The following is a 68,395-nucleotide window of genomic DNA, read 5'->3' as shown; positions in this document are numbered from 1 at the left end:
CCGCGGGAACACGAGCTCTGCCCATGTGAGTGCCCCGGCTGACCACGGCAGCCCCCGGGGCCTGCGCCAGGGCCTGGCCTCGAGGGACGAAGTAGCTCTCAGGCTCTCAGACCGAGTCCGGGAGAAGGGGACCCTGGGGTGGGAACACCAGGGACGGGGTCAGCTGGACGGGGCCGCCTGGGCGGGGGTCAGGGAACTGCAGAGTCAGCCCTCCCCGCCCACCCAGCATCCCTCCCACCTTCTCTCTTCCCTGCACCCCCTTCCCGTTCGCCTCTGCTCTGCGGCTTTGGGGTCTCCCGGGAGTGTTGGGCGGGAGTTACCGGTGCTCCTGCGCGTGGAGAAGCAGTGGTGGCCCGTGAGACGGTGGGGCTCGCGGCTGGGGACAGAGACAGACGCGACCTGCGCACCTTCATCGGCGTGCCCCTGTGCCAGGTGCTCTGCCAGGGGTGCCGCAGGCACTGCGCCCCCACTCCTACTCCACAGGTGCGGGAACACTCGTGGGGCAGCCGGCCCCCGAGGCGGGCAGCCAGTGTGTGGTGTGGCAGGGCTCAGACCCCGCACCTCCACTCCCAGCTGCGTGTTCCTACTGCCCTCGCTCCGGCCGGAGGCCGTGCTGGTGGGGCACATGGCTCACCCGAAAGGTGTCCGTGCCGCCACTTCTCCCACCCTGCCGGGTCGGGGCTGGGGTCTGAGCCGGCTCTGCCCCACGTGCAGACTGAGCTCTCTGGGTGGCGGCCCGTCTCCCACCCAGGGGTCCTGTCCAGCCACCCCTCCGCCCAGCGCAGCGGCCCTGAGGTGCCCGGGCTGGAGTCAGTCTCGATTCAGGGAGGTCCGCTCAGCTGTTAGGACAGCACGGTTGTCACCAACACCCAGGGAACAGAGTGTCCCCATCGGGACTGCAGTGTGGGGACCCGGCTCCACCTGTGAGGGGGTTCTGGGCTCAGCCCCGCAGCCTGCCCTTCTCTGCTCCCCCCCTGACCCCCCCGGGGCACCCGGCACCTTTCTGTGCCCACCCACCCCTTGAACTTGCCTCCTAAGGAGTCTCTTACTCCCGCCGCTCTCGGCCTTGACTGTACGACCGTGCTCCCCAGGGCTGGACCCCAGGCGGGAATGGAGCTGACCTCCCGGGACCGGGGGGCGGGCAGGGGCGTGGAATCCTCAGGTTTGGGGGGGGGGTGTTCTTCTCTTTCTTTGCATTTTCCTCTAGATGTCAGTTTTATGCAAAAAGATATTGTTTATGATCAAGAATAAATCAATGACAAGGGCAAACTGATTTTGAGAAGTCAGCGTTTCAGTCTGCTCCCATTGCAGACACGTTGGGCATGGGGCAGACCTGGCGGAGGGATTTGGGGTGGGCATGGGCGGAGGTGGCGGAACTTGCGGAGGGATTTGGGGTGGGCATGAAGCGCAGGGGGCGGAGGGGTTTGGGGAACGGGAACCCTTCCTGGGGCTGCGGAAGTGACACCATCTCTACCAGCTCTGTCCTAGGGCGCGTGGAGGGCGACAGAGTCAGAGCTGCGGCGCCTTTGTCCTGCTCACCCCCGCCACCTCCCTTCCTCACAGACCTCAGCTGTGGCCTCTGGGTGGCTGGTGACGTGAGCCCCACCCACGTCTTCACCGTCATCAGAGAGGGAGCCCTCATTGTTTCAACTGGCTGCCCGCGTCTCGGGGGCCTTGCTTCCTCCAGGTCGCAGAGCTGCCCAGGCCCCGTGCAAGTGCGCCCATGTGGCAGGCTCCCTCCCCGTCCCGTGCAGCAGCAGGGACTTCCGGGAATGCGCAAGTCAGGCCCCGCACCCCAGCCCTGCCTCCCGTTAGCCCTCCTGGAGCCCTTGGAGCTCTGACCTCTGACCTCATGTTGACCACCTTCCCCCCGGCCCACCCCCAGCCACATGCGCATTCTTGGTCTTTTCCCAGCTTGAAGCCGAGACCCTTCTCCGGGACCCAGGGCGAAAGCTGCTCCCTCTGCCTGGACACCCTCCCCGGACCCCAAGTTGCAGTTCAAATGCCGTCTCCTGGCACACGCCCCTGACCGCCGCCCTCATGTACCCCTCCGCCCCTGCCGCGCTTCTCTTTCTCCCCGGCCTTCCATCCTCCTGCAGTGGGTCCCGTCTCTGGCTTGCCCGGCTGGCGAGCCCACGCGGACTCTCAGCAGGGCGTGAGCTCCAGCCGCAGGGCGCCTGCTGCTGGCGCCTCCATACCCCTCGGGGGCGCTGGTGGCAGGAGTTGGGTTGCCGAACTGGGAGACTCCTGGAAGACCCTCCGGGGACTGAGCTCGAGGGACTCCGGAGTGTGTGGTGGCCCAGTCCTGCCGACAGGGGCGTCGTGCCTCCCAGCGCTGCCCCTTCTCTGGGCCATGGCCGCCTCCTTCGTCAAAGGAGGAAGGACACCAAGTGCCGGAGTTCCTTCAGCCCCGTGGGCAGGCTGCCTGTGCAGCGTGGCATCCCCAGGGTGGGTGTGGCTGAGGCTGCTCCCAGCTCACAGCCTCCATGACAGCCGGGGACCAGCCCGCTCTGCAGCCCGGGCACTGGCAGGCAGAGGCCCCTCTGCCGGGAAGCCCTCTGGGCTGCCCTAGTCCAAGCCCGTCTGGGCGCTGCAGCCCCCATGTGGCCCTCGGGTCGGTCCCCGGCCCCACAGCCGCTGTCTCCTGCCCACTGTGTGCACACACCGGGGCTGCTGGGAGACCCCCGGCCTGGCAGGCCCTGTTGGGGGCAGAGGGCCGCTCGGAGGTAGGAGAGCCTCTCAGGCCGTCCCCCGGCCTCCAGGCCTTGGTTCCAGTCAGTGGATGTCTCTGGAGCCCTACTTGCTGCTGGGGACACGGACAGGTAGACAGGCCCTGTCCTCAGGGAGCACGGGGCCACCGGGAGCACGGGCAACAGTGCTGTTTGCAAAGGGGCCCACGGGGCCGGGCCCAGACCCCGCCTGGGGGCCAAGAAGGCTTCCTGGGGGAGGTGCCTGTGGACCAGGGGCTCAGGGACCCCTGGGGGCCTCGGAAGCGCCCTGCCCCCTTTCCTCTCTCTGGGAGTTGACAGGCCCCTGAGGATACAAAGGACACACCTGCGCGTCCCCAAAATAGCAGCGGTGTGTGCAGGGACGCAGCGTCACGCTGCGAAATCGCTGCCACCTCGGCTGTGTTTGCAAAAATACCTTCTGCCACACAAAGGTGAAAATGGCAGAGGCGAGAACCAGGCTTCTGAAAAGGAAAAATATTTAAACACCTTCCGCAGGGATCTGTAAACTCTGGGCACAGACACCAGGAGCGCTGCATGTGACCGGGCTAAAGTTAGCTCCCGCCCGGAGGGAGCTGGCTGCACCGTCGCGTCCCCACCGCGTGCGGGCCTGTGGCTGCTGGCCCCGCTCCCGGCCTGCCCGTTAGGCAGAGAGAGAGAGGGCAGCCACCGTGCCTTCTGCACGGGGGAAGGGGGCCAATCGGGTGGGCTGGCTCTCTTCCCCTGGCCCAAGCAACCAGGAAAGAGGCACAGAGAGGGTCCCTCACTTGCCCAAGGTCACCCTGGGGAGAAAGTGACTCCCTGGGGTTTGGACCCCGGCTGCCTGTATGTACTGCCCAGGTCAGCCTGACAGCAGCTCAGGCCGACCAGGAGAGCTGAGCTGGGAGGAGGGTGGCCTGCCACCCTAGGGGCACGTGCAAGGGGCAGGCTGCTTCTGCGGAGAGAGCCCCACACCTGCCTCCGATCCCCAGCTGTGCCCCTTCCTCTGCGGACACTGCCTGGGCGTAACCACCCCACCAACTGCTGCCCAGAAGGGACCTCCATCTCACGCTAAGTTCAAGTCGGAGAGACTCGGGTTCCTTTCCCGAGGCGCTGCAGTTACGGTTGTCTCCGACGACAATGGTGTTGATTTTTAAGGGAGATTTCTATTTTTAATTTTTGTGTCATGTATTAATGTATTGTTTGGGACGTTAAGACGGCAGAAGAGCTGGCTGGGTCCCACAGAAGCCCCCTCTCTGTGAGCGCCTCGTTACTTCAGGTGCTGGGCAACGGGGCTTGGGAGCGCCCCCCCGTCTCCTCTGCTGGTGTCGGAGCAGCTTCCCTCGGGTGTGGACCCCGCCGAGGTTCAGGCCTCAGTTAACGAGACCCTCCTGCCGGGCACGGTGGGCACCCCTCCAGCAGCCCCTGGGGAGCTGTCAGCCCCCGCCAGTCGCCAGGTTGATCCTGGCAGTGCCGGGGCTCCGGGACCTGGGGGAGCTACTGATGGACCAGGCGTGGAGATGGTTCGGGCCCCACTGAGAAGCCTGAGACCCAGTAATCACACCTCTAACAAAGCGAGGGGATGTGTGTGTGCTGGGAACGGGGGTGGGGGGCTGGCCTTGGCTTGCAGGAGGGAACAGCCTGAGCAGAGGACGGCACTGGCCAGCTGGGGTGGGGGTCGGGGGGAGGAGGGCGGCAGGAGCAGAGGCCAGAGAAGCGGCCGGAGGCCGGGTCTGCCGTGGGAATGCCGGGAGGTGGGGGGACTGGAGCTCCTGGGGGCTTCGCATGCAGTGCAGGGGCTGCAGGTTACAAGGACCTGACCTGGCCATCAGCTGGGGCAGGGGTCCCCAACCTTTGTGGCACCAGGGACCTGTTTCATGGAAGACAGTTTTCCCACGGACTGGGGGTGGGGGGATGGTTTTGGGGTGATTCACCGGCATTACATTCAAGCGCACCTCCTGCTGTGTGGCCCCGCTCCTAACAGGCCGGACTGGTACCCGTCAGGGGCCAGAGGCTGGGGATCCCTGAGCTGGGGGACCGGGCCTAGAGCCGCGCCTCGCTGCCTTCAGGGGCAGCAGAGTCCGTGCACCGACAGACTGCTCAGGCTGGCAGCTGGGTCCACGCGGACTCCCTGCGGGACAGCGAGGCTGCGGGGCCTCTCTAGGTGAGGTGGGGCAACGATCCTCAGACCTGGGGCTATGGACACACTCAGCGAGGGTAAGAACTGAGCAAACAGGAAGGCAGAACGGAGCTCGGGAGCCACGTGTTCTTTGGTATGTCTTCAGACTCGCCTGTTTTTACTAACGGAGGCCCAGGCCCCCGAGCACGGCCAGGCTGCCAGTCAGCAGGCGGCCACCAGCAGTGCCTCCAGCCTGGGACCGTCCCACGGCGGCCCGAGCAGAAGAGAGAGCGCCTTCGCCTTTGCTCGCCCAGTGGGCTGCGGGGCCTGCACCCCCAGCACCTGCCTCCCTCCTCTTAGGAACGCTTTCCCAGGGCTCTCATTGGGGGAGAGGCGAGCCACGCCCAGCCAATCACTGAGGCCAGGGGAATCCTGGGCTCTGATTGGCCACACCTGAGCTCTGACTCCACCTCCAGGCTGGGCTGGAGTTGGTGCTTCCGGAACGACTGGGGCAAAGAGGGTGCTGCCCCCTCCCATGCAGGAGCACTGCCACTAGCCTGACCTCTTTCTGGACTGTCGCAGCCCCCACGGTGCTGGCTGAGCAACTGCCTTGGGGATGAGCGCTGGGGACGCCAGGAAGATGTCAAGCTCTGTTCCAAGGGGCTCTATTCCACCTGTAGGTGTAGGCCGTGGAAGGAGAGTGCAGGGTACAGACTGAGGGACCAAGGCACCCTGCTCCTCCAGCCTCCCCCAGGTCCCGTCCTGAGACCCGGCTCCCTCCCCCTGTTTCTCTTGAGGGGGGTGAAAGGGAAGAACCAGCGTTTGGGGGGTGGGGGTGGTCTGCAGCTCTTCATGGCGCTAAACTGGAGATCAGAAGGCAGCCGGGGCCTTGACGGAGCGCTGGACAGAGCCCGGAGGGGGCTCAAGTGCTGGCTCTAGGTCGGAAGTGCCTGTGTCCCTGCACACGTGATTCTGTCCAGCTAAGAGTGCTCCCCTTCCTAAAACCGCGGTTGAGACTAGTTATCTCTGAGGTCCCTTCAAGTACGCACACAAAGCGGTTCCGTTTTCCTGAAAGGCTGTTTGTAAACCCAGGAAAAGTGACTCTCCCCAAAGCTTGGGCTCTGCCAGTGGAGAGCGTCCCACCCCCGCGCCTGCACCTGCCAGCGGGGCCGGCGCACACGCCCCCACCGGGTTCGCTCGGAGCGTGTGGGTCGGAGTCCAGTGCCCCCTGGCGGGCCCGCTGCTTCCGGACGGCGGAGGCCGGACGGCTGTGACTCTGGGGTGGCGCCGCCGCCGAGCCCCGGGAGGTCCAGCTGGGGTTCTGCTGTGGGCAGGGCCGGGGCGCAGTTAATTACTGGCCGCTGGGAGTCCTTTTCGCCTGCTCGCGGTGACTCACTGAGCGGCCCGGCTCGTTCTCGGAGCCCGGGGTCTAGAATTCCTAAATGAATTCTAGGGAGAGCGCCTGCTGGGGCGGGGCTTCCGCTCCCACCCTCCTCCCTGGTTGTTCACGGTCGCCCGCAGACCCAGTGGAGACCCAACGGCCCAGACCAAAGCGCGGGCCCCCTGCCCCGGCGCAGCGAGGACGCACGCACTCGCGAGTCCCTGCAAAGGTGTGGAAAGCCGGCGAGCCTCGGTGAGGCCCAGGGTCCTTGGAGTCTCTAGGCCTTGAGTCCCCGCCAACCGGGAACTGAAGCACCGCCGGAGGGGGCGCTCGAAGGGGTCGGAGCTCCTGGAGCCGGCGAGCTCAGCGAGGGTTGGGTTTGGTGCTCTGGCCTACTCCGCACCGCCCCTGGCCACCTCTGCCCCGGCTCTTAGCCCGCCGCCGGGGGGCGCCCTTTCCCTCAAGTCTCCGTCTCTTCCTTGGCTGGGTCCAAGAGAGGCCGCCTGACCCACGGAAGGGGAGTGTGTGTGTGGGGGGGGGGCGGGGGGGGGGCGGTGTCTCCGAGGCTTCAACCAGCCTATTTAGAGCTCCGAGAGGTTAGGGGTCCGGTGGTCGAGCGAAACCCCATCTATGACCTGAAGGGAGGTGGGGCGAGAGGGCAAACGCGGCTGAAATGGGAAGGGGATAAAGGCTGGCGAGGTCCCCTCTCTGGACCCAAGAAATAGGTGCGCCCCGGCACGAACCTCGTGTTCCGTCCCCAGGCAGGTCCGGAGCGGGGCCATCAGGCCGCGCGGGGACGTCCGGGTGCACCCTACGCCCTGCCTCGGGGAGCCAAGGAGTGTTTCTTGTAAAAAGCTACAGGGAGGGAACAGGAAAGGGGGGTGCGGCGTCCTCCCCTGAGGCCCAGACCCCAAGAGTGGCGGTCCGTTCCATCCTCGGCACTTTCCGGGGGAACAACTCGGGTCTGCGGGCGCCGGGCCACCCGGCCTGCGACGCTCGCTGGGGCTGAGGCAACCCTCGGAACCTCGCCACGCGATGGGGAGGTGCCCCAGCCAGGGACACGCGCCAGCGCCAGGTGGCTGGTCCGGGGGAGCCGCGTGTGCTGCCGCGCTCCCGGGGTCCGCAGCCCCTCTGCTTGCGCTCTCCGCTGGATCTCTCCTCTCTCTTAAGCCGCCTGTCTGCCTTCTCGGGGTGAATCCCCTCTCCTCCCCGAGCCCCGGGCCCCTCAAACTCTCCGCCCCGCGTGGCTGTGCGCGCTCTCAGGAAGCCGGGCTTCAAGGACCCAAGCAGCCGCCTTAGTCCGCCCATCCCCCGCCGCTGAAACCTGCTGGTGGCTCCGCCCCCACCCTCACGCCAGAGACACCTAGTCCTCCGCTCGCCTCCGCCCCCTCGCGCGGCACCCACCGCCCCTCCTGGGCTCCCTCCGCGTGCGCCCCGCGCCGCGCTCGCTCTGCTGCCGGAGCTGCCGCGGCTGCCTCGCCAGCTGGCCGCGGACCAGGAGGGAGGTGGCGCGCCCAGGAGGCTGCGGGAGGGAGTGAAGAAGAGAGGGAGGAAGGCCGGGCCTCCGCGTAGCCCGGCCCCCGCCCCCCGCGGCCCTCCCGCCCGAGCGGGGCTGCCACGCGCGCGCACACGCACACACATACACACGCACACACACTCGGGCTCCCTCCGGCGCGCACGCACGCAGCGCCCTGGGCAGACCAGCGCCGCAGCCGCCTCCCCAGACGCCCGGACGCCGGAGGGCCCGGACCCCGGCGCGGCTGATGCGCCCGCGCCCGCCCCGCAGCTCCGCGAGGCCCGCGGGACCCCTCCCGCCGCCGCCACCGCCGCCGCCTCGCCCGCCGCCCTCGGAGGATCGGGCTGGACGACCGCCACCGCGCGGTGCCCCGGCCGCCCCCGAGGCCGCTCCGCCGCGGGCTCTGCCACCCGGAGGCCGCGCCCCGCTCCCGCGCCTCGGGGGCTGAGAGGAGCAAACTTCGTGGACCGGCCGACGCCCGGCGGGGACCCCGCCGCGTCCCTGCGCACTCTGGTGGGCCCTGCACGCTCGGACCTTCGGGCATCTGGCTGCCCCGCCCGCTGCACCTGCTTGGGCCGCTCCCCGCTTGCTGGGGACTCCGGAGACGCCGCCACTTGGAAAACTTTTCCACACCCCCTCGCGGCGGGGGGTGGGGGGTGAAGAGGGGTAAAAGAAGGTGGTCCCGCCGGGCGCGCGAAAACCTGTGGGCTCCTAGCGGGGCGCCACCGCCCGGGATCCGGACCCCGAGGGGCGCGGGCCCGCTCCTGCTCCTGCTTTTCTGGCGGGAGCGGGGGGCGGGGTGCGGAGGGCAGCGCGGTGCCCGGCGGCGCCGCCGTGCATGGCCCTGCGCAGTGGGGCGGGCTGCTTCGGCCGGGTCTGGCGCAGGGTGTCGGGGCTCCCGGACGCCTGGCCTCGGCGCTCGAGCAGCCTCCTGTGCCTGTCCGCCTTCTCGCCCGAGCCCGGGCCCGGGCCTGCGCCGCCCCTGCCCCGCCAGCCGCCTCGCGGTGGCGGCGGCTGTGGCGGCCGCGGCGGAGGGGGGCCCCCCCAGCCTCCCCGCCCCCCGCCTCCCCGCTGCTGCTGCTGCTGCTGCTGCCGCCGCCGCTTACAACTTGGAGGCGGCGGCGGCGGCGGAGGAGGCGGCGGCCGCCGGGCGCTGCAGTGGGACGCGCGCGGCTGCGAGCCTGCGGGACATGCCCCCCGCGCCGGCTCCTTGCTGGCGGCCATGAAGAGGCAGAACGTGCGGACTCTGTCCCTCATCGTCTGCACCTTCACCTACCTGCTGGTGGGCGCCGCCGTCTTCGACGCCCTGGAGTCGGACCACGAGATGCGCGAGGAGGAGAAACTCCGAGCCGAGGAGACCCGGATCAAGGGGAAGTACAACATCAGCGGCGAGGACTACCGGCAGCTGGAGCTGGTGATCCTGCAGTCCGAGCCGCACCGCGCCGGCGTCCAGTGGAGGTTCGCCGGCTCCTTCTACTTTGCCATCACGGTCATCACCACCATAGGTAAGGGCTGGGAGCGCCACCGGCTGCCTGCGCCCGGGAGGCGTCCGGGAAGGCAAGGCGGCCGAGCGCGCGGCGCGGGGCTGGGTGCGGGGCGCCGGGGGGGGGGGGCGTCCACGCAGCCAGTCGCTGGGGTTCCTCTCGCAGCGCCTCCTCCTCGGGAGCCCCCTCCTCTCCGGCGCCTCTGCGCCTCACCCCGCGGGGACCCCACCCGGGGCTGCTCCGCGCCGGTGTCTGTGTCTGGGCCGGGCGTGCGAGCCCCGAGCGAGCGTGCCGGATCCCGGAGGGCGGAGGCGCCACTTTTGCGAAGAGAGTGGAGCGCTAAGAATAATCCCATAGCAGACACCCACCCACCCACCGCCCCGGCGCGGCTGGGCTGCGCGGGGCTCCGAGCCTGCAGTCACTGTCTCTCTGGGACTTGCAGGGGGCTGGCCTGCCGCCCGCGGCGTGGACAGGGGTCAGGTGGCCAGGGATTGCTTCTGGGGCTTGGGGGCGCTGACCCTCCCCAGCCCCCAGCGTCTCTGGGACCGAACTCCGCCCTCCTGCCCGCTGGCTCCTCTTCCTGCTGTTCCGGGCCATCGTGCCAGGCCTGGAGGGGAAGAGAGTTCGCCGTCTGGTGATGGAGGGGGGTGGCCGCCACGGGAACGGGGCTTGGAGCCAAGCCGAGGGCCTCAGGACCCGCCCACCCCCAGGCTGAGGCGGTGGGCAAGATCAGTCTGCGCGTTGCCTGGAAACGGGAGAAGTTGGCCCCAGTCTGGGGAGAGTCCTGTTGGGACGCCCTGGGGACTCCCGGGGGCTACCCCGAAGGGTGCTGCTGCGCAGTGAGCATTCATTCTCTAGTGGGTGCCCAGGGCAGCACCCCCACTGCGGCCTGGGGTCGGGGGAGCCGCAGACATCATACTCTGAGAGGCGCCTTGGGGAACTCCAGCAGGGTGCTTCTCCCAGTGGAGGGGGGGCCCTGAGCGCAAGGGGGGGGTGTCTCTCTGCCACTTGTCTGCCCCCCAGGGCCCTCCCTGGAGTCCAGCCAGCCCCCCCCCCCCGCGCTGGCTTGGGGTGGTCTCTTTCCTGCCCCCCTGCATCCCCATCTGTGCCCCGGGGGCGAAGAGGCCTCCTCCCCCGGCTTCCCCCAGGCAGTCGCCTCTGCGTGCGGGCAGAACGCTGCCATATGCAACAGGAAGTCCCGGGCAGGACGGCCTGTGTTTCCTTCTGGGGTGGAAGGACTTTCGGAGAGTCATCTTGTTTGCAGCGTTCAATTCACGGCCGCAGGTTTCTGTGGTGGGGAAGGGAGCGGGCCTCCTGTCGTCTGCACAACCAGCTTCGCTCCCGCTCGTCCTGGGCCGCGGCCCCGGGGCCAGAGCCCAGAAAATCCTTCCTTTGCCGCCGTGCACTTCCAGGGCCTGGAAGGGCCCGTTGGTCCTCACCGTCCTCCTGTCTTTAAGCGTCCAGGGCGAGCTGTGGTCACCGCACACAGAAGCACAGGGACGGTCAGGGGTGGGGGGGCCTGTGTGCCGGCCGGGGAGCCGGAGAGCTGGAGCGTGCCCCCCCGAGCTGCCCGACCCGGGGATGGGAGCAGCCACCCTCCCCCGGCCTTCGGTGATCCCGACCCCAGACACAGGGGAGTCCAAACCATCCCGGGACTCACTCGTTGGGCCGGGCCCTGGGGTCGGACGCCCATAGGAAAGGACTGGAGCTCAAGCCCAACCCAGGGGCGTTCCGGTCTGCCTGCAAAAACACACTGTGAGACTGTCCGTGAAGTTCACGTGGAGAGGTGTGTGCGTGGGTTCTGACCCGTGGTTCTGGGCGCAGGCCTCTGCCGGTTCCGGCTCGAAAGAGGAACCAGTGGGAATGAGCGGCCCCCTGAGGGGTCTCAGTGGGGGTGGGGGTGGGGGTGGGTGCCGCTCGAGCCCCCTCGGACGCGGGGCGTCTGAGGTCTGCGCCGCTCACTGCCTTTGCTGCGTGGTCAGCTGGTGGGGGGGAAGACGGCCGGAGTGGCGCACGAGGGCGGGAGGGAAGGTTGTCCTCACTCGGCTGCCGGGCAGGGGAAGACCCTGGAAGAGCGTGAGGGGGTCAGTTCCCAGCTCCCAGCCTCGGTTTCCCCACCGGGGGAAGGGACACCGCACAGCGACCACCTGCCAGGCTGGCCCCGAAGGGCCGGTGGGAGCCCCGGCGCCTGTGGCCACCAGGCAGCCAGAGCGCTTAGTAGGTGCGCCTCCCGCTCTCTGCCCCCAGAAGCAGCTAAGCAGAAGCCCTCAAATGTACAGGAAACAAAGCACCTTTCTAGTTAATTATGTTTGTTTTCTTCTTTTTTTAATATAAATGCAAATGAAGGGGCTCTCAGGCCTATAACAAAACCCAGCCCCGGGCCGGGCCCTCCCTGGACGCGTCTCTCGTTGGACTGACCGCGGTACTGATGGGGCAGGTGCGTCTTCCTGGCGTCCGTCTGTCTGCCCCGACCCCGAGCACTGTCTCCCCCTCCCTCCGTGTCTCCGGTGCGCTTCAGCTCCCGGCTCCCGGCTGCAGCGAGGTGGTGGGGCAGGAGCCCCGGGTGCTGCGGTCCGCGGGGGCAGGCGGCTCTCAGAGGCAGCTGCTGGCTCCCTCTGTGACATGGGTCTCAGACACACGGTGGCAATGGTGTAATCACCCCTTCGCGTCCGCTCTGCGGCCGCACCTTCGTGAAAGGCTTCGGAGGGACGTCACGCTGAGGCCCGCCTAGCTCCCCCGGGAGCGCTGGGCCCAGCCGCCCCCTGCTCAGGAGGAGGGAGGCCCCGGGGTGAGGGGTCGGGGGTCGGGGCGCTGTGAAAGGGTGGGCCCAGCCCCGTCGGGAAGCCGGCGCAGGGTGCCTCCCTCCCCTCCTGTGGTGCTTCTTGGGGGTCTGCACCACTTGTAGCCACTTTCTGGAGGTGGCATTGTTGAGTTCTGAACCTGGGGAGCCTTAGACCTTCGGGGCTGTGCACCGGGTTAGAGGCGTGGAGCTCTCGCCTCCGCGCCTTCTGTGCTCGTCAGGTCCCCAGATGCCAGAGAGCCGCCCCCCCCGCCCCGCCACCGTCCGGGGCTGTGGGTCGTCGGTGTGGTGGAAGCAGGGGTGTCCACTGGGCTCTCCGGGGCCCGGGGGCTGTGTGGGGCTTGCCTGGAGTTTCTCTGCCTGGGGCGAAGGCCCAGGCGTACAGGGACCCCCCAGCACACGGGTCCCTTCCCTGCGGGAAGCGCTTGAGGCCAGAATTGGGTCCCGCTCTCAGCTGCCCCTCATGACAGCAGAGCGCAAGAGTCTCCGCGATGCTTCTTTTTTGAATCCAACGTCTGCAACCGAAGTTTTTTCGAAGAAGAAACCATGCTTAGAATCCAGAGCTCGCCTGCAGGGGCCAGGAGGGCGAGCCGAAGTTTTGGGGCGCGGGGGGCGGGGGTTGGGCGGAGACTTCCGCCGGGCCCTGCTCCCCAGGCCCTGCTGGGCCCATCTGAAGCCTGGGGTGTGTGTGTGTGTGGTGGCAGGGGGTGGGGGGGGTGGTTGGCTGCTGCAGGAATTGCTCTAACTGGCTCAGGCTCTGCTGGCTGGGGCAGGCACACCCCGAGAAAGGGATTTGGGGCTCCCGTGGTTTCCTGGATCAGATTCTGCACCTGCTTGAGCCCGTCATTTAGACGACGCCTCCCTTATCTTGTCTTGTCCTGGCGCAGCGCGGGAGCGCGTCCCACCGCCCTGCGTGCAGGGGTGTAGGTTTCCCCCCGTGCTTTACACGCCGGTGGCTGCGCCGCACCGGCCCCCGCCGCGTCCCCGCTGCCGCCGCGGAGGCTCTGGGGAGAGTCTAGATGACAAGATAAGGCCCAGAGGCGGGAGGGGAGCTGGAAACCGAGCGCTGGGCTGCAGTCCAGTCCAGCGTGAACAGCAGGGACAGCTAAGCCCAGTTAACCCCTCCCCTGCCACCCACGTGGCCGTCCTCGCCCTCCGGGAAGCCTCCTTGGCTTTCCTCTCTGCTGCCTCCCCGGGCCGGGCCGTGCCCCCCTCCCCTGTCCCCCGTCTCCCTCAGCTCCAGCGCCGCCGACACCAAACTGGGTCTCTTCTCCCTGCGCCTGCTGGCTCAGCACAGCACAGCACCCGGCACAGAGCCCTTCCGAGTTCCGCCGCTGGGCCGGGCCAGGGAGGGTGCAGCCTACTGGGCGGACGGATGGGGACACCGAGACTCTGGCGGCAGTGGGCCTTGAACTCAGGATCTGCCGTCCTGCGCAGCCCCTTGCTCCTGGGAGCAGCCAGGGGCCTCCACTCACGGCTCCGTCCCACCCTCCTTCCAGGGGTTTCCGCCCACTGCCCCCCTGAGTTCGGGTGGGGCTCCCAGGGCAGGGTCTCCGTCTGCGTCTCCGGGCCCCGCTGGGAGGCCCTGCGAGGCGTCGTGGCCTCGTGCCCTCCCTGCCAAATGGTCAGCAGCTCCCAATCCCTTCCACTTAGGAAATTATTAACGAGCCGTCACGTCCATGCGGAAAAGCGCTCCCGTCACGAGGGCGGCGGTCAGTGGTTCTTGAAAACAAACCATTCCCACGTGACTGCGTTCAGGTCACAAGCAGAACAGTGCCTGCAGCCCAGGACCTCCCTCCTCACTCAGTGTCGTCTTGGATGTCTCTGGAGACAGGGAGCTCATCACCTCACCTGTGACGGAGGTGGGGTGTGCTTGGGTGAATGTTGAGATTATCTCGTGAGGTTCTGGCCTGGTGCAAAGGAGGGGTGTGGGGGGTCTTCTCCCACAGCAGCACCATGCGGTCCCCTGAGGAGGGGACAGGGGGCTCCATCTAGAAACTGGGAACGGGGGGCCCAGGCCTGGGAGAGGAGAGGGAGCTCAGCACGCCGATGTGTGCGTGGGTCTGCAGAGGGAGGGTCTGGGGAGGTGGTCCGGGGGACGGCTGGTGTGGGCACCCAGGACAGACCCGCTGCCAGCCCAGGGGACCTGTCCCTCTGGTCAGAGCCCAGAGCAGCCCCGTGCCCTGTTGGCGCCGGCCGCGCTGGAGCACCAGGGAGAACGCGGGCGGCGGACATGTCATACCTGGTCCTGGCGGCACCTGGGGGGTAGGAGGCGTGGGCTCCAGCTGGCCGGCCTCAGAGGGGGCCGGAGGCTCTCCCGAGAGAGTCCTCGGGCAGAGGGATTCTGGGACGTGAGGAAGCACATGAGGGTCTTCCCTCTGCCTGGGGGACCACCCTCCTCCACGCTGGCCTCGGGGTGGCTCGTCTGGTGTTCATTTCCTTAAGGGGCTTTGTTTGAGGGTCCCTGTATCTGCCTCTCCCAACTCTGGGACTCCTGCCTGCGGAACGTCCTTCTTTTTAGCCAAGCGGACCCGCCCCGTGCTGTGGCATCGTCACAGGAAGGGCCGGCGGGCCGTGGCTCACCTCCTGTGCCATGGCAGCCCGGGCCCCCGGGGTCTGTGCAGCAACGCCCTTCGTAAGCCTGTCCCCTCTCCTCTGGGCGGTTCTGGCCTGTGGGTGCTCGCCCAGTCTGGGCTGGCGTGCGTCGTCACCGCGTCCTGAGCGGGGTCACGCAGCCCGCTGCGGGGTGCTGCAGAGCTGGGGGGGCCTCTGTCTCGGGTCGGTGGGAACTTCAGCGCAGGTGCACTGGAGGTGGTCTCCGGGCCCAGAGCAGAACTACGTGCTGTGGACGCAGGGCAGGAGGGGTGGTGGCGGAGGGAGCATTCGCAGCAGGGGAAGGCGAGAGAACTGGGGAGCGTCTGTGTGCACGCTGGCCCGGCTGGGGGAACAGATCTCAGCCCTTGGGCCTGGAGGAACGGGGGTTCCCCAGCTGACCACAGCGCGCTGTCCTCAGCACTCTCCCAGCCGGGCCCCTTCCTGGGTGCTGGCCCCCCCCGCCCCCCCAGTGCACGGCGGCCTGTGAGGTGGTGCTGGCCTAGAGCGGGGCGGGGAGTGTGCCCTGAGCTGTCCTCGCCCTCGCCATGCCCCAGCCCCGGGAGGAGCGGGCAAGTGGCTGTGGGTGAGGGGCGGGGCCAGACTGGAGGAGGGTGAGCCGTGGCCAGCGTGGGGGGCCGGAGGGGGCGATAAAGTCAGCGTGACTCGGTGTGAGAGGGTCGCTGGGCCCCGAGGGCGTCTGGAGAGTGGAGGGAGCAGGGCCGGGCCTGGCCTGTGGCCCCTGGCTTGTGACCCCAGGGGCTCAAGGCGGCGGGCGGGTGGCAGGGCCCCCAGCCCCGGGCAGGGCTGCTGGCGCTTGAGTCTCGTCTGTCCCGCAGACCCAATTCCAGGTGCGGCCCTTCCGCCTCGGCTTCCTGGTCTGCGGAGCGGGGCGTGGGGTGGCCGCGGCACCGGAGGACGTGTGTGGGAAAGGCGCCTCACCCCTCACCCCACATCCGCCCCTTGTTGTCTCCAGGACCGTGGGCAGGTGGGGGCCCGTTGGCTCTTGGGAAAGTGGGAAAGTTGTCTTCCGTGGCTTCCCAGCTCTGCTCTCCTGCCCCCACTGTGGGGGCATCCGTGCCCTGCGTCTCCCCAGCGCGCCCCCTCCTGCACCCCTGCAGGGTCTCCCTGCACTTGGGAAGCGTCCTCGGGGGTGGGACAGTTCTGTCGTCCAGCAGAAGGACGCTGTCACCGTGGGATGCCGGGCCGGGGCTTTGGGGGCCGCCAGTCCAAGCCTGGCTGGCGGGTTGGTTTCCTCAACCTGGTCCTGCCGGGCCAATGTGGCTTCCCGGGCCACCACCCTCCACTCCGCCACCACGGTGCCATTTCTGAGGCCCATGCCGCCATCTCCCCCTGCCATACTGCACCCTGGGGGTCTCTGTGCCCTCCCGGGTTCCAGCCAGGTCCTCAGGCTGCAGCCGCGGTGGGTCCTCCAGTTGTCACTGTGTCTCCTCTGTCGGTCTGCCCACGTCCGAGTCCACGCCTGTCTGCCCGGCGCCCCGTAGCCGCTCCTGCCTCTCCCCCCGTGTCCATCACCCCCGTGGGTGAGGACTGGGCCCAGCCTGCCAGTTTTGCGTTCAGGCGGCAGCCTCCCCAGGAGACCCCTGAGTCCCCGGGGCTGGACCCTCCCCGGCCTCAGGCCCCAGGGCCCAGCCACGCTCCCTGTCAGAGGCGGCCGGGAAATGAGAGCTCAGGTGGGGCTGCCTGAACTGCTCGGGTGGGATGGGGGTGAGTTTGCTCCGGGGGGCGGGATGAGCTCAGGGGGCTTGGGGGGAACGGCAGGGACACTTCCTGTCGCCCGGGAAGCAGAGGTTCTTGGTGGCGTTGCACTCGGGGGCACGTGGTCCTGCTGGAGGCAGCTCCATGCTGGCGGCCGGCGGCCTGCGCCCGCCGAGCTGAGGTCTAGATGTCTCCTGGCCCCTGTGTGGAGTGACTTCGGGGGACGCAGTCCTGCCAGGGCCCCAGGGACGCTGTGGGCTTGGGGACACGTTCTGGCCGAGTCTGGTCACGAGGAGGAGTCTGCCGACATGAGGGCTGTTTCTGGGGCGGCAGCAACCCCTCCGGTGGCACCCCGAATGCTGAGGGACGCTGGCGGCCGCCGAGGAGGCCTGGCACCCACTGGGGACCGTGTTCGGGGCACAGGGACTCCCACACGGATGGCGCGGACGCCGCCGTGCGTCCATCCGCAGAGTGGAACGCCCTTCAGGGAAATGTCTTTTAACCTCCGTGTCTCCACCAGATGAGCGTGCAGTCATCGCCTTAACCAGCTCTCCTGCTTATCGTGATTCAAAGGGTCCTCCTCCCTCCTTTTTTCCGCCAGTTACAGGGAGTGGAGCCTCTCTGTGTGTAGGTTCTGCCGGGCTTTGACTTCAGCAGCTCTCAGCGACGCTGGAGATGTCTCTGACGCCCTTACGTTTCAGAACGTTTCCTGAGCACTCAGGGCTGGGAGGCCGGGGCCCACCGACGTGAGAACCCCCCTCGGCCCCGACACGGCTGGTCCCAGGCGTCTGTGGGTGCGGTCCTGGACACCCGGAAGCCACAGCCTCCTGGACACCGTGGACCCAGGGGGGGTCGGGAGCCCCCGGGTCTTGGTCTGGCTCCAGGGACGGAGAGGTTTCCCCTGGTCCGTCTGGTCCGGACAAGTGGCTGTGGCCACTGGAACGCTGAACTGAGAAGCAGCCCCAGTGGGGAGGAGTGCTGTGCGTGATTGATTAGTCATGTCTGCCGCAGTTATACCCTAGGAGGCGTGCTGCCTGTGATCGATCGGTCATGTCTGCCACAGGTGCAGGTTGGGCAGGGACAGCACGTTTGCCCCACGCCTGCCCACCCTGGGCGAGTGAAAGAGAGAACCTCAGAGGGGAGACCCTTCCGTCAACGTCCCCAAGGGATGGCGTTGTGGACCGCGCATGGATGGTGCTTGTGTATCGTCCGGTCTGGCTTGTAGGCCGGTGCCCACCCACTTCCATCTTCCGCCCAGGCGCCAGCCCTGTGACCCAGCAGGGCCTGGGACGAACCCAGTTACGCCGACCAGGCTCAGCGCTCCAGTGACTGGCCCAGGGTCCGCAGGGCAGCTGGGGCTTGAACCCAAGCCTTCTGCTTTCCAGCCGGGCGTTCTAGCCATCATACCTGCAGCCTCTTTCTCTGTGCTGCCCCAGATGCTGTCTGCCTGCCTGGGGTCTTGGGTAGGAGACGGGGAGCGTCAGCCTCCGGAGGACTGAGAGGCCATCTGGTCCTGCTCTCTTAGGATGGCATCGTTGCTTGCTCCTCCAGGGATGGGGTGCTCACTACCTCCTCCAGGGACGGGTGCTCACTCACTCACAACATTAGCAGGGAAAAACCAATGTGGCATCAATGTTAGAACAAAAGAAGATGACGGCCTCATCTGCCCCTCTTGGCCCTGCCGACTGGAGCTCCCGGGACGAGTCAGCCTCTCCTCTCCACCCCACGGCAGAGCTCTTGTTCGTGGGCTGTGCCTGGGCTTCAGTTTCCACGGACAGGCTCTCGATTCCTCTCCTCGTCAGGCGGCGGTGCGCACCTGTTCCCGTTTACAGAGGACAGGGCAGATCAGAGAGGGGAAGCAGCTTGCCCAAGGCTGCACAGCGACACCATGGCAGAGCCAGGAGTCGGGCCAGGCAGTCTGCTGTCAGAGCCGGTGCTCGTAACTGAATTGTTGCATGCTGCTTCTCTGACCTTCTGTAGCAGCTAGCTAGTGACGGGTAACAAATCACCCGCCGGCATCGAGGCTGAAGACACCCATTTATTACGGCTCAGCGTCTCTGGCTCAGCTGGACGCGGCTGCTCCAGACGGCTCGGCGGGGCGGCTTTCCTCACTGCTGGTCTGCGGGCCGCCCGGGGCAGCTCCGTTTGAACCACTGTGTGACTTTCTCTTGGCAGGGGCCGAGGCGCAAGAGGGCAGGGAAAGCGAGCGAGGGCTCCTGGCATGCCTCCCGTTAGGCTGTATTTCACCCGCATGCCGTTGGCCGGAGCCGGCAACATGACCGAAGCCAGAGTCCGGGCCTGGGAGCCGTCCCTGCCCGCGACCAGGCCAAGGCCGTGGTACAGTCCAGTCATCCTGCTGCTGACCCAGCGCCTGCCTGCTCCCCGGCTCCGCTCCCTCTGCTGTGCGCGGCGCGCTGCCTGCCGCAGTGGCCGGGGCGCAGGTCGGGGCTCTCCCCCGGGCTCCGGTGTGGTGCGTTTCGCGGCTGTTCCCTCATCCGTAAATCAGACAGGGCACCGCCGTCCGCCTCCACACGGTCAGCCCAGGCTGCGTAACAAAGCCCCACACCCGCACGGCAGTGTACACAGTGGGAGTTCGCTGCTCTGGAGCCTGGGCGTCCCCGACCCGGGGGTCTGCAGGGCGGCCCCTCCCTCCTGCGGGCTCTCCCCTTGGCGTCCCTCCGTGTGTCGGTGTCCTCGTTGTCCCCTCTTCAAAGGACCCCAGTCCTGTGGAATCAGGGCCCTGCCCAGGGACCGCTTTCTAACTTCGTCACCTCTTTAAAGACCCCACCTCCAAGTGCGCTCACCGGCTGGGGGTAGGGGGCTAGGACGCCAACGTAGGAAATGGGGGGGAGCCCAGCTCAGCCCGAAGCAGCCGCCCGGGGCTGCGGGGGACACCTCGGGAGAAGTGGAAGTGGGAGACACCCGGTCCCGGGCTTGTCATACAGAAGTCACTCCGCAAACGGCGCTTCTCTGCGGGACCGCGCGTGGGAGGGTGAGGCTGTCGGACTATGGCCAAGGGGGTTCTGTGGTCCCCACCCGCTCATTGTTCCGTTGTTATTCTCAAACTCTGGTTGTGCGTTAGGCCGGCAGGCTGCCGCGGGGGTGGAGGGATGCGGACACCGCCCAGGCCATGGTGTGCGTTTGGAGAGACTCGCGCTCAAACCCCGGCAGCTGACTGTTCGGGGGCGGTGGCCGGGCCCCTTCCCTGGGCTCGGACTGTGGGTGCCCCTGCCTCCGGCAGCGCGTTCGGGGGGAATGTGAACTGACTGGGCTTCTTCCGGCCTCCCTTGATGGGGTTTGCCGGCAGAGAGCGTGCCGTCCTCCTGAGTTTCAACACACACGCATTTCTGTGGAGTCTTCAGTGTGACTGTTTTACCGTGGTTGCTTGTAATGACTGAGTGCTTGCATTTTAGGGGGACGTGCTAAATCTCGGAGATGAGATGGAATCATCCACATTGCGGGGGGTGTGTGTGGGGGTTCGGACGACATGAGATTGGCCTCGGGCTGTTAGTTATTGAAGCTTAATTATTCGTCTCTGGGGCCTTTCATGCTTTTTCTTTCTATGTTGGCATGCATTTGAACATTTGCATGGTGATATGTGAAGAAAACCAAACAAACAAGGGGAAGCGGCATTCTCCTGGCGTTGTCCAGCTCCTCAGCCCCACTTCTGGGGGTGACAGTGGCCAGCGGGTCGCTGTGCAGAGGCAGAGGAGACACGGGGCCCCAGGCAGGCTCCGGCCTGTGCCTCAGTTTCTCTTTGGCTCTCCCATGGCTTGAAGATATTTGGAGTTTGTTTCCAACAGACATTCATTTTTTAAAAGAACTAGGCTCCTGGTTGTATTACATTAGGTTCGCTAGCTTACTGATTTTGCTTTTGTATTTGTTAAATACTTATTTCACTCCCTTTATGTTTATTTATTTTTCTTTCTGTACATTGATGCACTGGCCGTTACTGGGCTTTCTATTCCTCGTACACGTGTGAAAGGCTACACATGTTCCTCTGAGTGCCACTTTGGCTGCGACCCACAGGGCCCTCGTTATCACTTATTTGCAAATACTTTGCAAGTGAGTTAACTTTTTTCTGTAATGCAAGAGTTAATTGAAGTGTGCATTTTAAAAGTATAGTGATACACACACACACACACACACACTTTTGTTAGCGTAGTGATTAGGAGCACATGCTTCGGATCTGGACTGCCTGCGGGTTGCCCTGCCTTGCTGTTGACTGACTGTGTGACCATGGGCATGTAATGCAGCCTCTCCCTGCCTTGCCTTTTGACACCTGTAAAACAGGGACAGTCACAGTGATAACAATAACATCATGGGGATAACAATGAAAATAGCCCTCTTTCCCTGGCCGGTGTGGCTCAGTGGGCTGGGCGCCATTCCGCGAGGGGAAGGGCCGATGGTTCGATTCCCGGTCAGGGCACGTGCCTGGGGTTGCCGGTTCAGTCCTCGGCTGGGGCGCGGGAAAGAGGCAGCCAGTAGCTGTTTCTCGCTCACGTCCAGGCTTCTCTCCCTCCCTGTCTCCCTCCCTCCCCCCCCCCCCGCTCTAAAAATAAATAAATAATTAACTAACAAAAGAACAGCTCTCCAAGTTGTCCCACTGGGAACATTTGAAATAGCGAATAGTCCCCGAGTGTCTGCCGTCTGTGAGCATGTCTCGAACGCACAGTTGCCATGTTTCGGAAGTGAGCGGACTCTTTCTCTGCAGCTCCGTGACCCCTTTCTGCAGAGTCCCACGGACGTTCGGGAAGGACGTTTACCTCTTTGTTGTGCACGCGTGTGCGCACACACACACACAGAGAAGGTTTTACAGTCATCTATGAGATCTTTTCAAGGGTGGAGCACAGTGACCACTGGCTAGACCGCCCTGCACACGTGTTGGAGTAAGCGTGCGTGCGTGTGTGTGTGTGTGTAGTTTTAAGTGATCATTGTTGGTTAACGTTTATGCCTTTATTTTTATTTATATATTTTTTTAAAGAAGTCATGTGTTTTTTTTTGTTTTGCTTTTTTTAATGATTTTATTTATTTATTTTTAGAGAGGGAAGGGAGGGAGGTAGAGAGAGAGGAACATCAATGTGCAGTTGCTAGGGGTTATAGCCTGCAACCCAGGCATGTACCCTGGCTGGGAATCGAACCTGGGACACTTTGGTTCCCAGCCCGCGCTCAATCCACTGAGCTATGCCAGCCAGGGCTTACGTTTATGCCTTTAAAAGAGTCTGTTTTCAGGTCGCTGCGGCTGCCACCGGGGCACTGCCGCACTGAGCTCTCGCAGCCTGCTGCCTGCGTCCAGGTCTCTCACCGATGCCGGCGCTCTGTGATGATCTGATCCTTGTTGCTATTTCTACTTAGTTTCCGAGGGGGATCTCTCAGAGTCCCCTCCTGGGCTCCGTCACTGTGGTTGGCCGTTTCCCCTTGCATTTCCGACCGTGTCAGTTGCGTATGTGTCGAAGCTCTGTGGACAGAGGCAGAAGGGTCCGGCGTGCTGTTTTTCCCCTCGGCAGGGACGCATTTTGTCCTTACAGAACAAGCTTCTGAATTGTTGCCTTAAGTCCTTTTTCTCCTGATGTTGTTTCCACACCTCCTTTCTTTTATCAGCATTTGTTAAACGTGTATCTCTATGTTTTTTTTTAGCTTATTTGTACCCTTTCTCTTCTTGGGAGATTTTGAGACAGCGTATCACAGAAGTCATAAAAACAAGGTGCAAAGCCCGGTTCCCCAGATCCGGGCTGTCTGTGTGTGTGGTTCTGTGTATTAACCTCTGCGGGGGCTGTGCCGGGGCCCACCGTGACTGGGAGCCTCCTAGGAGAGGGGACGAATGAGAACGTGTCCAGTGTTGCAGCTCGTTGATGGAAGCGCCTGCCCTCATGCCTTCGGTGGCACCGCGGTGGCGTTGGGGACATCGCCGAGACCCACGCTGACGTGTGGCTGACCTGGAGGCACCCAGAGGTCGTGAGCTCCCAGGGGACGTCTGGGTGGACTGTCCGCGGGAGACAGGAGTGGTTTCGGGGCGTGGTGTCCAGGGCCATCAGGGGCCCAGGCTCCTTCGGTGTCCAGCTTCGTCTCCCTTCGGGTGTTGGCATTCGCACTTGTGCGGGTCACATCTCTGGTCCAGGCAGGGAGCGAGACGGGGCAAAGGTCAGAGGGCCCTGCCAGCTGGGATTGTCCTTCAACACGTTCCTGGAAGCCCCGCCCAGCAACCTCTGCGTCTCCCTCATTGGCCAGGAGTGGGTCACATGGCCACACTCAGACCTGTCATTGGGGGATGATGATGGAGACGGGGATGTGGCCGCACGCCGGGGGGGCCCTGCCCGCACACACTCTGTGACCTGGACAGCCCTCGGCCACGGCCAGGTCCCAGGGGTCAGGGCGTGGGACCGGGTGCCCTGCGGTCCGCTCCGGCCCCTCGGGCAGCTCTCCCTTCCTGTCCCGCCTTCGTCGCCCACGTGGGGAATGGCCCCACGGATGAAGCCGGCTCCGAGGTCTCCGGTGGCTGGCTGCCAGGGGACGGCCACCTCAGACCTGCTGCTGAGCGGCACACGGCCACCGGCTGCTGCGTTTGGCATCTCGGGGTGTCCCGAGAGTCCCTGGGAGAGCACCCAGAGGAGAAGACGGGGCTGGAACGGGACCGCTTCTGGCCAGGAGGGAGCCGCCAGCAGGGCTGCTCTTTTCCCGCCGGCGCGGGACACCAGCTCCCCACCTGCGGTCGCCACAGGGCCTCACCTCCTCACCTGTGTCCGCCAGCGCCCAGCAGAGCCTCGCACGAGGCCACCCAGGGCTCGGGGCCTCCCCCTCCGTCCTCAGGTGCACGCTGGCCGCCCGCCAGGACCTTGCCCTCACCCGCGGGTGCCCGGGCCCCAGGCGCCGCCCCTGGCCGCAGCCCGCCCCGCCCCCACCCCCGCCGTGGGAGTCCCACCCCGGGAGACGCTCCGGGTCCCTCCTTCAGGTGGGGTTTCCGAGCCCGGCCGAGGCCCTTCCTGGGCACGCGGAGCAGCCCTCCCCAGCGTGGCTTCCTCTGGCAGCGAGGTGATCTCGGCGTTTGTTTCTGGACGGCTGGCGGGGGCCACGTGCCTGATGCCTGCGTGCCTTTTGGAGGGGCCCCGGGCCAAGCTGCTGCACCGTCCCTGCTGCCCAGAGGCCCCCCTGTTAGACCGAGTCACTGCCCCACTCCAAAGCCTCTGATGGCCCCCGGGGGCCGGTGGCAGAGGAGCCCCGAAGTCTGTGCCCGGGGCTGCCACCCAGCCGGTCCCTGCACTGCATCCGCTCCCTGGGGACCCAGCCACCCAACCACCAGAGAGCCCCCTCTGTGAATCCCCACCGGTCGGTCCAGTGCCCTGCTGTGTGCCTGTGGCTCCAGGGCCCCTGCAGCTCAGTGTCTGTCCCCCCGCATCGTGCCCAGCTGCCCCTGAGCCCGGCTGCGCCCCTGCCCCGGCCCCCAGGGCGGGGGCCGCCTTCCTCTCCTCGCCGCGGCCTAGAGGTTGGTCCGCCCGCATCTGGCACCGAGCGGGGCCTCGGAGAGTGTTTGTTGAATGAACACAGGCATGTAAGTGGAACAGCTTCACGGGAGCTATATTTAATTGTTCTGGAATATTCTCCAGCTCTGAAAAGCAACAGCCCACCGGCAGGAACAGCAGGTGCTCGGGAGAAGTGGTGGGCAGCCCCGTCGGGAGGGCAGCCCTGCCGCGTGGGAGTCGGGGTTCTCCCGCGCCCCCCCGCCCGCTCCCTCCCTGGGGCCCGCCCAGTTTTCCTCCCGGACCCCAGGGAGCCCGCAGGGCCTGACCCGGTCTCCCCGGGGCTGCTGGGAGCTGTCTCTCGAGCGGGCCCCGGTGGGGGGAGCCCTTCCTCCCACCTGCGGCTGGTCCCCGTCCAGGGACCCCCCTTCCCAAGCTCCGTGCCAGCCCTGGGCAGGTGTGCAGAGCGCTTCACGCTGACCTCCCTCACAGGGGGGTCCAGGCGTCCATTCCAGGGTGCCAGCCCCCCACCCCTCGAGGGAGGATTCACCCACCACTGCCACCCCAGGGAAGGTTCCGGACTGTCCTTCATTCTGGTCCAGCCTGCCCTCTAGCTGTGCCGTCTAAGGCCTTGTGGAGTTGGGGACCTTCCTGAAGCCAGCGGCCCTCGTCCCACCAGCCCCCAAACCCTCAGGGGCCCCGGGAGGCCTGCAGGGCCAAGGCCAAGTGTCCAACGAGCGTGGCCTGCCCCACGCGCCCCTCCGCCTGCACCTGCTCTCCCTCAACCTGAGCTCTGGTTCCTCCAGCCCGGCCCCTGCCTCCCGCCTCCCGCCTCCCTGTGGCTCGGGCCTGTCCCTCTGCCCGTGTGTCCTCCAGGCCGCTCCGCCTTCTCTGCTCCTGCGAGGAGCCGCCGGTCAGACGGGGAGCACGGCCCAATGGCCGGAGCCACTGTGTGCGCAGGTGCGGTCCTCGTGTTAGTCCTGCGGCGTGGACAGACCGCGTGGCCCCGAGTTTTCACAGGTGATGCGGCCAAGCAGGGGCCGCCCCGCCCCCCCCCCCCCCAGGAGTGGGAGGAGTGGACAGGATGCGAGGGGTGGGGAGCGCCTGGCCCGGGCCCGCACCAGGTGCGTGTGGGGGGTGCGGTGGTGGGTGACGCGGGGCGGGGGGTGGGGGGCGCTGTGCTGGGCACGTGTGGAAGCTGCGGCCCAGAGCTGGTGGGGCCGACAGGAGGCCCCGCGGATGTGTTTACTGGGGACACGGTTGTGGAACAGTAAGGACACAATCTAAGCTGCGAGCGGCGTGGGCTGCGCTGTGGAGGGCAGGGAGCGAGTGGTCAGGATGGTGGCCTGTGGAGGAGCCGTGTGGGCTGAGGGCCGGCGAGTGAGGGAGAAGCTGCTTGCCAGGACGGGGGACCAGCGTGGGCTGCGCCGAGGCCCTGGGGCAGGAGGAGACTGGGGAGGAGGCTGGAGAGAGCCCTGGCCTGGGGGCGGGGCCCCTGCGAGGGGGAGGGGGAGGTGGTGCAGCTCTGGGCTCTGAGAATGCGACTAACTGGGTTCAAATCCCGGCTCGGCCATTCACGACTGTGCGGCCCCGGATGAGTCACTCGGTCTCCCTGTGCCCTCGTTTCCGCGGCCCCAGGGCGGGACGGCCGGAGGGCCGACCTAGAGGCCTGGGTGTGGGTTCAGAGAGAGAGAGAGAGAGGACACAGGTGTGGAGCCGGCCTCCACCTGAGACTCACGAGCACTCGGCTGATTGGCGCCCGCTGTGCTGGTGTAGCGGGAAGCACACCTGGGCTGCGGGGCGGAGCGGCGGGACGGAAGCCCTCGCCCCTCCGTCCGGTGAGTTCGGCCAGAGGCTCTGCGTGGGGTGGTGGCTGTGGGGGAGGACAGAGGCAGCCCTGAGACACTGGACACAAGAGGGTAGGGCAGCTCCCCCCAGGAAAGGGGTCTTTCCCTCCTGTCCTCCCCTCCCCCGTCCCAGGACCGTCCCAGAGGTGGCCCTCGTGTTGTCCAACGACGCCCCTCTGGCCGTGTGCAGGCCCCAGCCCGCCTCTGCCGCCGCCGCCTCTGCCTGGGACGGGCCCTCACTGTCACTCCCTGGGGACGGAGTGGGGGGTTAGAGTCGGGAGGCCACGTGGAGGCTCCTCCCTAAGGCCGGTTCCTGCCTGCGCCCCGTGCCACCCCCAGAGGACCAGGCCCTGGGACGTGGGCCCCTCCCTGTCCGCACTGCCGGCCAAGCCGGGAGCCACACTCGGCTCGCCCTGGGCAGGGGCTGTGCCGGCGGCCGGGAGGGGGGCTGCCAGCTCGCGCTGGCCTTGGGCGTGACGCGCCGAGTCCCTGCAGCCGTGAGGGGCCTGGGCGGTGCGGGGGATGAGACCCAGGAGCCGCAGGCCCCTGACCATACTCCCCATGGAGGCCCCGAGCCTAGCAGGTCGGGGGGTGCCCACCTCACCCAGGACACCCGTCACCCACCAGGTGGCACAACTGAGAAAGAGCCCTGGCTGCAGGTGAGGTGCGGGCCTCTGGGCTGGAGGCCAGGTGGCAGGCCGCCGGGGGCTGCGGCCTCTGTCTCTGCTTCTTCCCGCCCCCGGGTCCTCTTCGGGGGCTTCATGGGTGCTTGCTGTGACCGAGGGACTCCGCTGGGAGTCGGCTGTGCCCTGGGTGGGAGCCGCCGCCCGTCTGGCTTCTGTCCCCGCTCCTGTGAAGGGGGCTGGGTTTGAATCCTGCCCTTTGCCCGCACAGGCTGTGTGACCCTCGGCAGGCTCGTGAACCTCTCTGAGCTGCTTTCTCACCTGGAAGGTGGGACTCTCCGAGTGAGGCTCGCGGTGACGCCGGTGGCTTCCCGCCAGGCGGTTGCTCGGTCGGGTCCCGGGCCTGGTGACCGCTCCCTGTCAGGAAGGGCCGTGCTGCCTCAGAAGTTTCTCCTGAGAAAAGTCTGGCTGCAGTGGCCTAAGCAGTTGGGATTTTTCTAGAACAGGAAGTTTGGGTGTCAGCAGGCGGGGGGCCGTCACAGCTCCTTGGGGAAGCCGTCCAGGATCCAGGCCCCCCAGGCCTCCTGCACCCCCACTCTCAGCGAGTGGCTCTCATTGGTGGTTCATGGCCCTGCCGTCTAGGTGGGAAGAGTGGGGGACTGACCTGTGTCCGTGGCACGGACTTCCACTGTCACTGGCCAGGTCGGGGCCACGTGGCCACCCCTGGGGTGTCTGGCCGGGCCCACGGCTGCTCCATGTGGAGCCGGGGCTCTCTCAGTGGGGAGCGGGGGTAAGGTGGCGGGTGGACAACCTACGTGCAACCCCCAAATCCAACGCTCGCACCTCCGAGGTGGGCTCCTTGCAGAACCACCCCAAGAGTGCATCCTGGTGCTGCCCCAGGCCGCCGTGGCCCCGCCCCGTGGCTGCTGTGTGGGTCCGACGCAGAGGCAGCTGTGCTCCGGGGAGAGGCTGTTTGTAGCCGAGTGGAGGACGGGAGCCGACACCCCAGTGTGGGCCCCGGGGTGGACTCAGCCTGGCTCCGTGGGCCAGAGGGCAGCTCAGCGTCTCCAAGCCCGCAGGCGCGGCCCCCACGGAGCGGGGGTCTGGGGCACCGGCCCTGCGTCTGGGAGTTCGGACCCGAGAGGCACGCCCGCCAGGAGAGACTTCTCCAAGATGTTGTGGGGTCCTTCCACCCCAAGGGAGGGGAGCCTTCCACACCTAGGGTGGGATCCTGATTCCAGAGGGTTCCAAGGGGTTGTTGTGGTCCTGAAACACAGGGAGCAGGCGGAGTGGGAACAGGTGGGCGGTCGGCTGGGGCCCCGGGACAGCCGCCCTGCAGGGCCTGTGGGCCAGGGTGCCAGGAACTGCTCGGTGGCCGTGGGGACTCTGGAGCATTTGCTTTGCTTTTCTCCCTGTGAGTGGTCCGACCACTTGCCCCGCTGGCGTCCGGAGGAACCGTGGTCTCGGCTGGCTTCGAGCTGCCTCTTAGGGCCTGAACAAACCGGCGGCCCGGGGGGCCTGGTGGTGAGCGCTTCTCGGCATTTGTGGGCAGACGAGCCCACAGGACAAGCGCTACAGGAAGAGCCACGGCCTCTGGGCTTCGGCAGATCTGCCCATGAGTGCTGCCCCTTCTCCCCGGTGAGACTCGGTGTCTGGTCCTCAGTGTCCCCGTCGGCTGCAAGGGGGCTCACGTGCCCACGGTGACCGTGAGAGCAGCCAAGGCCCGGCTCAGGGGCTGCACGACCTGCCGTGCCTGGTGACAGCCTGCAGCTGGCAGCTGTGTGGGGTGGGGTGGGGGCTGGGGCAGGTGAGGGGTGGCAGCCCACTGGCAGTGCGGGGACTCTCGGCGTCTCCACTGTGGGGCTCCTGTTGTGACAGTCTCGAGTGACGTGGTGCCCACCTTGTTGGGACAGCGGTGACTGCGAGGTGTCTTGTGTGCAGAGGGCCGGGTCCTGGCAGGTCCCCTTCGGTCTCCAAGCCCTTGGCCCTTGGGCAGGGTCCTTGTTCTCCAGCCCCCTTGGGCCCTGGGCAGGGGGGCCCCCAGGGTCGGGGGCTCACCCACCCTGTCTCGGATGCCTCCTGTTTGGTTGGCCGGGGCGGCTCCTGTTCCCACTCCCCAGAATTGCACTCCACGGAGCTGTGGGCGAGCAGCTCACCGGGGCAGCTCTGGGGACCATCGGCCCTCGGGCTGGATCACCCAGGACCTCCTGGGCGTGTCCACAGGAGGAGGCAGGACGGAGGGGCCAAGCGTGAGGCTGGCGTACCTCTTGGGTGGCATGGGCACCCGGGGGCCCCGGCCTGGGCCTGCACCCTGGCTCTGCCGCCTGCCAGCCGTGCACCACAGCCGTGTGTGTCTCGGTTCTCTGAAGGGCGAAGCGAGCGTGGCCGTGGGAGCAGCGGAGGGTGGTGCCGGGCACGGGGCTCACACTGGTCGCTGCTCACTCTGGGAGAACCAGGGGCAGACTCAGGCTGGGGGGCCCTCCGGGGACAAGCGTCTCCTTTTCCAGGTGGCCCTCTTCTGAGCAATTTCGGTGTGTGCACGCATCAGGCAGAATTCACGAGGGCCTGCCCTGTGCCAGCCCCAGCAGGCAGGGCAGGAGCGAGTAAGTCCCAGGTCGGAGGCCGGTCCTCAAGGGCTCACAGCCAGGGTGGGAGAGGCCCAAGACCCGGCTAATACGGTCGGTCGGCGGGCCAAGGTCTAGGAGGGGCTCCAGGAGGGAGCCGCACCCGGACATTTCTGTTGTTGGGAGGGGTCAGGGATGTGCACTCGTGGGCTTGGGCTGACGCCCGTGACAGCCGCCCCTGCGTGTCAGCGGCTCAGCACAGCATCCCCTGGTGTGGCCGTCACACTGATGCAGGGAGCGAGAGGCTCGGCTGTGCTCCGCCAGGGTGTGCAGAGCCCAGGCTCCTTCCATCTCCTGGCTCTGCCCAACTCTAGGTCCCTGGTGTCCTCTCCGGTCAGCCAGCCAATAGGAGGAGCCCCATGTGGGGTGGGTTTTTTAATGGGGAAGGCCTGGGATTGGTGTGTTCCAGTTCTTCCCACATCCCATTGGCCGGCACACAGTCACATGCTCCTGCCTTACTGCAAAGACGTCTGGGAAATGTAGTCTGGTGGTGTGCCCAGAGGAAGCCCCTGAGGTTTGGGCAACACCAGCAGGGTCGGTCACAGGAGGCTTCTGGGAGTCACCGAGGTTGACTCTGGCTACAAAAGAGGGTAGGAAGTGTGGAAGGGACACACGCTTTCTGGAAAGGGCGTCAGCCCCTTTGGGGAGACGAGGAGCCCAGGGCAGGGGTGGGTGGGGGGTCGTGCAGGTGGTCAGGGCTGTCTCCCCTCCTCATCCTGAGTCGTTCCTCCCAGCTGCTTCCAGATGCCCCCGCCTTGGGGCTGGTGGGCAGACCCTGACCGTCAAGGCGGAGGTGCTCGCCCGGCGCCTGCCAGGTGCCACCCGGGGGTCCCCTCCGGACTCCTGGCACAGGCCTGGCGGGGTTTTCTCTCTGCCGCCTCCGCAGTCCGTTCGGGAGCCCGCTCAAAAAGCAGCTGTGTGCTTTTCACTGTCCCCCCGCCCCGCCTCCTGACCCCCTGGGTCAGAGCGGTCGGTACACCCCTGGCTGCCGCTGTCCGGCACGGATGGGTCCTGCTTCTGCCCGTTGTCCATGGGGCCACTTGGCGGGGAGTCGAGTCCCCGGGCTGGGGACCGGGGCTTTCTCTGTGCCCGAGCCCCACTCTGTGCTGGGTGGGCCGGGGCCCTGCCCATGGCGGGGAGCGCTGGAGTCCATGTCTGTTTCTTCATTCCTCCTGCCTCGTCTGTGTCCCCCCGCTCTGTCCCCGCCACTGGACTGGCCGCTGGCTGGCCCTCCTCTTTGGCTGGGCACCGAGCCTTGTCGCAGCCACGCCGGCAGGGTCGGTCGGGGCACATCCGTGGAGGCCCCTGGGCGGGGAAAGCTGCTCCCTGGGGTCCTTCCCACCCTGCATTCCAAGGTGAGGGTGCAGGCCCAGCGCCGGCCTCCAGGCTCCGCCCTCTGCCCGCTGGGTCCTGGGGCTGGACAGGGGGCTGGGCCCTCTCTGCCCCCAGGGGGCCGGGTCCCAGGAGCCTGGGTCCCCCCTGCCCCGTGTCCCCTCTGTTCCCTGCTCCTTGGGAGGCAGCCCTCAGGCTTGGGCCGTTGCCATGGGAATTGCATATTGGAATCTATTTTGAGACCATTTTGTAGCGTGATTTTTAATATTGCCTGGTGTTGGCTGTTGAGTTTTCTACTTTGCCCGTGTGAACAAAATTTGCGTAGCCAGACAGGTTTGGTTGGGTCACAGGTGACAGGGGCCTTGTGAGGACCAGCAGGCTCAGCCTGGGTGACACAGTACCTCTCTCCCAGCGCCTGCCTCTGGCCTGTGGGGCGACATCAGTGGGCGAGGCCGGGACCCTCTGGGACAGGTGAGGAGCCCCCACCCCCGGGGGCCAGGGAGTGGGTCCCCTGGGAGGGGGGAGCCAGGAGAGGGAGAGAGGGGGGAGGGGCAGTGACCCTGTGGAGACAGACAGTCGGGGGTGGGAGCCGGGGTGCCCTGTGTGAAGGGGCTGGATTAGCTGCTTCCGGCTGTGGGAGCCGATGGCAGGGGACCCACCGGAGCCCATGCCGCGGGCAGACTTTCTTCTCGTTATTGATGTCATGAGGGCAAATGTGGCGGGCCCGGGAGGGGCATCCGCGGGTGAGCAGGGGTGCAGCTGGGCCGGGCGCTGACGCTCCCTCCTCTGGCAGCTCCTCGGAGGCGGCGTCAGGGACGCAGGCCCTGTGGCTGCAGGCGGTGCCCCTGGCCAGCTCCGGCCTGTCCCCGCTTGGCAGCGGGCACATCCCCGGGGCGGCCACCAAACCCTGGAGCTGGGGGAGATGGAGGTGGGAGGCCAGGCTGCCTGCACGGGCCCCACCGAGGTGGTCCCAAGTTTTCACAATGAAACATTTTAACCAATGGCCCATCGTCATCGTAAGAAAAGTTGGCAAATGCCAGCAGGGGAGGAAGCTGTGCTGACCGCCCCCGCCCGGCACTGATGCTCTCAGACCCCGATGACACTGGTCCATGTTGTTCGCAGACACACGCGGCCGGTGTCTCTGGCGGTGGTGGCTGCAGCTGCTTCTTTCTTTATTTGACTGAAACCAGGTTCCTGTGACAGTCACTTTCCCGTGACTTTGCTGTTTGCCTCTTACTGTGACTGCAGCCACTTTCCAGACCCAAGTCTGTGCCGAGACCTGCGGCGCGGCCCTGGTGGTCTGCCACGGGAGGAGTGCGGGACGGCCACCTGGGGCACTTTCCTTCGCACAGTGTCCCATTTCCGCCTTAGGACACATTCCTACGAGTGCACCTGCGGCGCCATACACAGCCCCTATGAGCCCGTCCCCTCCAGTGTCGCAGAGAGGTGCTCCGGGAGCCGCCCGGACCGGGAGGGTGCAGCCCTGTCCGCTGGACCCTTGCACGGAGGGTATGGGGGCCCGCGGCACGGTGCAGGGGCCCCTCCCTGGCAGCTGCTAAGCCTCCGGGCCCATAGGCAGCCGTACGCGTGGCTGAGAGCCAGGCGCTCCGCAGCGGTGATGGTGGCTCACCTCGCATGTCCCCTGTGGGGGGACCTCCCAGTGCCTGGGGCTGCGCAGTGTCAGGGGCTGGCCTTTGTGAGGAAAGTGTCCGGCCAGCTCGGGGTGGGAGCTGGACCCTCACGTCCTCCAGCCCCAGACGGAGCCCCGCCCACAGGGGACCTGCCCAGGTCGGCAGGGCTGACTCAGGAGTGGCTCACCCCACTTGGTGCCCTCAGGGGTCTGAGGCTGATTTTACAGCAGAAAGGGTTTTGACAGGATGACCCATGGGGGCGGGTACGAGGGGAAGATCCCAAGTACGAGGGGCCGCCCGAGGCTCCCGCAGGTGGTCCAGAGCGGAGAGAGAGCAGGGCCTGCTGGGCAGCTGGGGCCACGGCTGCAGAAATGGGGTAGTCACCGGGGTGGGTCGGAGGCCCCTGGAGTCTGGGCTCACTGGTGTGCCCTCACTGAGGAGGGGAAGGGGGGGCGCTGGTGGGGGGCCCAGCAGTTCCCAAAGAGGGGAGAGAGGTTGACGCAGGTGTGGGGACCCCGGGGACAGGTCAGGGCTCTGACGGCCCGGGCACCCCCACCCCCTCGCGGCGGGGAGTCAGGGGCTCGCACACCTGTGCGCCCCGAGGTGGTGAGCCGTCCTTGGCTGCGGCCCTGCCCGGGGTCCAGGTTGGGCCTCTGGGCGCCGGTGCCGTCGATGGGCCTGATGGGAGGTCGGGGTGTTCCCAGCGGCCGCCGGCCGCGGCAGTACCTTGGCAGGGGCGTGAGGCATGCCTGGACGCCGTGCTAGGGAGGGGGCAGTGACCGGGCCCACGGATCCTGTTCCATGCTGGTCTAGGCACTGTGGGTCCCTCTGGGCCCCTGGAGGGGTCCTCAGCACATTCAGGTTGAGGTGCTGGGGGAGCTGCAGGACGGGAGCAGCCACGGGTCAGGGTTGGGGCCATGCTGAGCCCAGGCCCTGGGTAGGGAGGGCAGACCCAGCCTCGCCTGCTGTCCCCCAGGGCCACCCTCCTGCCCCTCCCTACAAGGGGCTGGGGAGCTGTCTGAGGGCGGGGACTGGAGGAGGTGGTGACACAGGTCTGCGGAGCGAGGGGCCGTTGCTGGGTGCTGAGCCTGGGCCCCCAGGGAAGGGCCCCTGACTCCTGCGTGCGGGCTGCCCACCTGGGGCTGCAGTACCGGCCCGGAGCCTCAGGTAGCCTCAGCTTGGGCCCTGAGTGGGTGACTGTCTGCCTTGCCACCTCCCATTGGGCAGCCGGGTGCTGGAAGGTGGTTTCCAGGGCAACCAGGAAGCAGGTGGGGCAGGCTCCTGTGGGGCTGGAGGGTGGGATGATGGGCTCAGCCTCCCCAGGCTCAGCTCTTGGGCGCCCCCTGGGGGCAGTGGGGCCCAGGCCTCATCCCCAAGGCCAGCCTGGGGAGCTGAGCTTGGGTCTGGCTCAGGGCTCCAGGCTCCAGCCTGGAGCCGCCCCTGGCGGGAGGTTGGGGACCTTGCACGAATCCCCTGTGACAGTCAGGGCCCCCACCCACGTGGGGCACCTTGGGTCATAAGCAGTCCCTCGTCCGTGAACTTGTTTGGCCGTCCCGAGGCCACCGCCGAGCTGCAGTGGCTGTCACACGCTGCCCCTGTCCCCGGAATGCCCTCCTGGGTAGCGGGCCCTCCCTGGACATGGCGGTGTTTGCCTTCGGTCGCTTCTGGTCTCACTCCCTCGAGGGGCCTTCCGGGACTGCCCCTCCCCCACCCCCTCGGAGAGTGCTGGGCCTTCCCAGCCTGTGTTAACCTCCAAACGTGGGGGTCCCAGCGCCTCAGACAGCCCCTGAGCCAGGCGGGAGCAGAGGGAAGGTGCCCCCCCTCCGCTGGTGGGGACACACAGGGGTGAGCGGTCACGGACGCACGGCTTGGACGGTGTGCCCTGGGAGGCTGTGCCCGGCCTCCGCCCCTGGGCCCTGGGGTCTGCTGGCCCCTGAGGTCCCCCTGGGCTGCGGCGGTCGTGGCCAGAGCCAAGGCCTGGCTCCTGGGAGGGGCGGCCGACCCCAAGGAAGCGGGAGCCTGGCTGTGCTCCGCCGTGGGCCTTTTCAAGGGGGGGCGGAGGGGGGAGGGCCTGCCGCAGCGCCGGGCGGCCGAGGGAGTCGGGTGGGCCCGTGTGGCTGGGGGCCTGGGTCGGTGCCCTGTGTCGGTGCTCATCTGTCTTCCGGTGCGTTCTCTGAAACGCTGTGGAGGCTCTGGAAGGAAGAGCTGGGGACGGCTCCCAGGAAGGTCCCTCCCACCCGGAGACGGGACGCTGCTCCTGCCGCACCGTCCCCCCGAGTGCCCATGTCCCATCCGTCCCCCCCCCAAACCGGGCTGCAGCAGCTCTCACTGGGCTGCCCGCGGCTGTCGGGCCGCAGGTGGTCACGGCAGCTCCTCCCTTGGGCCTCACCGCCCACTTGGTGCCCTTACCCTCCCCTTGCCTCGGCCGGCTTGCGTCACTCGAGAGCCGTCTGAGCGGACTCCTGTTTCGGGCCGTGACCTTGACTGGAGACAGCCAAGGCCTTTGACGTTATTCTAAACCCACCAGGGAGCCGCAGCCCGCGCCCACCCAGCGCCCCCAGCAACCCCGCCACAGGGCCGGCTCGCGTCCTCAGCCCGGCAGCGTCCAAGGGCGGGGCCGTGAGAGGGTGCACACCCACCCTCCCTCCCCGGGGTGCCCTGGCTCCCGCTCTGGGCTCTGGCCGGGGCTGGACCCAGCCGAGGCCTCCTCGCCCTGCCCGTGCCTCAGCTTCCCCGGCCCTCTGCGACCAGGGCTCTGCGTGGCGCCCACCCCCGTGGGTCCTCGTTTCCTGCTCAGGCCCGGGAGAGGCTAGACTCAGAGAGGTTGAGCAGCCCGCCCCAGGTCACACCGCTCACCCGGAGCACCGGGGTGCCCGAGTTCGGTCCCCGCTCACACCACCACCACCCGACTTCCCCTGGCTCTGGGCAGCCTGTGTCCCAGGCTTCCCTGGGGACACCAGGCAGGCTTCCTGGAGGCAGTGGCCTTGGAGCTGAGTTCCAGGTCGAGAGCGGGACTTGTCTAGGGGGACGAGGCCAGAGAGGACGGGCAGTTTCCATTGGAGGACACAGCACACGCATGTGTGACGGGGGAGTGGGGGTTTGGATGGCCCCAGGGGGAGAGCTGTGGGAAGGCGTGGCTGGAACCGTGGGGGGGGATAGTGCGCTGGGGTGGCGGTGGGAGTGGGGGCCGGGCCCCGGAAGGGGAAGGGGGGTCCTGGTGTCAGCTCGGGGCAGTGGGGGGTGGGGGCAGCGGATGAGCAGGGCCGGGGCATGACCTGGTTTGTGTTGTAGAGGTCAGTCTGGTTTCGGGGCCCAGCATGGGGGGGCGCGCCGTGAGGAGGTTGTGGCGCGTGCCCAGGGAGCGGGGGTGCTGGCCCGCACCAGGCCGGCCTGGGGAAACCGAGGGCAGAGCCGAGTCTGGGAGAGGATGCTGACCACGTAGGAAGTATGTGTGGCGGTGGGCAGAGCGCTGGATGGGTTTGGGCCCCTCCAAAATCGGGCCCGTAGGAGAAAGTTATCCGTTGTTCCCAGGGTGGGTGGGGGAGTGGAAGTCCTCCCGGAGGAGGGCCCCTCCGACGGGGCTCCGTGCACCCGGCTGCCTGCTCGCCTGTTTGCCCCTCCGGCTGGGAGCCTCGCGGGGGCCCATCTGCGGCCGGCCCTGCTGGGGGTGCTGGGGGAGAGGCAGGTGCGCCCGTCGGGAGTACGGGAAGGGTGTCCTGGGCAGGGGACCGTGTGGGCGGAGGCCCAGAGAGGAGAGATGCTTGATGCTTGCTGTACCTAGACAGCGGGGTGCGGGGGCGGGGTGCAGGCCGAGCCCACGTCTCAGGTGCCCCACTTTCGCTCTCCTCCCCGTCCCCCAGAGGCCAGGCTGGCTGCCACTCAGCTCGGGCCCGGTGGCCTGCAGGGTTCGCTCCCCTGCGGCGGCGCATTTAACCCCCCGGCTGTGCCCACGGGAGCGGCCGTCGGAGCGCCGCCCGCCTCCCCTGCCATCCTTGTCTGGGTCAGACCGTCTGGTCTCCCCGGCGCCTGCCCCGGCTTCTCGCTCCCATCACGCGGATGGGCAAGCTGAGGCTCAGAGGGCTCCGGGGACCGCCCCGAGGCCCTGCAGAGGTGCTGGTGCACCGCCTCTCATGTGCCGAAGGTGGAGTCCTCTTATGGACCCTGCCTCCTCCCCCAGGCAGCCTCCCCTGACTACTCTGGGCTGGTGCCCTCCGTCTGCCTCCTCTGCCCCCACTCTGGGTGGCCGAGCCCTGGTGGGAGGCGGCCCGGGCTGCGGGGAGGCCAGGCCTGAGGGGCCTGCAGCAGCGACTCCGGGCCTCGGCGTGCTCGCACGGCAGTGGGGACAGCGTCACCTCCTCGCAGGGCGGGTTTGGGGTTTGCCGGTCTTGACGCCTCCAGCACGGGCCTCGGGTGCTGCCCAGCTCCCCGCTTCCCCTCGGAGGGGACTCCCACCCTTGCCGTCTTCTCCCTGGGACCCGGGGGGCGTCACAGCCTCTCCCGCTGCTGCCCTCAACCCCCCTCCCCCCCAGTGAGGCCCAGGGCTGCAGAAAATCTGCCTCGTCAGGTTTGAATGAGGGGAGCCAGCCAGCCGGAGTGTCTGGGTGGCGAGAGAGGCTATTTCGGGAACCAGCCGGGAAGGAGTGTTTTGTTTTGCTTGTTCCTCATGATTACAAGAGGTGGCGAGCCCTGCCTCCCCGGACGCGCGGGAGGGCCGGGGGGCAGGGGCAGGGGCGGAGGGCTGCCAGGCTTCCTGACAGCCGGAGGCCACACGGGTCTGCGGCCCGGCCCCGTCACTTGTCACTGTCAGCCTGCTGCCCGGCTGCGCCCGGGAGAAGGGGCGTGGGGGAGGGGCGGGTGGGAGCGTGGGGAGCTCGGGGCCTGGAGCACCGGCACGGTGCTTCCAGCTGTGTCCCCTGCCCGTGTGTCCGGCCGGCCGCCCACCCGTCCGCCCACCCACCCTCCCGCTGCTGATCTGAACCATCCATGTGCCCAGACAGCTGTCTGGTTGTCCACTTGTCCACCTGTCACCCACTTGTCCACCCGCCCTCCCTCTGTCTCCCCACCCGCCCCCTCGCCCACCACTCACTCGCCCAGCCGCCCCTCCCCTCCCGCTGGTCATCCAGCTGCCGGTCAGACGGCCTGCTCTCCATCCGTCCCCCCATCTGCCCGCCCGTCTCTTCCTCACCCACCGAGTCATCCTCTCCTCTCTTCACGGTCCCCCGCCCACCCACCCACCCGTCTCTCTGCCTGCCCACCCGGCTGTCCACCCCTTCACGGGAGACGCCGTAGGTGCTCCGGCATCCCACACGTGGTGGCATGCGGTGCCCCGGGATAGAAGGGTGACAGGACTCGCACTGCCGCCCGCCGAACCCACCGGCAGCCGAGACTGAAGGGCTGACAGCGTTTAGTGCTCGCCCTGCGGGACCTTGGCGCATCCCTAGGTGCTCGGGGGGATTTGAACCAGCAGCAGTGGGAGGGAACGGCAGGGGGCAGAGATGCAAGACTCTCGGACGGTCCAGGGGTCTGCTGGCACGGACCTCCAGCCGCTGCTGCTGCCGCAGCCGAGGGGTCGCCTGGGAGGCCTGGAGGGGACGGGGCTATTGTTGGAAAGCCCCGGGCCTGGCGCTCGGGGCGGGGCGGGTCTGCCCGCCCCGGGATGCAGCATTCGGAGGGGTCTGCACGCGTGGGCACACGTGCTGGGCCCGCTTCCTGCTCTGAACAGACTTCTTGGCCAGGCAGAGCGGGCCCCGCACGAAGGGGACTGGGGCCGGGGACCCCGGGGCACCCGAGCGATCGGGTGGCTTGTGTGTGTGTTACAAGCACAGGCTCCGAGCACCCCCTGAGCTGGGGCAGAAGATGCAGGTGCGCCTCAGCCACTCCGTGGCTACGCCAGGTCGTATGCATTTCCCCTTAAATAAAAGCATCGCCCTTCCCCCCGACAGGGGGGATACGTCGTCCAGTGCGTTACACTGGAAAGCCGTGCCCAGCGTGGAGCGGCGGGGCTGTGGGTGGGGGCTCGGCCGGCCCGGGCTCTGACCTGCTGTGACGCCTGGGGGCGCTCACTTGCCCACTCGAGGCCTCCTCCACCCCTCCCTAGGGAGCCGGGCATGGGGTCAGAGCTGGCCCTTCTGCTCCAAGGTGCTGCTGGTCTGGGGCCTGGGGCTCGGGGAGGCACCCCGCAGTCCCTAGCCAGCATTCTTGGGGTGGGGAGGGGGAGCAGCCTGAGCAGAACAGGGCGGAGCCGAGCCGGCGTGGGGAGGAGGGCGCCCCGGCCTCGGGCGTGCACGCTGGGTTCCCCGCGAGCCCGTAATGCCGCCTTGTGTTTACGCAGGGGTTTATGGGTTTTGAAGGAATCCCCCTCGTGTTGTCTGGGTGGAGTTCTGAGCATCTGTGGGACAGACATTTGCATCCGGTGGACCGTGGTCTGGGAGGGGGTGCGTTCCCGTGGGGGCCTCAGCTGCACCCCAGAAACGTCTGCAGAGAGCAAGTTTAAGGGTGGGTCCCTCGTGGGTGGTTCTGAGTACGGGCCCTGGAGTGGGGGGGTGGGTCACCTGCAGGGGTGGGCTGGGGAGGGGAGGGCGGATCAGGCCGGGGCCCTGGGCACAGGGCACCCTGTGTGATTCAAGACGAGTGTGGCACAAAGAAGTAACACATTCGGGGCGTTTTCCCCATGAGGTTGAGGTAAAGCCACACGTGTGTGAATGATAACATCTTCTGTTGCCGGGCGTGTATCAGTAATCTCATTTTAGAATAAGACGTTTTTAAGAGTCTCGGCCGCTGGCCCTTGGAAATCAGCTTGGAGTCCGAGGCCGACGGGGCTGGTGGCTTTTGTCATTGCTCGTCGCCGCTTCGCACAGTGAACACAGAGCAGCGGGGTGTGTGGGCACCCCCCCGCCCCCCACCAGCGTCGAGGAAGCATCTGAGGACAGACTGTGTGTGTGGGGGGGCGGGCAGAGGAGGGCCCCAGGGGCCCCCGGTGCCAGCAGCGACTGTCCTCAGGGCCCACGGCGCCTCTGGGCTGTGGCTTCGTCACCCCCAGCTCCCAGGTACCGAGCTCCCCACCCCAGGAGCAGAGGTGGGGACCCTCCGCCCGTGTCCACCGGGACCCGGGCGCCAGGAGGGGCCGGAGCCTGCCTGTCACCTGTGGGCTGACGCCCCGGCAGCCAGCGGCTGACGGCATCGGCTGCACGGCGTTCAGTGTATTTATGGGCTCTCGAAACATTAAGTAACCATCAGGCAGCCGGCACTCTCCCGCCTGACGGCTCCTCAGGGCCCGCATTTCCCCCCTCCGGAAAGCAGAAGGAATAACCGTGTAACCCACTTCCGGCTCCCAGCACAAGACTCGGGCCCTAGGAGGATACCAGGGTGCCCTCTTCCCTGCCAGCCCGTGTCCGAGGAAGTCCCCTGTGTCTCACGGGGAGGGTGCTGGTGGCAGGTGGCAGGCAGCAGGCCAGCAGCAGAGCTGGGAACGGCACCGAGCCCCTGGAAGGGCACCGAGCCCCTGGGACAGCCGAGGGGCCGGGCCGGGAGGGTGGCTCCCCAACGCTGGACGGCCCCCGGGTGCAGCGGTCAGCTCGCCGCGCCCAGCTTGCTCGGGGGTCCGCCCTAGGACACGTGTTCTTGTGCTCGAGGATCCAGGGTGGGGGGCCGGGGGGGCGTGGAGTCAGGAGACCGGCGAGCGAACCCACACAGCTGTACCCTTGAAAGTCGGGGCTCAGCGTCCCCATGCCCGGTTCTGGGCCGTGCTGGCGCCGGTCTGCTTGTGGGGGCATCTGGGGTGGGCGTTTTATTGTTTCAGATTTTATTTATTTTAGAGAGGGAAGGGAGGGAGAAAGATAGAGAGAGAAACATCAATGTGCGGTTGCTGGGGGCCATGGCCTGCAACCCAGGCATGTGCCCCGGCTGGGAATTGAACCTGCGACACTTTGGTTCACAGCCTGCACTCAATCCACTGAACTACGCCAGCCAGGGCCCTACTGCTTTCTCAGAGCTGGGTCCGCCTGCTGGGGGCAGAGCCTCTTCAGCTCTGTGGGTCGGTTCTCACGCTGTGTCTTTTCCCCCGAGTCCGTTCAGCTCTCAGCCAGTTTGGGTCTTTGAATCTGAAGTGTGTCTCCTATAGAAACTAATGGTTAGATTGTTTTTTTTGGTGGTCCATTCTGCCCATTTCTGCCTGTGGGTTGTGCTATGTATCCATTCATATTTAATATAATTATTATTTTTTAAAGAATTAATTTATTAATTTTAGAGAGAGGAAGGGCGGTGGGGGAGAAAGGGAGAGAAACTCAAATCGGTGGCCTCTTGCGTGAGTCCAACCAGGGACTGAACCGGCAACCCAGGCACGTGCCCTGACCGGGAATCGAACCGGTGACCTTGCACTGTGTGGGGCGATGGCCACCCCCTGAGCCACGCCGGCCAGGGCTAAGGACAAGGTGGGATCAGAGCCTGCCACTTGACTCTTGGTCTTCTTTATGTGTCTCGTCTTCCGTGTGACTCGACGCCTCCGTTACTGCGTGTTGTGCTGAGATATTTTCCAGCATCCGATGCTGACTCCTCGGTTATTGCTTTACTACATTTATCTATTTGGATTATTTTCTTAGTGGTCGCCCTGGGGATCATCATCAACAGCTTAATGTTTGCAAGTCCACTTCGGGTTGATACCGACTTAATTCCAGCGGTGAACACAGGCTCCGCTGTGACGGAACTCCATCCCCTCCCTCTTGCTTTGTAGGCTGGGGCCATGTTAGTACCATGGAAGTACCATGTAGATTTACATGCATGGCGTTAGCAGTCCATGCAGCCCTTTCTCTAATGATCTGTTACATCAGCCAGGCGAAGAGAAAGGTTACAAATGAAACACACCCCTACTCCTTAGAGATGCCGCCCCCCGGCGCCCCGCGGCCGGGACTGACACTGTTTCCTTCTCGGCGGCGAGGGTGTGAGTTCCCGTCTTGTGTTTCAGCCGGAAGCAGCTCTGCCAGCAACGAACGCTTCCCGTTCTCGCTTATCTGGGACATCTCATTTATTTTCTGTGTTTGAAGGACAGTTTCGATGGCTACTGAGTTCCGCGCTGACAGTCTTCTTCTCTCATCACTTTGAACATGTCATCTCACGGCCCCCGGCCTCCGCGGGGCCATTTGAGGCGTCAGCCGCTGAACTTGCCGAGAGTCCTCGTACGTGACGGGTGACTGCCTCTGGCCCCTCTCGAGAGCCTCTGTTTCTGACTTTCGGCAGCTTAACCAAGATGTGTCTAGGTGTCGAGCTCTTCGGGTTCATCCTGCTTGGCATGTGTTAACCTCCTTGGACGTGCAGATACATGTTTTTATCAAATTTTGGAAGTTTTTGGCCACTATTTCTTCTTCTTTTTTTTTTTTATAAAGATTTTATGTATTCACTTTTGGACGGGGGGAAGAGAAGGAGAAAGAGAGGGAGAGAAATATCAATGTGTGGTTGCCTCTCAAGCGCCCCCTACTGGGGACCTGGCCCGCAACCCAGGCCTGTGCCCTGACTGGGAATCGAACTGGTGACTCTTTGGTTCACAGCCTGTGCTCAGTCCACTGAGCTACACCAGCCAGGGCCGGGCACTATTTCTTTGGAAATATTTCCTGCCTTTTTGCATCTTTTCCTTCAAGAATGCTAATGGAGTAAATGGTTGATCTTATATTACAGTCTCCCAGGTCTTGGAGCCTCTGTTTATTTTTTAATACTGTTTCCTTTCTGCTCCTCAGACTGGGGAATCTCAGTCAACCTGCCTTCAAGTTCCCGGATTCTCTCTTCCGCGAGTTCCGGTTTGCTGTGAGCGAGCCCTCTGCTGGGGTTTCCACAGCGGCTTTCACGCTCGTCACCCCCCGAGTTCCTGGTGTTGTAGATCCACGACTTCTGTCCCTTTACTGATACGACCCCGTGGGACACTGTCCTCACGCCCCCCTTCATCCCTCCGACACGGATTCTTTGCTCTTCGCACACGTTTGTGGCGGCCGCCCCAGCGTCTCCGCTGCTCTCGGGCGGCCCTGGCGACAGCTTCTCCCGAGCGCTTCTCATGCCCATCGACGGGCCACGCTTTTCTCCGAGCTTCTCGTCTCAGAGTTTTCTGCGAAAACTAGATGTTTGAAATGACACGACATGGCAGCTCTGGAAGTCAAGTTCCCTTGTCCCCAGGGTTCAAGGTGCTCGCTCTCGCCGATTCTCTAGCCGCCGCCGCCGCCGTCTGTGTTTGGAGACTTTCCCGGGCGAACGCGGCGGGGCCTGTGTTCTCGGGCACGTGCGGCCAGGGAGTCTCTGCCCGGGGAGCTCGGGGGTCGGCTGATTGTGGGGCAGAGACTTGTGCGAGTGCCCCGAGTCAGTAGCTCACCCGGTGTGTGTTGGCGGCGCCCCTGTGTATGTGTTGGGGTGCACGGCGCTCCGGCAGGCCGTGCACAGCTCCAGCTCAGCCCTCACTGCCTGCCTGTGCAGAATGTCAGGGTCATCGGGACAGGTCAGGTGTTTCCCGGTGATGTGCACAGCGCCGTACGTAGCCTTCTGGAGTCCCCGGGGTCCCAGGAGTCCCCAGACACTTCCGAGTGTCCCGTTCCCCAGGGTCTCCTTTTCCCTGTGTCTGTGAGCAGCCTCTCCCGAGCGCCGCCTGGCCCTGGGCTGTTCCGACTGTTCTGGCGGTAATTGGGAGCATGAAGCCTCTTCCGGTGCTGGACAGTGATGGAAACGGGAGGCGACAGATTCAGGAGACGGTCCCCCCCAGCGAAGGGCCCACGTGACTTTTTCGGGAGGGGTATCGAGGGCAATGCTCAGGGCAGGAAGGGCTCCTCCCTGTGGGGCTGGGACGAAGGAGCACAGGTCGGCGGGTCCTCGCTCTTGGGGGCCCTGCGGGCTTCCGTCCACCCAGCATGCCCCCCTCACCGCCGGGCCCAGACGTGGGTGTGAGAGCAGAGTCCGGCCCGAGTCACGGCCACGGCTCTCCACCCTCTGTTTGTGCGGTTCTGCAATGCAGATTCCAAGGCCCGCCGGGGGTTCTGATCCCACGGGTCAGGGACAGGGCCGGGAATCTGCATCTGGCTGGCGCCCCAGGGAGCCCGGTGGACGGTCTGTGGCTGTGCTTTGAGAAGCAGCACTGGGCAGAGGGAGCATGTAAGCGGTTGGCGAAAGGAAGGAACGTGGTTTTGCAGGAAGATGTGGGCCAGGGGCCCTGGGGCTGGCTTGGAAGAGCAGGTGGCCACCGTGGGGACATGTGCTCGGCCCTGGGCTGCGTGTGTCACAGCGTCCCCCTCTCCAGGCTGTGGAGTGGGGTTGGGGCGTCCTTTGCAGGGACAGAGGAGGAGACTGAGGCTCAGTCTAGCGGTGTGACTCAGCCAGGTGACGTGTGAGTCCCCGAGTCCCACCCAGGCCGGCCAGGGCAGGCCTCGCCCTGTGGCCCCTCCCTTCCCTCGGCAACGGTGGGTCAGGCTTCCCTCCTGCAGCGCCGACCAGCAGGTCGCGGCAGGTCCTCTGGGGCAGAACGGTGTCCTGGGGACGGGTTTTGATTGGAGGGGAGTGTGGGGGGGATCAGGCTTCCACCCCGTTTGCTGAGGGCCTACTACGTGCTCTTGACCTGCGCCGTCACTTCACGCGGACTGCAGCGCCCCGAGGAAGGGGTTACGGAGCAGACGGCGGTGTCGTGTTGGTCCGGTGTTGACGCGGCGGTCTCTGCACAGCTGGCACCGCCGTATCAGAGTTCACGTGCATTGCCAGGCCACCCCACTGAACTCCCCTGCCATCCCGCCCCCCCGGCAGCAGGACCAGTCTTGTTCTCAGGTGACAGGGGAAACTGAGTCCCCGAGAGGTCAGTGACCCTCCTCTGAGCTGAGCCCGGTGCTCTTTCCCCTGAAGGCTGCCTCTGCCGGCTGGGTCTCCCCGTGGCCCGTGCTCCGGAGTCGCCAGCGGAGCGCAGGGCAGGCAGGAGGGGCCCCGTGCCGCAGCCACGAGGGTGAGCCCAGCCGCATTTCCCTGGGGGGCTGAGTGTGCAGGGTCCCCCCCCACCAACCCCTGTGGCAGAGAGCAGGGCTGTGGGGGGGCCGGCCGGCTGGCTCACCCTGGGGGCCCGCGGCTCTCCGTGGCCTGGCGGCCTTGGCAGAGGCCGCCTTCTGGCCGGCGCGGCAGCTCGGGACTCTGAGTCGCTAACAAGACAGATGCAGGGCCGCTCCGCGGTCCAAGGGCCATTCCTCATCCGCAGACAGCTGGGCAGCCGCTTTAATTAAAAGGGCTCCACAGCTCTGGGGAGAGGACTGGAGGCCAGCTCCGTCTGCAACCGCTCCCTGCAGCCGGGTGGTGGTGCGCGCTGGCTCGCTCCATGGGACCGGGGGAGGGGGCGGAGGGGCACCTCCCCTCCTCCTGAGGCCCAGCCCAGGGCTGGGTCGCCTCTGCCACTCAGTGCTGGGCGCACCGCAGCCCCGGGTCGGGGCAGCCTCCCTGCCCCTCAGGGCCTCGCCCATGAAGCCGGGCGATGGCAGGGCGCCCCGACAGGCTCCTCTGGTGGCCAGGACGCCACCTGCCTGGTCACTGTGCCTCCCGCTGAGAGTGCCGCCGATCCACAGCCCCTGTGGGTGGTTTCCCTCGTCATCATCGTCATGCTCTTGTCATCACTCTCCTGGTCTCCTAGGTGCCTAGCAGGGCGCCCGACCACGGCAGGGCCGAGCAGGCCTGTCGAGCGAGTGAAGGGATGGACAGGGTGTCCAGGCACTGGGAGCGCCGAGGTGAGAGGCAACCATTTAATCCCGCCCCCCCAGACGCGGAGGGAGACGCCTCTCCGGACTGTCTGTGCGTCCCTATAAAGGCGGGGAGGGAGATAGCAGGGACACCGTTGAACTTCACGGAGGAACACTGGGGTCCGTGAGAGACGGCACGCTGGACGGGGCTCCAGCACGCGGCCCGGGTGTGCGGGGGGCGGTACCGCAGGGGGCTGTACGGTGTAGGGGGCGGTGCGGCGCAGGGGGGCGGTGCGGCGCAGGGGGCGGTGCGCGCAGACCCGCGCCGCTCGCTGTGTGACGTGTGCCCAGCGGAGGAGTCGCCTAAGGACCCGTTCCTCCGCACGTGTCCTGGTTCAGCAGCGCGGCTGCACCAGCGGACACTCCCTTTTCCCCACATCCGCTCCGACCCTCACTTTGTCTTAGCGCGGACAGCCCTTCGAACAGGCGTGGGTGGCGCCGCACCGGGGTTTGGGTTCGCATGTCCCTAACAGGGACGCTGAGCTGCCTCTCACGTGCCTCCTGCATGTCTTCCCGGGAGGAGCGTCCGTTCGGGTCCTCTGCTGCCCATTTTGAAATCAGATTGTTTGCTGTTAAGGTGTGTGAGTTTTGTGTATTCTGGCTATTAGCCTCCGCCAGATATTGGCTGCGAATGCCTTCTCCCACTCAGCGGGCTGCCTTTTTGCTTTGTTGCTGCTTGCTTTTGCTGAGCAGAGGCGTTTGGCTTATGTCGTCCCACTCACTTATTTTTGCTTTTTCTCCCCTCGCTTTTGGGGTCAAGGCCACAAAACCCGAATTCCCTAAGTTGAGAGCCTATGTTTTCTTCCCTGCATTGCATTCTTTGGGGGTCTTAAGGTCCAGCCTCAAGTCCCTTTTGCGCTAGTTTGGTGTGTGGTGTCAGAGGGCTGGCCCGCTTTCCCAGCCCCGCTTATTGCGGAGACGTTGCTGAACGGAGAAAGCTGGAGCCTGCTTCTGTCCCCTCCGCTCCGGCGAGGCGGAGGGTGCCCCGTGGGCACCGGATCTACCTGCAGGACCGCGCAGCGCATTCCCAGCTGAGCTGCGCAGAGCCATTTGCCGCCCAGCCGCGGGAGGAAGCAGGAACAGAAGGGTGCCCCAGGGGCACCTGGCTTCTCTCCTGGACTCGCTCCAGCCCAGCAGGCCAGCGCTCCAGGTGCAGGAAGTCCCTGCCTGGCTCCACGCAGCTTCCTTGAGCCACGCGGGACCCGAAGCCCACGCGGAGGGTGGGCACTTTCCCAGCAGGCCACTTTCTGTGCAGCCAGGACAGAGCCACATCAGTAAGGCTGGGAGCCATGGGAGCTGTTGGGCTGCAGGACCGCTCTGGGGGTGGGGGGCCTGGTGAGCGCCCCTGCTTACTGCCTGAGGGTGGGCCCCATCCAGGTGCTCTGGCCTACCTGCAAGGTCAATGCAGTGGTCTGGGAGAGGTTGCCTCAGCCCGTTCCGCCCAGCAGAGGGGGCCGGCCGTAGGAACAGGGCGTCTCTGTGCGCACCTGGCCTCCCCACCTAAAACAGTTGCAGCTCCTCAGGCCAGGGTCCCGCCCGTGGTTGGCTACCACTGGTCCCCTACGTGCCCAAACCACCGGCACACGGACCTACAAAAGACATGCAAAGAACAAAGGGAAAGGAACCCCAAACCAAGTGCTGAAGAAAACCAGCAAACCACAAGGGAAGGGGCCAGAAGAGGAAAGGAATCGGGAACAGTTAGAAATTCACTGAAAAACAACAAAATGGCAATGTGTACGTACTTGTCCCTAATTACCTCAGACACAGATGGGGGTCGGTGCTCCAGTGAGAAGACACAGCGGGGTCAGCTGGGTCATAACCATGGCCCGTGGGCAGGCTGCTCGCGGGAGGCGCCCTGTAGGTAGAAAGACCCACACGGACTGCAAGTGGGGGGCGAAGGTGGTCCCGGTGCAAACAGACGCAGAAAGAAAGCGGGGGTAGCAGTGCCTGCATCGGGGGAAATAGCCTGTAAAACAAACAGAAAAATGTGAAAAGGATGAGGGCATCACACAGCGCGAAGGGGCGGGTCCCAGAAGAGGCGGCGGCTATGGGAAGCACCCCCAGATGCGGCAGAGGGGCGGCTGCGGGTGGGGGCCGTCACCGGTGGGCTGCACTCCCCAGGCACGTGACTGTCGGGGGTTAATACCCCACTCACACCCGTGGGTGGATCACTCAGACAGAACATTAAGGTGGCGTTTAAGGCCATTATTTCTTTATTAAGTGCAATGAAAAAATCTCCCAGCAGATAAGCGTGCAGGGCCAGGAGTCGTCACGGGTGAATTCTATCAGACAGAGAAGAACGAATATTTATCCTTCCTAAACAATTATGTCACAAAGCTGAAGGTGAAGGAAGGCTTCAGGACCCATTCCACGAAGCCAGCCTTACCCTGCTGATACCAACATTGGATAAAGGCCTCACACACACACACACACAAAATTACAGGTGACATCCTCAATGAACATAGATGCAAAAATTCCCAGCAAAATGTTAGCCAACTGGGTTCGACGATAAATGAGGTGGACGCACAGCGGGACCACGTGGGGTTCAGCCCAGGGGTGCAGGGCGAGTGAACATCTGGGTGAGTCGGTGTGATACGTCAGAGAAACAAACGAAAGGGTGAAACACCACACGGTCCGCTACATACATGTAGACAGAGCGTTTCACAAGACTCAACGTCTTGTTATGACAAAAAACACAGCCAGTGTAGTAGAAACTTACCTCCACAGAATAAAGGCCTTGTGTGGCCAGCTCACAGCTGATATCAACGCCGGACAGCTGTTCCTGGGAGACCAGGGGCCGGGCCGGGGTTTACACCATAACTGCTTCTATTCACCATAGTAGTGGAAGTCCTCGCCACGGCGGCGAGACGAGGAAAGATGGAGAGGAAGAAGGGTCTCATTATTTGCAGATGACACGAAAACCCTAAAGCCTCCACCAAAAAACAAACAAAAACTATTAGAACTAATAAATGCATCCAGTCAAGTTATAAGGTACAGAATCATTACACAGAATTCTATACACCGATAATGCTTTTCTCTACAGCAATAATGAGCGATTAGAATGAGAATTAAAGAGCATGAAACATCCAGGAGTAAGTTTAACTGAAGAGGTGCACTCTGAAAACTCTAAGTCATCGATGTAAGAAACATCCATGGCCTGGCTGGTGTGGCTCAGTGGGCTGGGCACCAGCCCGTGAACCAAAGGGTCATCAGTTTCATTCCCAGTCAGGGCACAGGCCTGGGTTGCGGGCCAGGTTTCCCGGTAAGGGGTGCATGAGAGGCAACCACACAGTGATGTTTCCCTCTTTCTTCCCCTCTTCCCTTCTCTAAAAATAAATAAAAATAAAATCTTAAAAAAGAAGCAGGCCCTGGCTGGCATAGCTCAGTGGATTGAGCGCGGGCTGTGAACCAAAGTGTCGCAGGTTTGATTCCCAGTCAGGGTACATGCCTGGGTTGCAGACCATGACCCCCAGCAACCGCAAATTGATGTTTCTCTCTCTCTCTCTTTCTCTCTCCCTTCCTTCTCTAAAAATAAATAAAATATTTTTAAAAAAAGAAACATTGATGGACTGGAAGGATTAATAATATGTCCTTACTACCTAAAGTAATGCACAGATTTAATGCAATTCCTATTAAAACACCAATGGCGTGCTTCTCAAAATTAGAACTACTAATCCTAAAATTTATACGGAACCACAAAGACCCTGAACAGTCAAAGAAATTTAAAGAACAAAGTGGGAGGTATAGGTATCCCACTTCCTGCTAACAAACTGCACGGTGAAGCTACAATAATCAAAACGGTATGGCACGACCACAGAAACAGACATAAACCAAAGGAATAGGATAGGGAGCATAGAAATAAATCCTCACTTATATGGGCAATTGATTGATGATAAGGTGGGCAAGGATGTACAATGGGGTAAGGACAGTCTCTTTAATCGGTGGTGTTGGGAAAACTGATTACATGCAAAAATGAACCTAGACCACCTTTTTACATCTCATGCAAAAATAAACTCAAAATGGAGTAAAGATGTAAATGGAAGGCTTGAAACCAAACCACAAAACTCCTAGAAGAAAAAAAAAATAGACAGTAAGCTCTTTGACATCATTTGTAGCCATATCTTTTTGAAAGTATCTCCTTGGGGAAGGAAAATAAACGGAAAATAAACAAATGGGATGCCCTGGCTGGCGTAGCTCAGTGGATTGAGCTCGGGCTGAGAACCAAAGTGTCGCAGGTTCGATTCCCAGTCAGGGTACATGCCTGGGTTGCAGGCCATGACCCCCAGCAACCACACATTGATGTTTCTTCCTCCTTTCCCTCTCTAAAAATAAATAAAATCTTAAAACAAACACACAAAACCAAATGGGACTGTATCAAACTAAAAGGTATTAGTACAGTGAAGGAAACCATCAACAAAACAAAAAGAAGACCCACACAAATAACACGTCCAGTAATGGGTTAATATCCAAAATGTAGAAGGATCTTACACAACTTAATACCAAAAAAAATTCAATTCAATTAAAAATGGGCAGAGGACCTGAATAGACACTTCTTCAAAGAGGACATACTGATGGCCAATAGACATAAAAAGATGCTCAGCATATCACTAACCATCAGAGAAATGCAAAATAAAACCACAAGGAGATACCGCCTCACCTGTCAGAAGGGCTGTATCCTCAATAAATCAACAAACTCTGAGTGTCGGTGAGGAGGTGGAGAAAAGGGAACTCTCACGCATTGTTGGTGGGATTGTAAACTGGTGCAGCCACTGTGGAAAGCAGTGTGGGGGTCCCTCAAAAAATTAAAAATAGAACTACCTTCTGACCCAGCGATCCCACTGCTGGGCACGTATCCCAAGGACATGGACACACTAACTTGGAAAGGTAGCCGCACCCCTATGTTCACTGCGGTGTTTTTAGCAGTCACCAGGACAGGGCAGCAGCCTGGGTGCCCATCCATAGGTGAGTGGATAAGGAAGCTGGGGTACATGTACGCAGTGGAGTATTACTCGGCCATGAAAAAGAGCAGCCATTTACCATTTACAACAACATGGATGGACCCGAAAGGGTATTATGCTCGGTAAAATAAGTCAGACAGAGAGACAAATACCATGCGATTTCACTCCTATGTGGAGTCTAAAATAAAGAAGTGCACAGACCAATCGAACAGACACAGACCGCTAGATACAGAGAACAAGCCGAAGGGTGCTGGAGGGGAGGGCGTGGGGAAGGGAAAAGAAAAAAAGAGAAAAGAAAAAAAATGGCGTAAAGGTCCTGGTGCTAGGAAGGCCCGTGCCTGCTGGTTGGTGTCTGTCCCCGGCGGTGCTCACAGGTGGCCAGTGCACAGGCAGACCTGGGGTGAGGGGCCGAGGCGTCTCCCTGGGGACACGCAGAGGGACCGGAGCCGGCCGCAGCCCTTGCAGAAGGAGGTCAGCCCAGGGTGCCACTTACTGGTCCAGTGCCCTTGGGCAAGCGGCTGGGCCGAAGTCAGTCACTGGCCACAGTCCGGGGGCTGTGCTCTCGTTCCGCTCCGGCAGGGAACACGGGGCAGGAGGCTGGGTACCGAGCACCGCTCCCCAGTTTTCGTGAGCACGTTTCCTGTGTGTGTACTGTGACCATTCAGGCACAGGGCGAGGGCGCTTCTAACGTTACTCAGTCTCACCTTCTTTTTTACGACTTTCCAGTAGAGTCTCGGGCCACAGGGGGGCGCGTGTGTGTGTCTGTTTGTGTGCACTTGTGTCTCTGTGTGTGTTCGTGTGTGTCTGCAGGTGTGTCTGTGTGTGCATGCGTGGTGTGCACACATGCACGGGGTCACCACACCGTGCAGCGGGCTGCCCTGTGCAGTCACAGCCGCGCCCCAGGCCTCATCCCACCGCTGACCGGACACCCGCCAGACCACACGGCCAGCGTGTTCCCGAGACCCAGTGTTCCCCCCTGTGGCGTGGGTGTGATCGTCCCTGTGCGGACCCACCTGGTGGCCGGGAGGACAGCCTAGAGCAGGGCCCGGCGGGCGGTCTGCGTCTGTCCTGAAGCTCACGGTCTCCTTGGCATCTGCTGGACGCGATGACCAGGGTCGAGATGTCCGTCTGCACAGACCGGCCGTATGTCTGGCCTCTCTGCCATCAGAGTCTTCTCCCTGAGTGCTTGCCGGGAGCTGTGCCGGCAGTCCCTGTGCCGGCAGTCCCTGCTGTAGCCGCTGGGGCGCCTGCTCCCTGCACCCCGAGTCCTGTCTGCCCCTCAGGCAGAGAGAGGGGGGTTGCGGGAGTCTGTGGGGGAGGGGCAGGAGGAGGGGGTAGAGGCCATGAAGCCCTTCTGTGGGCCAGGCCTGGAGCCCTGCTGGCTGGCACAGAGTCCTGCTGTGGCCCGACGGGGGAGGGGCAGGAGGAGGTCCAACATGTGGGTGGCCGCCGGCAGTCTCGGCCAGAACTACCTGCTCCTTCACCGAACGAGTGTCTCTCAACACGCGAGGCCCCGGAAGCGACCCTGCCGCCCTGAGACCCCAGCACGCTCTGACCCCGGCGCACAGGATGTGAGCTCAGTTCTAACTGCCTGAACGTGCTTCGCCCGGGCCAGTGGCTCTCCTAGGGCCAAGCACCACCCCCGGTCAGCTCCTCGTGCCTCCAGTCAGCTCCTCGTGCCCCTGATCAGCTCCACCTGCCCCCGATCAGCTCCACCTGCCCCTGATCAGCTCCTCGTGCCCCCAGTCAGTCAGCTCCATGCACCCCCTGATCAGCTACACCTGCCCCTGCTTCTCGTTCGATCCCTTCATATGTGGCAGGAGATCTGGGAAGCTCATTACAATGCAGAGTCCCAGGCCGGGGGCCGCTGACTCAGGACCTGCCCTGTCACTCGACCCCAGCCGGTCCCACCCACCTGTGGGAGCCGCCTTGGGGAAGCAGTGCTTCTGGACCTGCAGACGCAGCGCCCCTCACCTCTGTTCCGGGAGTCCGGGCTCTCGGGGGCGTGGGCGTTTGCAGTTCATCATTTCCAACGCTCACGGCGCCGTGGCCTTCGGTCTCCCGGCCCCGTTGACCCCACGGGCTTGAGCCACGCTCATTCCACAGACGAGGAGGCTGGGCCCCGTGCCAGGCCTCTAATGCCATGTCACTTGGGTCCCTGCGCCCAGAGGCCCTTTGGGAGTTCAGAGCAGGGAGAACAACCTTCTGGGGAGGGTGGCAGGGAGAACAACCTTCTGGGGAGGGTGGCGTGGGGCTGGGTGCTGAGGGAGGGGGGCGGGGTCGGGATGGCAGACCCGCCGGGTCTCTCTGGGGTGAAGTTCGCCGCCTCCCTCCCTCCCTCCCTCCCTCCCTCCCTCCCTCTCACGCGCGCCAGGGTGAGCGAGCCCTCGCAGACTTGGCGTCACTTCCTCCACAGAGAGGATCAATAATCAATGAGCCGGTATTGCTGGCTATTAAGCTTGACTTAAAATTTTCTCATTCTGCCATAGACCTCAGAAGTCAGGCAAATTTTATGTAAATTTCCCCATGAACTTTAAAGATTTTATTTATTTTTAGAGAGGGGAAGGGAGGGAGAAAGAGAGGGAGAGAAGCATCGATGTGCGGTTGCCTCTCGCACGCCTCCTACTGGGGACCTGGGCTACAACCCAGGCAGGTGCCCTGCCTGGGAATGGAACCACCGACCCTTTGGTTTGCAGCCTGGCACTCAACCCACTGAGCCACACCAGCCAGGGTCCATGAACTTTACATTTAGATGTGTTTCCCCCTACTTTCTGGTAGTTTTTTGGGAGGAGGGGGTTATGCCCGTGGGTGGGAGGGACCGAGAGTAGCATCGGAGAAGGAGGAGGGTTTGTGGGAGGGGTGGCGCAGCCCAGGCCCCCTGCGAACGGTCCGTGCTGGGACCTGGCTAGTGGGCAGCAGGGACTGGGGGCTGGGGGGCCCGGTGGGCCTCACCTCGGGGCTGGGAGAGGTAACCGCGCAGCCCGTGTTTCACCCGAGTGCCCCCCAACGCCACTCACCTGCAGAGGGAGGTCCGTCTGTCCTGAGAGTAGGTGGCTTAAAGATCGTAAACATTTTGGCTCAGTCCCTGGTACAGTGCCTGCCCTCAGGAAATGGTTGTGGCCATTATCATCATCATCATCATCATCATCATCTTATCATCATCATTATCATCATCATCATCATGATGTTTTGCCAGCGCTGCCATCGACGGATGGTAACTTCCGGAGAAGGACTCGCCGCGTAGCGCACCATCTAAGGAGAGGATGGATGGCTCCCCCCACCCCATGGCTCCGGACGCCGTCCCAGGGGACCGGTGGTCTGTGCGGCAGGCAGGCAGGGGGTTCCGCAGTCGTCCGCGCGCCCGCCAGAGGGCGCTGTTGCATCTTTGGTCGCTGACGCCCGCGGTCGCGGCTCCGGAGCCAGCGGGCGGGAGAAGAGCTGGGGACTGGGGGCTCTCAGCGTCCTCTCAGCCCATTCAATTCCTCACGGGCCACACGTGTGCATCTCTCTGGCAGTGGTCCCTGAGGGGGGAGTGCCCCCCGGGAGGGCTGGAGCCAGTGCTTCGAGGGAGGGGGAGGGGCAGGGAGTCCGGACCCTGCAGGGCAGCCGCAGCGCCCCCCACGTGTGGAGGAGCCCAGGCAGCTGGCCCCTTCCTTCCAGGACCCCCCAAAAGCCCCAGGACGGTGCCCACTCCCCAGCGCCCTCACCCTTCAAGGCCCCATTTCCCCGCACGGGAAAGAGCTTGGCTGTAGACACAACAGCTTTCCCCGGTTTCCACGGAAGTGAAACTCCCATCACACGGAACTCACGTTTCACCGCAAATAGCCCAGTGGCCCCGAGCGCCTCCCCGGCCAGGGGCGGCCGCTGCCGGCCACCTTCTCGTTACAGACGCTCTCCTCCCCCCAGAGGGACGCCCGGACCCTCAAGTGACGGCTCTCCCCCCCACCCCCACGTGGGACAGCCACCACCCCTGGGCGGCCTCGTGGATCTGTCTGTCCTGGGCGTTCCCTGTGAACGGAGCACACGACACGTGGTCTTCTGTGTCTGGCTTCCTGCGCCTTGCGTACTGCTTCCGGGCTCGCCCGCAGTGCGGCCTGTCCGCGTCCTCTTCGTTTCTGCGGCCGGGTGGTGCCCCACGCGGGGGTGAGAGCCACACCCGTGGTCCAGGCGCCCATCGGCGGCAGGCGCTGCCTCGCCCCGCGGTGGCGGATGGGGCTGCGGGGACCGCGGGGGCAAGCACTCGAACACCTCTGTCCGTCCTTTCGTGCACCCAGGGGTGGGATCGCTGAAACTCCTGAAAGAGCGTTTTCTTCGCTGTGTGGGTCTGAGCTGGGCGCACTGCGAGGGTCTGCCTCTGGCTTTCCCGTGGGTGGACGTCTGCGGTGGCTGCGCCGTCCCACCCTCGGGCGTCCTCCCCACCCTCGGGGCCCCTGGGTGTGGGCTTTGCACCCCCAGCTCAGGGCTCTCCCAGCGCCTGCCCGGCAGGGACACTGTGGGGGCTTGAGGGGAGGCCCACGGGCTGCCCAGACTCAGTGTTCTCATCCACACAGTGGGGACAGTGACACTGGATCTGACCCTCAGAGTGGGCAGGACAGGGGGTCCAGGGGATGGGGCCCAGGGGGTGCAGCCCCCGGGAGAGGTCCCGGGGAGCCTGGCCCCGGGCTTACGGCGCCCTCCCCTGGCGCCCCTCTTCCCAGCGTCCCCCGCCCTCGGGGAAGGGGTCTTCACGCACAGCCTCCCGGGGGACAGCGGAGAAAAAGACCTGCCGCGAGCTGCTGTCAGGAACACGTGCCTTGTGAGCTCCGGCGTATTTTTTCTTAAATATATTTTTAGGTCCCCTTTGCCCCTTAAGACATAAAATGAAGGGAAACCAGAAGGAACGCTCGGAGGGATTAGCAATGGAAACGCCCGCGAGGGAGCTGCTCCTTTGCTCAGTGGAGCCCCGGGGCTGCTGGATTTCCTCCAGCGGACGCGGCGGGGCCCAGCCGCCAGCCAGCAGGCCGCCAGGGCCCCCGGGCGCCGCGGGGAAGGCCGAGGGCCCCGGACACGGCCTCGGCTTTCCGAATGGGGAGATGGGCTCGTACACCCTGTGGGGTGCAGCTCCCCACGGGGACCATGGGGAGGGGTCTCGGTCGACCCAGAATGACCCAGCCTGCCGGGGCGTGGCTCCGCTCGGTGCTCCGTGGGGCAGGGCTGACCTCCGCCCACTTGGGGGAGGTGGTCGGCGGGTGAGCCGCCTCTCGTCGCCTCTGTGTGTGTGTCCGTGAAGTAGAGCTGGTTGCGGGCTCGCAGGGTAGAGGGGAGGCGAATGAGGGGGCGGGGCGGGGCCTCGGTGGTGGGAGGCCCGGCCTTGGCGGGCGGCCCGCTCACCCGCCCCCCCCCCCCCCCGCAGGCCCTACCCCCAGCCCCTGCCGCCCTCCCTTCCCTGCTGTCTCCCGGGCGCTCTCCCGTTTCTTTACTTCGGGAGACCTCTGCTTCAGGCAGACAGATGGTCTGTTTTGTCTTATTTTGTTTGGCCTGTGCCACATTTAAAAATGTTTAATTAGACACCAATTAGATCCCACATTCTAAAAAACCCGCATTTCCAGCTTGTCTTTTAAAACCAGGACACTGGTTCACCCTGGCTGGCAGCCCCAGTTGCTGGGCTGGGAACAGCTGCCCCTTGAGGGGGCCTGCCCCCCACCCCTGGTCCCCCACCCCGGGTTGGTCCGTCTGCCCCGCACACCCGGTTCCCCTCACCTGCCCCTCTCTCCTCGGACAGATCTGGGGCGGCCTGTGTGAGAGTCCTTGTAAGATGCAGGGGCGTTTGGATTGCAGACGGCTTTGTTACCAACAGGAAACTGTTATTATTTGTAGTCACGCCGAGGCGTGGGACATGTTGAGTGTCAATCAATTGCCACCAAAACACTGGCTGAAGCCAAAAGACCTACTGGGAGGCGGACTGGAATGCCTGTGAGTGGGGCTGACTCTCGGCTGTGCTCAGACGCGGGGTGGAACAACGCCCCCAACCCTGTCTCAGGACACCCTCCTCTGTGTGTGTGCAGGGGAGGGGGGGTGGCACATCCTCACGGTGCTGAAATGACTCCAGTGGCTCCGGACATCACACTCTGAGTCCCTTTAGTTCTGGCAGAAAAGAAAAGCACAGAGCCTCATTGGTTCAGGGCTTGGCTGGTGACCGAATCAGAGCCCACAGGAAGCATCAGCCCCTCTTTGGGAGTGAACGGAGACCTGCCTAGAAGCCCATGGGGTGGCACCCACAGAATTCAGGGGCCTGTTACAGTGCAAGAAGGGTGACTTGACCCAAGGCAGCCACAACACCGGATGTTCCATTCAGACAAAAGAACGAATGCAGAAAAGCTTTGTAAACTGAGTCAGTGATCACGTGTCATTCCTTCGGGGGTGTGAGCAGGGCCCTGCTGGGGGGGGTACACCGGTGGGTGCCGCAGGCTGAAGTGGGGAGCTGGCCAGGAAGCGTGGGGGCTGAGGGCAGCTTTCTGCCCCTGCACCTCCTTTTCCAGAGCTGCCCTGAGTCATTCTGTAATGGAATTTGTGCCCACTGAATTCCTACTAGCACAGAATCCTTGCGTGGCCTTTATAAATATTTCACTCTCTTCCGGCAGCAAGTGTCCCGATGCCCAGAGGCCTGTGCGGCCCTCTCCTCTCCCGGACCAGCAGGCTGCGCCCCGCCCCCGGTGGCCGTGGGCGGGAGGAGATAGTCATGCCCACCCACACCTGGCACCTGGCCTTGATGGCTGCTTCTGCTCGGGGAGCAGCCGAGCCTCCCTGGGAGACCGGGACTGCGGTGCATTTGGCAGAAATTGGGGAGCCCTGGAGGCGGGGAGGTGACCGCCCACGGTCCCTCAGGGCCGAGCCAGGGCTCACAGCCATCTGGCCCGTTGTCAGGGACGGCCTTGTCCACGGGTGCGCAGCATGCCGAGTGGGGGTGCAGAGCTGGGTGGGTGGCTGCTGGAGCGGGGGTCAGGTGGGTTTCGGGGTGGGGGGGCACCCACAGCCAGGGGAGCTTCACAGACTGTGACGTGCTGTGTGAGCCCGGAGAACTCACTCACAGCTGGTGACGGGCCTGGGTTCCCAGAGGGCAGGGAGGGGCCCCAGACTGCTCTTGAGCAGCGGGGTGTCAGGGTCAGGCTGGCCCCACGACCCTGCTCACTCTCCACAGTGGGGAGGGTCCGTTGGGCCCTTGTGGCCTCTTTGCTGAGGTGCTGAGCCAGGCCTGGGACGCATCTCAAAGTGTGGCTTTGTCACGCTTCTGCAAAACTGCGCAGGAGCCAGCAAGGAGCCACCGCTGGCTCTTTGGGGAGCCCCAGACCCAGTAGGAAAGATTGGTTGTGACGCCCTCCTTCTCTGCCTCTCTCCCCTCTGGGGAGGTGGGGCCTACGCATCTCGTCTTGTTTGCCAGCTGCAGCCGAGAGACACGGGCTCCTTCTCTGCACAGCTTCTCCCACAACAGACCAAAGGGACTGGCCAGGTGTATTAAAGGGGCCGTGCACAGCAGGCTGGACACTGCAGGGCCTGGGGGAAGCTGCCCCGGCCACGCCGGGGCTGGGCGGTGGGCTGGGGCTTCCAGGCAGGCGCTGGGAGACGGACCTCATTCGCACATGATGCGTGCCTCTAAGTGCTTCCTCTCTGCCCGGCTCTGGGGTCTGCAGAGGTGAGTCCGGAGGGGGCTCTGCCCTCCTTGGAGCTTCAGACCCGGCCGGGGGCAGTGGACGGAAGCTGTGCGTGTGTGTTGTGCCTGCACATCACGTGCACACGTCCAGGTGTTCCACCCGGCACACTCGCCGTGTTCACGAAGTTCCGGTGGATGCGTGGGTGTTCCTGTGAGGGACCCATAGATGCCACGCCTGCACAGATGCTTTATAAACGTTGGGTGTGTGTGGACCCCTCTGCACACAGGGCCCACGGTGTTACATCAGTATCGCAGCAGACACCGTGAGCAGAGGACCCATGCGGTTTATCATTCAGGGTCTTTGCAGTGTGCAGCCCCTCAGTGTGAGCGGTTCCTTAGCGAGCTGTTTACACATCTTCCGGAATGTGTGGGAAGGGTGGACGGAAGAGGGACAGGAGGGCGCGGCACCCTGGGGCCAGCAAAACTCGGAGCCGGCAGGTTGTCCGGGAACAAGTTCCTGGAACTTGGGATGGTAGCCCGCGCCGTGAGCCCACTGGCCGATACAGCTCGTTACCAGTGCCCTCCGCTTCCTCCCTTCCTCAGACCTGCTCCTGGGGCTGGCTGTCCACTGGTGAACTTGACGAGAAACCAGAGGACCAAGGACCACTTGGTGTGGCTCGTATAGGCTGGCCTCCTGGGCAGAGAGCAGGGGAAGAAGGTGCGTCCGGGTGGGAAACTGAAGACATCCTGCCCAGCCTGCTTTCCCTGGCAGGCACTGCAGCTCACCTCTCGCTGCGGCGGGAATAGTCCTGCGCCCCAGACCACTGGGAGGTCTGCTTTGGAGGGAAGGCCCTCAACTTGGGTGCCGTCCCCTCTCACACTGTCTCCTGAACACGTCTTGCTGAGGGATGTCCTCACTGTCACGGGCCAGGGAGAGACACCGTGAGGCATCACCATGGCCAAGATCTGTCTTTCTGTAGTGAGACAGAAAACAGGGGCATTGACGCATCCCTGGGACAGGCTGTCCAGACGTACTGCTGTCCCGGTCGTGGCAAGGAGGCTGCTTCTGATCGTCTTCACTGACCACCGTGGGGGGTGGGGTAGGCCTGGGCACCTGGGGTGCAGTGTTTGACCCAGAAAATGCTATTTTGGCTCCCTCCAGTAAATATATCACATTTGAAACTGTTAGCTAATATTAAACCACCTTGTTAAGTTTCTAGCAGCTTGCTGTTCTCCAGCACCCACCTGGCTTTTGCACCAGCTACACAGGTGAGCTATATGGAGATGTTGTGGGATTTCCACCCCTGCAATGTGTATAAATATAAACCCACTTGTTTACCAAGATGCGTTTCCTTCTTTCCTGAAGACCTAAGTCTCCATCTGGTATCGTTTCCCTCTGGGTGGAAGAACTTCCTTTGGCAGTGATGCTGTGCAGATCAGCTGGTAGCAAATTTTCTTTAATCTGAAAACGCATTTTGCCTTCCTTCTGAAAGGATGTTTTCTCTGGATAGACCAGTCAGTGTTGATGGCCTTTTTAAAAAGCTCTTTGAAGATGTCGTTCCATGGTTTCCTGACCTACATTGTTCATGATGGGAAGTAAGCAGTGATCGGAGCTGTCCCCCTGGATGTGATGTGTTGTTTCTCTCTGGCTGCTTTCAAGATGTTCTCTCTCTGGTTTGCAGCAGTTTGATTCTGATGAGTGGTTTTTTCTTTGTGTTTTTTCCTGGGATTCACTTGGCTTCTCAAATCTGTACATTTGTTTGCTTGACCAAATTTGGTTAGTTTTGGCTATTTCTTCACTTTTTGTTTTATTCTCTATTTCCCTTCTGTGATGCCTCTCGATACTGTTCTGCAGCTCTCTGAAGCTTTATTTATTTTTGGTCTTTATTTCTGTCTATTCTTTAGGTTCGGTAATTTCTATTAATATATCATTGCTTTCCCCTTCAGCTTTTCTACGTCCCCATTCTATTCTGCCTGGCCTGACACCCCCTGTGTCATGTCATTTCTCCTGGGGTTTCTGAGGGTCAGAGCTCAGTGCTGGCTCAGGGGCACTGAGGGCCAGAGAGGATGAAGAGAAAGCCGCCTGGAGACAAACACGGGATGTCACCTTTGTAGGGAGAGTGGGGCCCCTGGGGCAGGTGGGAGGTGGCACATGTTCATGCCGAGGGGGAGACAAGCAGACTGAACGTAAGGGCTGAAGCCCTGGAAGAGAGGGGCCGGCTTTCTGTGGGAGACTGTGGGAGGGACGGACGTCTTGGGGTCTGGTAGGTCCCTACTGTGTGCCAGCCCTGGGCTAGGTACTCTTTTTCATGTGCATCTGTAGCATTCTCCCTATATCTCAAAGTAAAAGCATCGAGAAAGAAAACAGCCCAACCTCCTGGAAATGAACGTCACCCCATCCTATAATATACCCCATCTAACAGACGACAAACCCTGGGTTGGAAGAGGTCCTCAGGGGACCAAGATAACGCAGCTGGTTCAGCGACCGTGAACCCGTGAGAGTGTGGCAAGCCTTTCTTGATGGGGCAGGATTTGAGATGTTGGAAGGCCGTGCTCATCCTCTGAATCCTCCTTCCAAAAATGCCCATGACCCAGGTGGTGTTAGTCCCCGAACTTGAACTAGAACCTACTGAATCTTAGGTTCCTTCTGCCCTGTTGTGCAGACCTTATTCTGGCCCTGACATTATCACTGACTCCCTGGGTGACCCTGGCAGGTAACTTGACCTTTCCATCACCGCTATCCTCATTTCAAGTGTGGGAACACACAGGACCAATTTTGCACGGTCGATGTGGGAGCTCAATGCGGGATGTGCTGGGAAGGTGTGTGCACACGGCATTTGCACACCTGAGGTCTTTCAGGGTCGTTTGTTGTCTCTTTTCTGACACGTCTGCACTCCGCAGTGGCACAGATCCACTCATTCCTGCACGAGAGGCAGGTTTCACGTGGGACGCCTTCCTCCGGCCGTGGGGACCCAGCAGTGGACGGAGCAGACGACAGTCCCTGTGCTCATGGTATTGGGGGTTCACTCTGCACTCGCCTCCCTTGATTCACATCCTCTACATCAAGGCCTTGTATCTGGTGGCCGAAAACTGTGGTTCAAACCTCAGCTCTCCAGAAACCAAGCTATCCTGCTATGAAGCCGCTCAGTTTTCTCCTCCGTGGGGCTGGCCTCATCACACCTGTCCTGTAGGGTCCTGAAGGGGCTGGAAAGAGGCGATGGGTGACTAGGAGTCAGCACGGCCTGGGGTGCGGCCCTGAGCACGTGCTGGTCCTCACTGTTGATGGGGGTCCCCTGGGGGCGTGGTTAATTTTCTTTTTCGGGCCTGGTACCTTTGTAGTGCTCTTAGGAGCAAATATGCTGTTTTTCTAGTTTTTCTTTTTAAAACCTTGTGTTGCTCTAAGAACTGTGAAACAGCTCTAAAACTGCTCCTCTCCCAACAGAAATGCTCCAAATCACCCCCTCCCCCATAACCATGAACTTCAAAGGATATGTCTTCACGGATCCGTCCCTGCTGTCCCCTCCCACGCCCCTCAGGATGTGGGCACATCCCACTCTCCTTCCCAACGGACACGCCCCAGCCTTCAGGGGGCGGGTTCGTGCCGCTCCCCTCCTTCCGGGTCATGGGCAGGTTCCACCCCCTTCCCACGGAAACTCCCCAAACCCCATCCGGTACCGCAGTGCCCCCGAGCCCCTCCCCACCCAGAGCTCGCTCTCGCGACCCTCTCACCGGCTCTCCCCGTGTTCTCGCCCCTCTGCAGGTTACGGGCACGCAGCCCCGGGCACGGACGCGGGCAAGGCTTTCTGCATGTTCTACGCGGTGCTGGGCATCCCGCTGACGCTCGTCATGTTCCAGAGCCTGGGCGAGCGCATGAACACCTTCGTGCGCTACCTGCTGAAGCGCATCAAGAAGTGCTGCGGCATGCGCGACACGGACGTGTCCATGGAGAACATGGTGACCGTGGGCTTCTTCTCCTGCATGGGGACGCTGTGCATCGGGGCGGCCGCCTTCTCGCAGTGCGAGGAGTGGAGCTTCTTCCACGCCTACTACTACTGCTTCATCACGTTGACCACCATCGGGTTCGGGGACTACGTGGCCCTGCAGACCAAGGGCGCCCTGCAAAAGAAGCCGCTGTACGTGGCCTTTAGCTTTATGTACATCCTGGTGGGGCTGACGGTCATCGGGGCCTTCCTCAACCTGGTGGTCCTCAGGTTCTTGACCATGAACAGCGAGGACGAGCGGCGGGACGCGGAGGAGAGGGCGTCCCTGGCGGGCGCGCGGAACAGCATGGCCATCCACGTGCCCGAGGAGGCGCTGCGGGGCCGCGCACGCTGCAAGGCGGACGGGGACCTGCAGTCCGTGTGCTCCTGCTCCTGCTACCGGCCGCGGGGGCGCGCCGGCCGCCCCGCGGGCCACCAGAACTCCTTCGGCGCCCAGCTCGGCCCGCAGTACTTCCACTCCGTCTCGTACAAGATCGAGGAGATCTCGCCGAGCACACTGAAAAACAGCCTCTTCCCGTCCCCCGTCAGCTCCGTCTCCCCGGGGCTGCACAGCCTCACCGACGTCCACAGGCTCACGCGGCGCCGCAAGTCCATCTAGGGGGCGCGGGAGGGGGAGGGGCCGCGGCCGCCCCGGGCCGCCCGTCGCGCTGGCCGGGCTCGGCGTTGCCTCCTTGGTTATTTATTGTCCTTTATTATTGTTGTTAGTATTGTCATTCACCGTCACTCTCTCTCCTTCTCGGTTTCATTACGCCCCCGCCCCCCCTTCCCAGCAGACGGAGCCGGGAACGCCCTGCTCCGAAATTCACACGTGCGCATGAAGCATGGCCCCCTCCCTCCCCCACCTATGCCTTACATGCCCCCCGCAGCCGGCCCGTCGCGGGCGGCTTTCCCGCGGCAGGTGTGAGGCCGAGCCCACCAGACCGAGCTGAGAGGACGCAGACCCAAAGTTGCACGCCAGGCTGAGAGCCGTCAAGCGCCCACCCACGGTGATCTCTCTGACCGGACTCCCCTCATTTCCCCCCAAAGGAGTGGGCGGCTGTGCGTGTGTGGATGCGTGTGAGCATGCGTGCTTCTGCGTGCGTGTGTGCGTGTGTGTGCGCGTGTGTGCGTGCGCGCGCGCGCGTGCTGTGCGACCCAGTGGAAAGTATCGGGTATTCCTTTCTTTTCTCCGTCATACAATTCTGTTAATAGCCTGCTTTTGGCTGCTTCCAAACAAAAAGGGAGAAACAAAACCCGCGAGGTTTTTGATTTACCATCTTGCCAAATCAAAGCATGTTCCACGAGCCGCCTTGACCCCAGACGCGTCATGCCCATATTTTTAAAATGCTAGGTTCTAAATTATATTAACTTCTTTTTAGGGGGTTGGGGGGGGTCAAGACCACATGGATCCTTTTAACTTGCCCGTTCAAAACCGTTTTCTACAAGCATGCACTTCGTTAAACTGGTATGCGTTGTCCGCGCGAGGGAAGCTAGGGTGGAGTCAGCAGGGGCGCGTCGTGACGCGCGGGTGCTGAAGACGGGTTTGACGTCATCGCCTGCGGTTCCTGCAGTGTCCCCTGCGCCCGGGAGTGTCGGGGTGCACCGGAGAGTTGTGGGAGTGGCGGAATACGTTGTCACTATCGCCCTCTTACTCACGGGATGACGGAGGTGGTGGCGGTTGGCGGAGCACCTCCCCCGCGTGGGTGAGGACCGCCGTGAGGGACGGGTGGATGCTGACGGGGGTGGGTGGGGTGATCGAGGTGGGTTCTTCCCCTGAAAAGCGAAGAGACGGGGCACTCCTCATTCAGAAACCTGTACCTGTATGTGTTTCAGGAAAGAGCGTCTGTCACTGGGTTTGGTTTGTAAACGAGGGGAAATGCACGTGGGTCTTAGGAAGAGTTTGCAGATGAGGAGGCGTGCCTTGGCCTGCTGGGAACTTGCCGATCTCAGGGGACGAGTGTTTGAGGAGTGGGGACATGCCCTCCCATCCCCCACTCCCCTAGGGGATGACCCGAAAGGGAAGGCCTGCTTATCTCCTGGGGGAAGTTTGGCTGCAGCCGGTCCACTGGAGGCCCGTGCGATGACAGGCATAAAGGGAAGTCTCATCTCCGAATTCACAGAGGGGACCGTCACTTCCCCGGTCACCACCATGCCTGCCGTGTCCGACAGTCCGCTTCCTCCCGCTCCTTCGACGAAAGGGGCGTTTGTGGCTCCAGGATGGACATGCGCTTCGGCCGCTTTGCTCGGAAGGTGCAGCGGGGGCCCTGGTGGGCTCTGCAAAAATGGGGGGGGGGCTTGTGCCCAGGAAGAGGAAACCCACACAGTTTCTTAAAGGAGACGTCACCGAGTGCCACCGTCCCACATATTTGGGCCGTTGGACGAAACACAGCCCTCAAGGCCCCTCGGAAAAGTGTGTACTTCATGTCCCATCCACGTTGCAAACCGCCCCTTTGTACAGGACACGGGGCCTCGGGGTCTGGGGACCTCAGATGCTCTGTGTCAAGGTGGACAGGTGTCAGTCTTCACGGTCTGTGTCCAAGGCTTTGTGGGGGGCTGCCGGGGAGGGGTGCAGGGTCTCCCCCGGAGAAAGTCCCCCCGGCTTCGCCCTCCCGTGCGGTGTGTGCGCCGCGATCTGCAGTCTGTCGGGGACCGAGGCACAGGGAGGGCGAGTGATGGGCTCGATGCCGCCGGGCGGGCCCTCCCTAGAGGTGAGGGGATGGTCTCAGCTTAGACCCCCAAAGGGTCCAAGAAGCGGACTCCACCCCACTCCAGCGTCCTAGCTGGGCCCCCAGCGAAGGGAACCTGCTTCTCTCTCCACAGGTAGGTGCACCTGGCCCTCGCAGTGGGTTCGAGGAACACCTGCCCAGCCCGCCCGTTCAGGCTGGTTCCCACTGAGAGAGCTAGCTGCACGGAATGCTCCGGAAGGGGCCAGCTTTTGCTGGAACATCCCCCCCAGCCCCCCGGTGACAGGGAGCTTCTCCCTGCCCGGGGACCTTTAGAGAAGGCTCCGTCTCCCAGACGTGCACAGAGGTGGCTCTTTGTAGGACCGGGGGTCACAGGAGGATGTCTGTTTTCTGGGTGTGTCTCCACCACCCAGCCTCGGTGTCTGAGGCAGCTTGGAACTGGTCTCGGTTCTGCATTCCTCCTGCTCTTCCGCCCCCAGTGACCTGTTCGGCCCCTGAAGGACTCTCCCCCCCCGGTCTTCTCTTTGGGAGTCAACACCCCTGTTTATGCCTGGAGTGTTCAGGGGTGCAGGTGGACCTTGGTTTGCTTCCCTTGTGACGTCCTCTCTTTCTCAGGTGGCCCGTCTGCCCCCGACCACGGTCTCTGGCCGGGGAGTTCTCTGGGCACATCATTGAGGTGCTGCCCCGGGGACACGGAGTCGAGGGTCCCCAGGGGTCCTCTCTCACGGTAACATGGGACGGGCATCTCCACCCGGAGCGTGGCCGCTGAGACCGGCCGGCTCGGTGGGCAGCGGAGTCCTCCCTGAGTCTCAGATCAGAGGACCGGGACCAGCTCGTCCCTTACGGTCCCTGTTGCCATGGTGGCCGCTTCGTCACTCTGGACCACACCCCTGTCATCCCTCTGCGTGTCTCGGGCCCAGGGGTCTCCCCCTCGCTCTCCTGCCTGGCCATTTCTGTCTTTCTGCCCGGTCACCCGTGCCCATGCAGGGCAGCCGCGTGGCCACGGAGCTCCGCCTCCGCTAGGACGAGCCCAGCCCAGGGTCCCCAAAGCCCCGGGCACAAGCCCGTTTTTATGTGCATCTTCCTCTCTTCCTCAACCGCACCTTGGGAGAGGCTAAAAAAAAAAATCTATGACCACACTTTCTTCCGCCCCACCCCCAGCTTTCTGTTCTGCAAATTCCAGATCTACGGAGAAGCTGAGAGCGTCCTACGAGGAACTTCCACCGAGACTTGCGGCTGCCGGCTCTTTGCCCCACTGGCTTAACCCTCTCCCCCCGCCCCGCCCCCCGCCCCCACTCAGAGGTGTTTGCAGGGTGAGGTGGTGTCTGCAACCTTCAGGTGGCCCCTCCAAAGACAAATTAACCTCCCAGGAACAAGAGCATTCTGGGTGGCAGGGCCACCGTCGCCCCTGAAAATGTTGCATCCGCGTGGTGAACGTTTATTGTCTAAATACAGCCCAGCTGCTCATGCCCCAGCTGCCCCCAAACTGTCCTCCAGACGTTTTTTGGTGAATATGAGGCGGTCTGAGACCACCTGCCACCTCGCGTGTCTGGGCGCCCCAGGCCCCGCCCCCCTTGTCTGGGGCACCCCCTCCACACTCCTGCATTCACGACGTTGCAGAAGTCAACGTCGTGTTGAAGAGCCCAGAGGCCGCTGTCCCGTGGGATGGACCCACGGCCTGCTTCTGTCCGCTGGTTGCCTCAGGTTAAGGAGTTTTAGGCAAGAAAACACCGGCCGTGATTAATGCCTTCGATACGGCTGTCTCCCTGGAGACCTCTGCGGTGACTTCTCTCATGTCCCCGTGGATAAAAATGTCACAGTCAGCGCTCTCCTCCGCTGGAGTAGCTTCTGGACAGGTGTGCATCCGTCTCTGCCGCTGGGTCCCACTGGCGAGGCTGAGCAAGGCTGTGCCGTTTGAGTTCTCGCGTGGGTCTCCCTCCTGGGCTGAGTGTCTCTCCCGCGGTCTGCCTCCTGAGCACCCGAGGGGCAGTCCGGCTGCAAACGGTCACGAGCGCAGAGCTCCGAGTTCAAGGTCGCACGCTGGCTGGCAGGTGCAGCCCAGTAGGAGGGCTTCTGTAAGGATCCCCGTGAGCAAGTCGGGCTGCGTGGGCACCCAGGAGCTCCTCCGTGAGTGGGGGGGTTGCCGAGCCCTTCCCGTCCTGAGCACTCATCAGAATGGGGTGCGTTGCCATGGAAGTACTCTTGGATCCTACGGGCTGTATGTCGTGACCCACGCCTTGGAGGTCATTTGCACTGGCAAGTGCTACGCAAGTTTCTCTGTGCTGACAACATAAAGCGGTCCACCTGCTGTGGCTCAGTAACCTTCCATTTCGATCGAGAACAGATGTCCATACAGTTTCCACCTCTGAGCCTGCGCCCTGCTGTTCCTGCTACCTGGAAGGTCTCCCTGTGGCTTTGCAGCGTGGAGGCGGGGACAGGAGCGCCCCACACACCCTTCCCAAGGCTCTCCGATCCTCGGACCCCGATGGATTCAGCGATGCCCTCTCTGCTCCGTAGTCCTTCTTTCTCGCATGGATAAATGTACCGGGAGCAGACCAGTGGCCCCGTCCGGGGAGCTGCAGGCTGGGCAGCGCCTGGAGGGGGGCACCCACAATCTAGGGGGGCGCCTAGCTTCTCTCCAGTGGGGTGCTCATCACCATTGCCAAGGCACGTCTTCACATCAGTGCGAGCCCTTCCCACCCTGGGGAATCAGTGCACACCCACATGACAAAAACCCATCGCCCTCCTCCCCCACTCATTGGCTAGTCAGTCAGTGGTGCATGCTGGGCAGAGCTGCGTGTGCTGTGGGCAGTAGGGCCATGAGCTGTCCACAGCGGGGCGCGTCCTGCAAAGCAGGTGACTCCAGGAGTATGCTGGTGACATTTCACCGGGGATGGGAATGCCATCAGGAACCCAGCCAGCACTGGTTTCTGGTGGAAGCTGAGCAGTGCGGGCACAGGTGCGGTGAGGGAGAGGGTCCCTCGGCCTGCGCCCTGTGCCTGCCTAGTGATGACCCTGGGGCCCGGAAGGAGGAAGGCCAGCCTCTTCTCGCCTTCGTGGTGCGGCGTCGGGAGCGGGGGAGGTGCAGGGGCTCAGACCGGGGCATCGCACACTCCTGCCTCGGCCGCTCCCAGTGGCGGCGGCTTCGCCTCTCTGGGCCTCCGTCCTTGGCCGTGGCTGGGCAGCTCCCTGGCACCCGGCGCCGGGCTCCTGTTCTTCCCCGGGCTCGCACCGCCCCCGAGGCCGGGCCCCCGATACCTCTCTGAGGTCGGTCCTGGGACACGTGACTTGCAGTCAGACCGTGGAAGGGAAGTGACTGATCCTGGCCGAGGACCTCAGGCGGGGCTTCGTGGAGGAAGCGGCTTTGGGGAACCTTTGAGGAGAGCCTCGAGGGGCCAGCGGGTGCTGCTCTGGCAGGCGCCAGACACGGTGAGGGCGCAGGCGTGGAGGGGCAGGGGACAGCTTCCACCCCGTGGCTGCTGGGATCCTGCCGCAGAGGTGAGGCCACACGGCTGTCGAGGCCATCCACCAGCTGGCCACTCGGGCCGTCCTCCTGCTCAAGAGCCTGCCACGGCTCCCCAGGGCCCCACGGGAAGGAAGTTCACTTTAAGGCCCTTCACTCTGAAGCCTGGACCCCGAGCTCCCACGGGGCAGCGCCACACCTGACTGTCCCCCGGGTCCTCCTCCGACAGCGGGACGCTGGAAGCAGGTCCTGGAGTCTTGGCGAACTTGGACTCTGAGGGTTCTTGTTGTTGAGCTGGAGTCAAGTGGGTTTTTCTATTTCTTTGCTTTCTCTCCGGACGTGAGCTCTAATTTGCACGTGGGACTATTTCTGGGTAGGACCCACGTGGTCGTTCCCTTCAGCAGCCCGGGGGCTGCTCCCCTGAAGTCCTCTGCAGTTCCACCGAAGGTCAGCACGGGGCTGACAAGAGGAAAACGCCGGCTGGTTCTCGGGCTCGCTTGGGCATGAAGAATTCGCAGTTCCGTGATCCCCCTCCAAGAACACGAGCTTTCGGTGCGGCCCGCGGCCGGGGCCTCGGGGACCGAAGGTGGCGAAGGCCTCGGAGGAGCTGGAGACGCTTGGATGACCACTGCCCCTCGTTCTGTGCTTCTCCCTGGACGCAGGGCCTCTGGCGGGCCCGGTGCCAGGGACGGACAGGGCCCCGCACGTCGGGGGGCGTCAGCAGGAGCCGGGGCGTCTGCCGTTGTGAGGGCGGGGGCCGCAGGAGCGAAGGTTCGCTGTCTGTCCTCCGTAGCTCTCCTGTCACTGGGACACCAGGACTCACTGCCAAGGCCAAGCAGAGGCGTCTGTGGGGTGGAGCGGCCCCCCAGGCGGTGTGGCGTGGACTCTGATTCTGAGACGAGGGCCAGGCTGGTGGGGGCCGAGGTGTGACCGGCTGGGTGGAGAGACAGCCAGCCGCGGGAACGTGGCGGAACCGGGACTCGAACCCTGGCCTTGTGATTTGCTGCGTGGCCTGGGGCAAGTCACTTCACTTCTCTGGGCCCTTGTTTCTTCGTTTCCAGACGAAGGGGTTTGGCCAAGGTCCCACGTTTCCAAGGCCCGCCCCCACCCCCGGCGTGTGCTGGG

The 68,395-nt window shown here is 63.9% G+C and overlaps 1 protein-coding gene across 1 annotated transcript; it reads left to right on the top strand.

Annotated features, from left to right (window-relative positions):
- The first annotated feature begins 8,892 nt into the window (after nt 1-8,892).
- Nucleotides 8,893-61,742, top strand: KCNK9 (potassium two pore domain channel subfamily K member 9). The gene is made up of 2 exons (XM_045861403.1): nt 8,893-9,226; nt 60,904-61,742. Exons 1-2 carry the CDS (start codon nt 8,944-8,946, stop codon nt 61,740-61,742), a joined length of 1,122 nt encoding a protein of 373 aa, XP_045717359.1. The 5' UTR covers nt 8,893-8,943.
- The last annotated feature ends 6,653 nt before the right edge of the window (nt 61,743-68,395 follow it).

Source organism: Phyllostomus hastatus, unplaced genomic scaffold (genome assembly GCF_019186645.2).
Source record: "Phyllostomus hastatus isolate PE091 unplaced genomic scaffold, TTU_PhHast_1.1 phas_scaffold_21, whole genome shotgun sequence".
Classification (NCBI taxonomy): domain Eukaryota; kingdom Metazoa; phylum Chordata; class Mammalia; order Chiroptera; family Phyllostomidae; genus Phyllostomus; species Phyllostomus hastatus.
This window is presented reverse-complemented; position numbering and strand designations above follow the sequence as displayed.

Excerpts from the sequence above, each read along its gene's own strand:
- KCNK9 (XM_045861403.1), top strand. The coding sequence starts at position 8,944 with ATGAAGAGGCAGAACGTGCGGACTCTGTCCCTCATCGTCTGCACCTTC. Across the intron at positions 9,227-60,903 it reads CACGGTCATCACCACCATAG|GTTACGGGCACGCAGCCCCG; the intron begins GTAAGGGCTGGG and ends GCCCCTCTGCAG.